The 72,089-nt window shown below is 40.2% G+C and overlaps 2 protein-coding genes across 2 annotated transcripts; one reads left to right on the top strand and one right to left on the bottom strand.

The window, feature by feature from the left end:
• Window positions 1-4,899: 4,899 nt before the first annotated feature.
• Window positions 4,900-16,112, bottom strand: smn1 (survival of motor neuron 1, telomeric). Its single transcript, XM_080434359.1, has 8 exons — window positions 15,984-16,112; window positions 15,053-15,124; window positions 14,434-14,553; window positions 13,615-13,833; window positions 12,670-12,876; window positions 10,618-10,692; window positions 8,758-8,865; window positions 4,900-6,292 (listed from the first exon to the last, which is right to left on the bottom strand). The coding sequence occupies exons 1-8, from the start codon at window positions 16,029-16,031 to the stop codon at window positions 6,221-6,223; spliced, it is 921 nt and encodes a 306-aa protein (XP_080290485.1). The 5' UTR covers window positions 16,032-16,112; the 3' UTR covers window positions 4,900-6,220.
• A 678-nt stretch (window positions 16,113-16,790) lies between these two features.
• hspb11 (heat shock protein, alpha-crystallin-related, b11) lies at window positions 16,791-61,810 on the top strand. Its single transcript, XM_080433023.1, has 5 exons — window positions 16,791-16,950; window positions 58,236-58,342; window positions 59,902-59,970; window positions 60,090-60,133; window positions 60,624-61,810. Exons 1-5 carry the CDS (start codon window positions 16,859-16,861, stop codon window positions 60,714-60,716), a joined length of 405 nt encoding a protein of 134 aa, XP_080289149.1. The 5' UTR covers window positions 16,791-16,858; the 3' UTR covers window positions 60,717-61,810.
• Window positions 61,811-72,089: the final 10,279 nt, after the last annotated feature.

Raw genomic sequence — 72,089 nt, 5'->3', positions numbered from 1 at the left:
ACACACACACGCACACGCAGTCACGCACGCACGCGCGCACACACACACACACACACACACACACACACACACACACACACACACACACACACACACACACACACACACACACACACACACACACACACACACACACGCGCACACACACGGATAGCCGTAGCCCACCAGTTTTTTACCCAGGCAGGCAGGGTGCGGGAGGGTATCAGTAGTGTAAAGTAACTGAGTAAATGTACTCAAGTAAAATTTTTAGGTATTTTTTACTTTACTGGAGTATTTCCAATTGTCTATACTTTTACTTCTACTCCACTACATCTCAGAGGCAAATATTGCACTTTTACTCCACTACAATTATTTGAAAACTTGAGTTACTAGTTACTTTGCAGATATTAGTTATTCTATTATAAAACATACATTAACCACTTTAGCCCTATTTCATTTTTTACATTTTAATACTTTTAATTTTGGTACTTTAAGTACATTTTGATACCAATACTTTTGTACATTTCCTCAAGTAACATTTTGAACACAGGCCTTTTACTTAACGTAACAGAGTATTTTTGATATTGTGGTATTGCTACTTTTACTTAAGTAAATAAATATCTGAGTACTTCTTCCACCACTGGTGGGTACTGTATATACAGGGGAGGCTGGAGAAAACCACTGGCATGGTGGAATTGTTCGTTCAGACTCCCAACAGAGAGAAGTCATTACAAAGCCAGCAGCAGCACAGGGACTCTGCTTGTTCCCACTGTAATTACATGTGGTTTCTGTGCTCTAAATATGTCCTACCGTGTGTGTGTGTGTGTGTGTGTGTGTGTGTGTGTGTGTGTGTGTGTGTGTGTGTGTGTGTGTGTGTGTGTGTGTGTGTGTGCGCGCGCCTCTCACCCCACTTCCTATACTCCTCTCATATCATCCCAGATTAGCACTTATATATCCAGTGTTATACATAGAAGACTAAAATACATGTTAACTGTACATTGCAGAAAAATGGTAAACGGTGCGTTTTAGCTTCCTTTTATCCAAAGACCGCTTCGGGCTTTTTACACAGTAAGCATTACATTCACCCAATAAGTGGTGCATTTATAGAGCGCCTTTTATCCAAAGCACAGTTACATTCATCCTATTCACTCACACATTCACTGGGGGTCCCTGGGTCAACACTGTCAGAACCACTCTGAAGTAGCAGATCTACACATTCGCGTGGCGCACGGCTCGTACTGTAGTTAAGCTATTTTCTCAATTTGTCTTACGAAGAAGAAGTCTATAGGGCTTAAGTGGTTAACATGGCATGCATTTATACACAATATAGTGCGGGGCAGAGCCGTATAAGAGAGTTATGACACTAGCGTTGACTCCCATTGTAAGAATGGAATGCGGAAGTGCTCTGTCTATCTCAATGAGATAGTTCCAATGTTTGGAACTATTAGCCCATAGCGGCCCGCTGTGCGGCGAGATCAAAGCGTGACGTTACTCTCCCTTCTACACTCTGGTGCAGGGGTCTTCAACAGGAGGTCCAGGACCCTTAGAGGCAGTGCTTCATTTGTAAATTATTAGGTGCTGACTAAGTCGATTTACGAACGTAACTCAGTTTAAAAAAAGGGAAGAGACCAAAGGCAATCTTGTGGAATAAAATATGCATGGCAGAAGAAAATCCTTATCTAGTCATCACCAGTACTGAATGTTAATGAGCCTGTGATGTCACTCATGTCCTATAAAAAGCCATGTTTGTTCTACAATCGTGTTTAGTCACCCTGGCCTGAGGAAGGCATTGTTGCCGCAACGCGCAGGTGTATTTTTTTGATGTATTATTCTTGCCATGCATTAGCCACCATACTATTAAAAGCCTTTATATTTGACCATTAAAGTGTCTTCGCTTTTTTGCCATTTAAATTTCTTGGGGATTTTTTTTACTTTGGACGCACTCCTTTGTTTCTCTCTCTCTTCCCCCCATGTTCATCCACAGGGGGGAAAGAAAAACATGTTTCCCAAAGTCAGTGGTGGAAAGTAACTAAGAACATTTACTCAAGTACTGTACTTAAGTATTTTCAATTTCTACTCCACTACATCTCAGAGGCAAATATTGCACTTGTTACTCCACTACAATTATTTGACAACTTTAGTTACTAGTTACTTTGTAGATTTAGATTATTAATACAAAACATACATTAACCACTTCAGCCCTAAAATAGCCGATCTATAAGCTCACAATGTGTCACGGCGCGTTGTGAGCTTGTAGATCTGCTGATTTCAAAAGATTTGTATACATTTCAAACATAAATTGTGAAATGGGACATTCTGCATAATGACTACTTTAACTTTTGGTACTTTAAGTATAACTTGATGCCAATACTTTTACTCAAGTGAGTACCAGACTTTTACTAGTATTTCTACATTGCGGTATTGATACTTTTACTTAAGTAAAAACTGCATGTACTTCTTCCGTCACTGCTGAAATGACCTCCCACTGTGTGCTATAAGGGTCAGCATTTAATTACGTACTATTCATGTACCTTAAAGCCTTTAAACCGCCTTCAACCTGGCGCCCCTAGTTAGAGCATGTCATTATTATAGGCGGTCAGATGAACGGCCTTCTTTAACCACTTAAAAGCCCTCTATACTTTGTTGTTATGACGCATGGCGAAAAATAGCAGATCTACAAGTTTGCGACACGTTGTGAGCTTGTAGATCTGCTATTTTTTTTCTTGCCATTTTGGAAAGTGTCCGTCCGCCTATGATGACATGCCGGAAATAAGGGACGGCAGGTTTGAAAGTGCTTAACCCATTGAGGCCTGAGGTTCCTATTCTGCAAAATGTCTTCTAAATCCTAAACGGTTTTCTGAAAAAAGTATGTTTCTATGTCAGTGGTTCTAAAACTTTTTCATGTCAAGGACCCTCAAAACGATATGAATTTGGCCACGGACCCCCCATCTCAAAATATTTAGTTCCAGGGACCCCCAGAAGCAAAGATTTGAGTTAATGTTTGCTTTAAAAGAATATATATATTCAAAGATTTGCACACATTTTCACGATTTTTCAAAAATAGCATTTCACTCCATTCACTTCCTGGTTAAAGTATTTGGAAAAAAAACTGTGGCTCCTGTGTTTTACTATATTTTTTTGGCGAGAAATGCTATTTTCAACGGCGTATAACAAGCGAACGGGAGGTCGCGATGATATATAATCTATTTTTTTTTTACAGTGAAACCCGTGATTTGCACCCATCAGGGGATTGATCATAGACTAGATAACTATTCTGTGACTACTTGAAAAGGTAAGAAAATCTAAAAAAATCGCTGGTAGTGGATGATTTATTTATGTATTTATTCTGGCAGTGAATGAGTTAAGGTATCAAGCTATATGAAAGAGTATGTATCATTAAAACACTGGCGCTCAGCACACAGCAGGAGGTCGACGAAACACAAGAGGCTTACGGTAATTTCTAATTAGATTTTCTTTCCCCCTATATAAGTCTAAAAGTAGGCTACATTTTTAATTCAAATAGCACCACCAGCTCCCTCCATACCACTTTAAATACATTTCACCGTTTTTCATCACTCTTTTCCAGCCCATCCACCGCCCCTCGAGGTAACTAGGCACCCATCCTACATGCATTTCAAAGCCGTTACGATGATGTATGTGATCCTATATTGGGTGCACATGGTCCAGCGCAGCAGGAGAGAGTGAGCGCCTCTGGGGAGAAACTCTCCGAATGCGTTTGGCCTCAGTACTGTACTGGAAGTCTGTTGGAACAATGCCCCGGATTACCTCTCCCTCTCTCCCTTCTCTACTTTTTGCTGCAAAAGGACCAGCGGGACTTTACTTACACACAGCAGGCAGCAGCAGCAGGTCCGGGGCAGGCCGGGGGTCCTGGCCTACTACCAACTCAAGCTTTTTTTAAACAATCCCAACAAAATGGGAACAGGGGCGAAGCGAACAGGGTCTCCGAGAAGGACTGCATGGGCTTGAGTTTTTCTGTTGGGCTGTGTTGAGGCTCTTGCAGAGAAATTAATCCATTTAGACCGGGAAAGCATCTTGCGTTTGTGTTTAAAACTTTTAACTCCGATCTGTGCTTCTAGGGATGTTCCCTGGAACAACATATTTTGAGGTGGGGTCCACGGCCAAATACATATCATTTTGGGGGTCCTTGACATGAAAAGGTTGGAGCACCACTGATATACTGTAGCAACGTACTGTTAGGATTTAGAAAACATTTTGGTGGTGGGTACACCCATCTCAAAATGTTTTGTTCCAGGGACCCCCCCAGAAGCAAAGATTGGAGTTACAAATGTTCGATTTAAAAATGTATATATTCAAATATGTGCACAAATTTATGATTTAAAAAAAATAGCAGATCTTCAAGCTCGGTGCCACGCTATGAGCTTGTATATCTGCTATTTTTGAATAGCCAAAGTATACAATATGGATAAAGTGGTTACACAGATGCGTTCCCGGTTTGAATGGGCTAATGTTATTTTTCCCCTTGGTCAACGTATCCACTGTTAGCGTTGCCTATAACCATGATAATGGCACTTCCTCATTAATGTTGAGTGCATAGTCTGACTTCTGCTGGACAATGCTTGTTATTACAGTCAGTATACGTATACATTTCCACCCTTGACCTAACTATAGTTATTCATGCATTTATTTACCCTCTTCTCGACTCAAAAGTAGCAGATCTACAAGCTCGAAACTTTTGAGCTCGTCAATCTGCTACCTTTGAATTTGAATCCTGAAAAGTAACTGTTTTGACGTACAAGGTTTCTACCCCGACAAGAGACGAAATGAAGGAGCCAAATCCCTTTATTTTATCCAACAAACCAATTGTCATTCTTTTCAATATGATGGGTTGATAGAACAATTCAAAAAACAAACATAGCCAGTCACTATTATTTTGAATGCGCCAACAGCCTTTATTTAATTTATTTACAAAGAATACAAAACCTTGCCTTGTTACACGATAGATACTTCATGTTAAACAACAGTAACAACAGTTATTTGTTTTTATAACATGTCCCAACTTCTCTGCTGAACGTGAAGAGATAGACTCACACACCAAGGCACCGCAGTGGGGGTGTGCTAGGGGGGGGTTTGGGGGTATGGGGGGGACAAGGTTCAGAACAGGTCCTGGTTATAACTGAAACTCTGTGTACGAGAATGCTACACACACCAAAGAACTTATGGTGGTGTGGGCCAACGGCAGAATAATAAACTAAATAGTAGTCTTCAAGAGACAAGAAGGTGGCCGCACACACTGGTAGCCAAAGTGCCAATATTTCATTATAGGACGCAGAGTAAACAAACCAATGTTTTGGCAGGTAAATGCTGAAACGTACCCTGAAGAAGGCAGTTACCTGCCGGAACGTTGGTTTGTTTACTCTGTGTCCGAAAAATAAAATATTGGCACTTTGGCTACCAGTGTGTGAGGCCACCTTCTTGTCTCTTGAAGACCACTAATAACTCTGAAATGTTTCGTTGGTCTACTGGTTGGACCCTTGCAGGTCTGTAACTCTGAGTGTGAAAATTAATGTAACCAACTGGACCCGTACGCTCAGAGTTAAAGGAGTAGTTCACCCAAAAAAATGACTTGATCAATTCATAGATTTTTTTTGTTTTTGTCGCATTCCTAAGCCAATAATTTGATGACCGGGTCATCGGTCTATATGAGACTCCGCCGGTCATCAAATTATTGTCTCAGGAATGCAACAAAAACTAAATAAATCTCCATGAATTCAAGGCTTTATGGGGTGTGTAACTGATAGAAAATAAGTCATTTTTGGGGTGAAATACTCCTTTAATGTAGCTCTCCACCAAACAAGACTACTACAGATTACTACAGACTGGCAGTCAAATGAAGTCGGTTGAAAGGTGTGAATCAAAAAAGTAACTGAATGCACCTTTAGAGCAGACACCGACAGACGGCTGCTATGGTGCTAAGAAATAGCCTAAATGGCTCGATGTCTTCTTCAACAACAAGCCTGCTGCTATCAGACGGTCGAAAGGCGGTTTTCGACGCTTCCCTACAACTTGCGATACCCAATGCGATAGCGTATAGCCACTGCCCATTCAGCGGCAGCAACAAGACACTTTCCAACACTTACCGCCGCCGCTGCCGTCAGTGCGGTGGAGAGCTATACCTTGAGTGTGCAGATGGAACCAGAGTTGAACAAAATTATAAAAAAAAGAGTTTAGAAAAAATGCCGCTGTAAATTGGTCAGTCACTTCATTTGTGGTGAGAGCGGGACTTGTTCTTCTTCCCGGACTCAGCAGCTTCTTTACGTCCCTGTTTCAAACCCTGGCAAAAAGAGAAGGGAGAAAATAAATACTTTACGTTAAGTAATGGGACTACTATGAATAGGTTTATAACCGCGGATTTTAACATCAGTTAATTAATCGTAGACGCACAGGACAATCGTGATTTAATAAAAAGGGAGAAAAACTTTACAGGTTCAAAACAATTGTTGAACTGAACATAATGTTCCTACATCCTACATGGATGTTTTATTAACTTCCAAAGAGATATTATATCATCGCTGTAGGGCAGAAACCTCTTATCTCCATATTTTTTACTTTGTGTTTTTTCGTAAATGAACGCCCCACTTGATCAAACTGCAGTCACACAATAGCATCAAAAGTAGCAGATCCACAAGCTCTAAACACAGCGTGAAACGCGGCGCGTTTTCAGCTTGTAGATCTGCTAGTTTTGCAGTTTTTGAATTTGAATCCTGAAAAGTCCTGATCCCGATGGCCTTTGCTGCGTGCCACTCCCCATTTTCTGTCAGCCTACTTTCCTGTCTATAATGAAAGGCATAAAAAGCCCAAAATAAATCTTCAAAAATAAATAAATCCATAATCGTCCCACCCCTATATCTCCGTTTTACCTTTGCTCCGGTTTAGAACTCGTGAGCTGGTGTGTGCCTCTACTGTAGCGTGACGTTAGTGCAGCTCGACTGAATTAAAACTGAGCTTGATGAGCCCAGGAGCACCGAGTTCATAAAATGGGAGCAACTTCCATAAAAAGACAACGAGAGAGAGTGCCTGCCTGAGTGTGAGCTTCCATTTCTGCCTCGTCTTTCATCCAAATAATTGCCCCGGCGGGCTGCTATACTTAGCAGCATCGCAACGAACGTGGCGGGTGATTGAGACCGGAGTGTTGCATTTCGTTTTCTGTCACACAAACTTCTATAAGTTTAACCCAAGCTAGTGAAGCTACACTAAAATAGAGCTTTATTGATTGATCCCCTGAGTGGAAGTGCAGGTGATGCCGGAGGGGGGGAAGGAGGGGGGAGTAAGTATCCTGATAGCCTGATACAGATAGCACAGCGAGGAAGAAATCATATCCAGATAGAATACAGAAAAACCTCTCTACATAAAAACACAAGTTTCGTCTGTGTCGGGTGGAAACCTCATATGTCCAAAAATTCAAAATTCTAAAATAGCAGATCTACAAGCTCAAAACGCATCCCTTTGCGCAGCGTTTCGAGCTTGTGGATCTGCTACTTTTGATGCTTTTGTGTGACGCTGTAGTATGATCAAGTAGGGCTTTAATTTAGGAAAAAAATGATATGGAGATGAGGTTTCTGCCGGACAGCAACAATATACAGCTCCTTGCTGCAGAAGTAACGGACGGAAGGAGCAGGAATCAATGTCTCTGCCAGTCAGCGCTGCATCAACTGAGTCACAATATGTGCAGGGATAAAACTTCATCATCGCTGCCAGAGGGAAACCTTGTATCTCCATATTTCAGGTTTTTGTGTTTTTTCATAAATTAATGCCCTACTTCGTCATACGACAGTGTCACAAAAAAGTTGCAAATATAGCCGATCTACAAGCTTGTAGAGTGGCTATATTGAAAAGGATTTGAAAGTGACAATGTTAAGTGGTTAAGTGTGTCTGTGAGTTTTATAAATATTCTACTATTGAAAAGCATTAACAAGAGCTTGTGACTAAATAATAACTACATGGGAACACAGGTTCCATATTTGTGGAGAAGAAATTTACATTTTTATTGTTTACATCTGGGCCAGATGCAAAGGAGTAGAAGTAACTTTAGGGGCGAGTGGATTTGGGGCGAGGCACAACATGCAGCACAAGACAGGTCCCGATGGAGGCAGATCGTTAAAGCCTTATGTCCCAGTAGGGACGAAGAGGATTAAGTAAGTAAGTAAGAAGTAACTGGGATTTAGTTAGCAATTCATTCTTAAACGCACGTTCTGTTTGTTTCATTCTCTCAGACAGACTTCTTCAGCCAATGAGGCTGAGTGGTATTTTCTTTGGCTCAGACCTTAGCCAGTCACACAGCACACAGAATCTGTCAACACCAACAGGTGACACACAAGGTTACAACACATACAGTAGAATGAGTGGGCAGACTGAACAATACCTACATTATGTTGTCACTGTCAGGCAGAATTTTTTTGTGTTTTCATAAATCAACACCCTACTTGATCATACTACAGCGTCACACAAAAGCATCAAAAGCAGCAGATCTGTAAGCTCGAAACACGGCGTGAAGCGACACGGTTTGAGCTTGTAGATCTGCTACTTTTGCCGTTTTTGAATTTGAATCCTGAAAAGTAAGTTTTGGACATATGAGGTTTCCACCCGACAGATACGATTTACCGATTTCTTTGCTTTTTTCTTTTGCTCTTTGATTTCTTAACATTTTTTCTAATGCTTTTCATTGGTTCAATATGTGTAAGACCCACCCACACACATTTCATCTCAAATAATTGCTTGTGACAGGCCTACTGTACGTACCAGGTAGTACCCGGTGTGGTACCCGCTCATGTACCAGGAGATGAGCATGCTGCCCAGGGCCTCGTCGTCCTCCATGTCAGCGCTCATGGGCGGAGGAGGAGGGATCATCTATGGAGACAGAAATACACACAGCAGGAGGGAAGGAAGTGGGATGAGAGGATGAGAGAACATGAAGACCAAGGATTTGTTACAGGCTCTGAAACAATGTGCAGAATACCCTGACAACATCCATTAAGGATGTGGAACACTGGTTTCTTTCAACATTGGCCATCAATAATAAAATAATACACCCGTACTCTGCCAAACTGCACGGTACAGGACCACATTTATTGAGAGAGAAGCAACGTTTCGGTCACTGATGACCTTCTGGCCTGAAGGTCATCAGTGACCAAAACTGTGCCAAAACTATACCGTGCAGTTTGGCAGTGTGCGGGCGTATTCTTTTATTATTGATGTGCACTGGTTTGCCTACGCACCTGCTCTAACGCTCTTATTCTAGGTGTGCGAAGGTTTTTCTCAACATGTTCAAAATTTGCCTGAAAAAACATCAGGAGACCACAAGGGGAAATAACTGTACCGTACTTTTCCTCTTCTTTTTTTTCCAACATTTTTATCCCACGATTTTGTAACCCTTATTTTTCACCCGGTGCCAATTTTCTAAGTGATCCTGGGCGCTACACTCCCCTCACCAGCCTTGGGAGGCCAGGGCCGAGCTCATGCCTCCTTCAATGCATGAGAGCCAACTGACCTTCTTGTCACCTGACAGGGGGGAGTTTCCCCGGTTGGACGTAGCGCGTGGAAGGAACACGTTATTACAACCAGTTCCTTTCCCCCCCATCAGGCGCCCCGGCTGTCATGGGGGAGGCGGTATAGCGACCAGGATTACTACATGTTTTTGTGAGGGTATTAACTACCCTGAGAGACACGGGGAGAACATGCAAACTCCACACAGAGTAGGCCCTTTCGCCAACCCCACCTAGGGTATGGGCACTGATGACGCGGAGGAGAAGACACGCTCCCAGCGCCCACAGCGTCCCCGGCGGGACTCGTACTTTTTCCTCTTCTGTGCATATAGTGTTTATATTTGGACCACAATGGAAACAAGTCTCATGTCAGGTAAAAAAAAACAGCCGTTATAAGACCATAAAATACTTTGTGCTTAAACTAGTAACTCCTGTGAGAGGCGTGAGATAACACAGATCTTTCCACACCATTTTTCAAACTTTATTACTTCAACTATTTTCAGATTTCAGTATATTATTCAAAGGCTTACAATCGGCACTTTCATAATCTGTAAGAAAAAAGAACAAAGAAAACACATTGAAAAATGACCATGCCCTACTTGCGGCACATTCTATAAGACCCTGTTACATATAGGTCACACAGCAGTCAGTGGCTCTTAGCGAACCTTTGTGTATTCAGTGGCCTCTTTCCCTACCTTTCCTGAGCACAAGTATTTTAACCCATTAAGATCTGAGGTGGATTAAAAAAATGTCTTCTAAATCCTAACAGTTTTCGGAAAAACGTATGTTGCTATATATATATATTTGGACCCCCAAAGTTATGTATCTGGCCGTGGACCGCAGGCCTGGAAATGGAAGTCAATCTTAGCCAATCTGGATGGAATATGACAAATCTAACAGGTCCCTCTTGACAAACCACTTTCAAGCTCACACCCCTTGCAGTACCTCTACGTACCCCTAGGGGTACACGTATCACCATTTGAGAAACACAGGGTATTCCAGCAATGTTGTTTTGTCACCAACCTGCTTATTGTGAACACGGCTCACTTCCAAACAGCAGAGATCCATAGCTAAATAAAATAACAGTGTTTTATTTTTACTACATCCGCTGACTCACCGGGGGTCCGCACGGCATCATGGGAGGCCACGGGGGAGGGGCGCCAGGACCACCGCCAGACCGTCTGCCTCCTCCCTTTAGAGAGAAAAACACAGGGGAAAATATCAGCATTGTGCAAAACTAAATCCATTATAAAAAGCAAAAGAAAATGTTATAATATAATCGATTAATAATCCCTATTTTTAGGCAAAAAGTGAAACAAATAACTAGGCACAGGTGTCCGCCTCTGTCAAGGCATTTCTTCCTCGGCATAGTGGGAATGTGCGTGCAAAATGTCACGGCAATGTCACGCTGCGTTCATGATTTGAGGCATTTTGTTCAAAACGGACCAATCCTGCAAACTTTGGAAGCCAATGTTAGCCAATCAGAATATGAAAACATTGGACAGATCGGTCTTGATCACATGAATATTGAGATACTGTGTACCGATTTGCGTGATGTTTGGACAAAATCTGTAGGAGTAATATCAAGGAATTTGTTTTGCAAAAGTCAGCCTCCTGGTGACGCTATAATAACGATGTGAAATATTTGGGTCAGATGTTCTGCTCTGGCATCCAGGGAGTGTGAGTTTTGTTTCGATCGGGCCAACGGTGCCGGACATTAGCTGTTCACAGACAGACGGCCACAGACAATAAATAACAATTAAATGAAAGTGAAAATAGCAGATCTACAAGTAGATATGTCATTTTCACTATTTTTGCACGACACCGTTGCGCAACGAAGAATAACCTAGGGCTTAAGTGGCTAATCGATTTCTCGATATAAAAAACTATAATAATTAAATATTTTTAAACACCCTGCTTCACGATTATTCAATTATTCGGAAAAGTAATCGATAGAACAAAAGAAAACTGGACATGACGTAACATTTTAATATGACCTCCCCTGGTGATAGCGGTTACAGATAATAAGCACATCGTAGCGCACGGATCCTCCGATGGTTCACAGAGCGTTTCGTAACCACCTCCATGTAATGTGGGCTACCGCTCTAATGACTCAATCTCCCCCTGAGGGATCATTACGTGCCCTGCCAATAAAATGCAACCTAATCTAATCCAAAAGTAAAGTGATCTAATTGTGTGGCTTCCAATCTCTCGCCACTCTCAGCTGGGAAGGAGAAAATTACAGCTATATAAATCTCATGAAATAATTCATCAATCATATGCTGCGTTATTATGAATTTGCGTTTCGCCGTGGTTCTCAATTAAATAACTTTTTCCACCCGTCTATTCTATCTGAAATCTGCACTTAAACTGCAAGGCTGCATGGCTGTTTGTGTTGTTGAATACATACACAGCTTAACGTCAGAACATTTACACGACTCACCCGCCCAGGTGATGGCAATAATACTAATCACTGTAATCGTAACAATGGTGCAAATCATATAAAACAAACAAACGTACAAATCCGCAGTGATCTGATGCTGATGTGTTGACGTCGATGGTTACTTTGGCATGGTGTATCCTGAATCACTATTAGATGTATTATAAGCATGTTTAGGAAAACATGTGTTGTTTAGGCTGTCAATATTTTGATAGCAGGTGTATGTGTTATGGAGACGAGACAGTCAGTAACTTCTAAAGCCCAAGTTCCGACACCATCAACACACCAGAAATTCAGAAACACAGTGCTGTTTCGGATTCAACACGTTAAAGTATATTAATTCATTTGTTCATCTATTTATTAACTGCTACAATATGTAGTCTTACCGTATGGTACATGAAAACTCCTGTCCGGACCGGTGATAAAATGATAATGATGTTAAGGTTGATTGAGTTGGATACTGTTTCTCGCTCTAATATTTCCTGTGTTTTTAGTTTATTGAAATAATGTCACGCACATTTTCCCAGTGCATAGCCTACTGCAGGCCTTGTTGACTAGATTTAGAAGATATCTTGAAGCTCTTGCTCCTGAACTGATCAATTATTTGTCCGTGGCCAAATAAAGGCATAAATTAGGGGATCCCAGACATGAAAACGTTTGAGAACCACTGTTCTAATCGTTTTCACACACAGTGAAAAGGTCATGGAAGCAGAAAGATATTTGCCGTACCACTTTGAAGGCTGGCATGGCTGGTGGTGGACCAGGGGGAAACCCAGGGAAGCCGGGGACCCACATGGGAGGAGGAGGCTCTCTGTGGGACTTGGACTTGCTGTGGTGGGTTTTGCTTTGTGGCTGCTGTCTGTGATGTGGTGGGCGTGGCGTAGAAGTGCTGCTGGACCGGTCACTCTCCTCTGTGGAGGACTCCACATCGTTGACCTGAAGGTCACACAGATACAAAAAACAAACTAAGAAACGCCATGCTGGGCTGGCTTGCGGTGGACATTTTTGTAAAAAAATATATTTTTGCCATGGACATACAAATGAGCGAAGAGTTAAGTTATAACAATAAACACACAAAGAGCCAGCCCTAAATGTATACTGGCGCAGTGGTTCTAAAAGTGGGTCGAGAGGGACCTTTGAGGTTCCTTGAAGGTGGTCCAAATGGACCATTTCAGGTGTGTAACTCTGAGAGAGTAAACATGGAACCAAATGGAACCCTACGGGTCCATTTGGTTCCATTTGTAAATAAACATTTTCGAGAACCACTGTGCTATTGTGCCATACTCCAGCAAATCAGTGTCAAAGATATTCTGAAGAAAACCTGGAGACTGACATTCAGTAATTGGGTCTTATGATCAAAATGAGAACATTATAATGTTATGTAAGAACAAAATCAAATATTTGACAAGGACAAGTCTCGCCACAGACACATTTGTCCATGTATCGACATATTGATGACCCATGAACCATTTTCATTCAGTTTTTAAATAATCTCAGACTAAGACCACAATGTGGGAATTATTTGAATACAAGGTTAGTACAGTTAATACAACATAACTAGAACCCTTTTTTAAATCGTTTTTGGTTGTAATTGTTTAATTCTTTGTTATTTATACCGTGTGGTTCTGTTGTCTTGCTTTGGCAAGTTAATTTACACCACATAATAATACTTACCAGTGTTTTTGGATATGTGACGTTTGAGTCCTCCTGACACATGTCAGGGACCTCAGAGGTGTCTGACAGTAGGTCTTGTAGGTCGTGTTCCTCTTCGTTGCCATACTCTGTGTAGACCACCACACAGGTGCCTTTCCTCTGGTTTATGGAGGAGATGGTGGCCGAGTACAACTGGCCGTCCACTGACCAGTAAGCGCTGCACTGGTCTCCCACCTGCCACTGGAGATTACAACAAGACATGGTGTTGTTTGCACCGAGTTAGTCTCGCGTAGCCAGACAACTATTCCACCATCTCTGAATGCTATATAGAGTTTGGAACTGCACCTCCCGAAAGCCGAGACAGGAAGTCTCTCCATTCATGAAAATACATTTTAAAATATCTTTACATTTTATTTTTGACTTTCTATTTCTGCTAAACAGCAAGCTATATATACTCAATAAGATAACACATTTGCGTGACTATAAAGACAAAAGGGAGGAGGAGGCAAGGCGTCACATCCATGATCATTTTCAGGGCTTCTGTATGACGGAAGCATTTGAACATCGTTAGAGACAACAGTCTGGCTCGCGAGACTAGCAATGAGTAGAAGCTTATCAGCAACAATGACACACACATCCTAATAACTAAAGTCAATAAGTACGTTTGAAGGACTTTATTTGAGCAAAGGTGACGTTTCCAGCACAGTCCTCAGCGACTTTAATTCACTCTTAGTGAATTAAAGTCCTTCAAATGGGAACTAGTTTTTATATGAGGATCTTTTTTTTGTTTAAAACGTAAACAACATATTGACATGTTGCTGATGTAAACTGTGAACCCACCTCTCTATCAGGAGCTGCATTACTTTTCTTCCGGCTGTTGTTCTTTTTGTTGTTCTTGCGTTTCTTCCCAGGGGGGTCGTTCTTAGAGGTCTGTGGTTCTTCATCGCCTTTAAGAGCGGTCTGACATTAAAAACAATGGCAAAAGCATTAACATACAGAATGGCAGTTTGTACTGTTCATATTAGTGTTGAATTAAATAGTAAAATAATAAAATCAAAGCTATAGTCAATAGGCAAAAGTTTGAAATAGTCGTGATATTGATTTGAAAGTCATATCGCCCTAGCAGTATTGATAATTAGCAATATTTAATTATTTGATCAAAATGTTCATGGTATTTGATTTAGCCTAAATTGCCCAGCCCTGGTTGTATATCCACTTGTAATGAGTGGAATGTGATGAATTATGATGCTGGTATGAGATATTGACATGGTACCGTAAATACAGTATTGTTGCTGTTGGGCAGAAACCTCTTACAGAACGCCCCTACTTGATCATGCTACAGCGTCACACAAAAGCATCAAAAGTAGCAGATCTACAAGCTCGAAACGGCGGACATATGAGGTTTCTGCCCGACAGAAACGATACAGTATGTGTGTCAAACATGTTGTGTTGAGTTCACCTTGAAGGAGGCAACAGCCTTGTCATAAGCCTTTATCAACGCTGTGTCGTCCCAAATGTCTGAGTCCTCACTCTGAAAGAAATAAACAAAGAAATCAAAACTTTAGTTAAGGGTTGAAGAGGAGCAATTATATTCATTCAGAGACTGCATTTCCTTCTCAATATACTGTAACTTACTGTATAACCTCCAGTCCCACATACAGTATACACATACACTCCATGTAACTAAGTGATAAATTGTACTTAAATATTGATTTTAAGTAATTTGTGGTTATTATTAAATATTGGCTGGAGTCTTTAATTGCTTCAGTCATCAAAACAATTTCTATAGGCCTTCTTTTAGCTTTCTAACGGATCCTATGTTAGTAAAGCCTGATAAAAGTATCAAACTCCCAAAAATGCAGCAGAATACTGGAAACTACATACAGTCTGAGGTTGGCAGGTATGAGTAGTCTTAATTATATTTTTTACAGTAGATCCATAAAGAGGGGATTTAAAGGAGAGTATACAAATGGAACCAACTGGACCCTAACTCAGTCAGGGTCCATTTGGTTCCATTTGAGTACATTCTCTGAGTTAAATGCATTTAATTCATGAACACTGTTCTTTTAAATAAAATATAATAAAACATCTGGATAACATAAAGACACGTGCAAGACGGTACATCTGTCCCTCAAAACATAACACTCCACATCAGGATGTGGTAAAGCAGGTATCTTTATATAAAAAAGGTATCTTTATATATGAATTCATTAAAGTGTGTGAAACTGTGAATTCGAGCAAAGCCTAGACTAGAGGCTAAAAACACAGCTTTTAGCATCCTAGCAGCTAGCTGAACATCATCTCTGATGTCAGGTTAATATAGCATCTCTGTCGCTTGTCACTGTTTTACTTTAACATAAACCATTATTATTATTATTATTATAACATACCTGAGCAGCTCCACGTGCAAAAAGCACGTCTTTGCAACCGTTCGCCATTGAAAACACAAAGCTTTGTTCACTTATTAAACCTTTTAGCTTTAGAGACACTTTTCATAACAACGTGCGTCGCATGTTTGTGACGTTTGAGAAGTGAGTGGAATCGATGATGACGACTAAATTGTGCGACAAGTTAGCGGTTATTTGGTGGCAGTGTTGCCATGTCTGCTTATTATAAGCGACTTTGGGCTTGTTTTTCTGTAAAGTTACTTATTGGCTGATTGGTAACCTCGCATCACCAGTCTTTCCACCTCAGCTGATTGGTAGTAGTTGTGTTTTTTTTTGTTTTGGTCTTGTTTCTAAAGTGTAGTTGTTTATTTGGTCTTGTTTCCTAATGTTGTTAGTGTTTCTCAAACATGTTCATGTCATGGACCCCCATAATAATAATATGTAATTATCCAAGGACCTGTCTAAAAATATTTTGTTCCAGGCAACCCCATACCAAATTTGTGTTGTTAAAATATTTCAAAAAATATTTAAAATATGTCACTTTGTTTTTCAAGATTCTTTTGAAAATAGCTAATCTACAACCTCATAACGCAACACGTTGTGAGCTTGTAGATTAGCTGTTTTCAAATAGCCTATATGGTTTACATTTTAAAGTGTTCATGTAGCTTCTTTTGGGCTTGTTTTCATATGGTTGCTTATTTCTCTCGCATAATCTGGCAACACTGGTTGTTGGCTTGGCAACAACAACAGCTACACTTCCAGTGGATGAATCTGTAACGACGTTCCACTCAGCGTCTCCTGAAACATTGTAGCGTGGACCATAATCACATTGATGTAACAGGTTTAAACATCGATAATAGTGATCATTAAAGTGAACCATGATAGATCAGAGTCTAAACTCGTTGGGTGCTAAAGTTGTCCTGGTTTCATCCAGTGATGACACTCACTGTCCTGAAAATATCATAGATGGGTAAGTTTGGCTTTAATAACCATTATAATAACAGCCATGTTTATAAGTAGCCATGGTTCACACGATGCTCGTCTGTCATATAATAAATGATCAGGACTAGGGTTTAAGTAGCATATTGCTTTAGCCCTGAAACATGACTGTCATACAAGCGTCATGTGAACCATGGCTACATATTGCTTTAATAATAATTATTATTATTATTATGGCCACAACTTCATAAATAGAGGAATATGGAGATTAGCTAGATTTGTAGCCTTGGATCAAGACTATCATAGATGTAGCTGTAGAATACAACTCTCGTAGACGTATTTATGATTCTGACGTTTTCAATCTACGAGAGTTGTAGGGTTCACCCCCCATGGACACAGGGACTTTCAGCACTATACCCCGTAGACACTCCAAACATGTACAAATTGAAAATAAAGGTGCTTGCCCCATGTTCCAAATGTTAACTCTCGCTACGGGGTAGTAGTTTAATGTAATAATCCATATCTTTCAATAAAGAAGTGTTTTAATGCCGTCTGTGGCTGATTCTGTCGGAAGTTCCCAATGGGCGGTAGTGACGCGCCCATCTGGTGGAACCCGGAATTACACTCAATGTAAACAGGAAGTAAAGGAGGGTGAAAAAAATGGCGTTCGGCCACAGACGGCATTAAAACACTTTTTTATTGAAAGATATGGACTATTACATTAAAATACTACCCCGTAGCGAGAGTTAACATTTGGAACGTGGGTGTAAGAACCTTTATTTTCAATTTGTACATGTTTGGAGTGTCTACGGGGTATAGTGCTGAAAGTCCCTGTGTCCATGGGGGTGAACCCTACAACTCTCGTAGATTGAAAACGTCAGAATCATAAATACGTCTAGAGTTGTATTCTACAGCTAGGTCAACCTCGATATCTTTGGAGTCGAGAAACTGAATTACTTGCGTTTCCATCGTCTGTTGATCCTCACCGACGTCCTCCATCCTCGTGTGTTGTTCCACTTCATTTTGTTCCAGATCGTCGATACTTTTATCTCTGTCTTTGACCGTGTTGTCCATTGTTTTGATTTCATTCATCAAATCGACCAGTGTAGCTGATTGCTTCACCACTTTGCTCAGCTTTTCCTTCAGGAGGTTGAGAGAGTTCTTGATTTCCTCAATATCGTCCTCCATCGTCCTCTGCGTTTGCAGCTGAGTATTTTTCTTTGGTGGCATTTTGCCTTTTTTTACCTGTCACCATGCAGTGGTGGAAAAAGTACTCAAATTATTTACTTAAGTAAAAGTACCAATACGGCAATATAAAGATACTCAAAATTGACTTGAGTAAAAGTACAAAAGTATTGGCATCAAAATGTACTTAAAGTATCAAAAGTAAAAGTACTAAATATTTGAAAATAGCAGATCTACAAGCTCACAACGCGTTGCATCAATAAAATAGGGCTAAAGTGGTTAATGTATGTTTTATAATGTAATCATTTATATCTGAAAAGTAACTAGTAACTAAAGTTTTCAAATAAATGTAGTGGAGTAAAAGTACAATATTTGCCTCTGAGATGTAGTGGAGTAGAAGTAAAAGTATTGGAAATTGGAAATACTCAAGTAAAGTACAAATACCTCAAAACTTTACTTAAGTAAATGTACTTAGTTACTTTCCACCACTGCCTGTCACACTACTTCAAAAACGTGAGAGAGACACACACACACACACACACACACACACAGGCTGCAGGCACAACAGCAGAGGAAGCTCCACTGATGTCGTTCAACCCAATTCGGCACAAACTTGGTAAATTTGTTCAAATGTAGAATGCCCTACCAGCCATCAAAAAGTGTGACTCCTTCAAAACCAAAAAAAGTCTTCTAAGCTTGACACCATAAATGTATTTCTTCCACCACTCCACTGGTCATATAATCACATACAGTACATACAGTATGTATACATGGGCTAGTACAGCAGCACAATGAGTTAAAAATATGTCAAATGGACGAGACACAAACTATAGCACAAGGGCTTGTTTCCATTGTGTTCTATTAACATTCAACACTTGAACAAACTGGGCAAAACAACAGTGCAAACATTCAACACTCACACAGCTGCACAAAACAACAGTGTAACAGACAATACAAAATAAATACAAAAGTAAAAATAATAATAATACAGTTTTAAGCAATTCATGTCATGATAATAACATAGAAAGGAGGTGGAACTAAAAATGTGTGGTCTCCCTGGCTTTCCACCGTGGAAGGCCAGGGAGACGACACATTTGTATGTATTTATTTACCAGGGACAGTGCATCAACATTTCAGTTTTCACATCCATGTAAATGAATCAGAGTTAGCAAAGAGCACATTTTCATCTGCAGTCCCTGAGCAGGCTGTTAAAAAGTGGTGATCTAACTATCCATAGAAAACAGAAAGATCAATACAATTACGGCAAAATTTAAAAAAATGACACCAGTGACAAAATAATTACCTGATAATTACCCATGATTACAAGTTTGCCTTGCTTTAAGCCATCTCTTAAAGGTTGAATTTGAAAGTCATATAATTAGTGGTCTCTCTTAATTGGAGGACGCCACTCACAAAGGGACATAATAAAGCTTACAGAAGAAGGAGTGAACCGTATTCAAACGTGGGGGAAAGGCAGGCCAGCGGGGGAACACATTTTGTACAATAACGTGCAGCCTACAAGAGTATTGTGTTGCTGTCGACAGTGGTGTAAAGTACATTTACTCAAGTACTGCACTGTAATAAATCTCAGTCGCAAAAGATTAGGTCAATTCACTTCTTCTCTTTAACTCAACGAGCTCTGATAAGTTTAGGAATTTAACTTACATTAATGAATTCACAGTCTCAAAAGGTTTGTGTCAATTCACTTCTTCTCATTAACTCAATGAGCTCTGATAAGTTTAGGAATTTTAACTTACATTAATGCATTTTCAAAAGTTAAAATTGCTTTAATTCATTGTGTTGACTTTTGTCATGTTGACTGAACTTTGGCCTTATATGGGACTTATCGCTATGAAATAAAATTAAAATGATGATATTATTATTATTAATAATAATACTAATAGTAATAATTATTCCTTTTATTATATTCATGGGGAAAAAAAGTATCTTATGCCACTGGGGAATGGCAATAAATAGTTATCTTGCTTTTGATTTTGAGATAAGCTGTTCTTTAAAACATTACATAGTTGAAACATATTAATAATAATAATAATAATAATAATAATAATAGTAATAAATCTTCCTTTTTTTAAATTCATGGCAAAAAAGTATCTTATGCCACTGGGGAATGGCTGTTTTAAAAAAAAGAGAAAAAGTTCTTTAAAACATTACATGGTTGAAACATGGACTTCATTTACTCTGGTTATACAATATAATCATGCCCATAAATAGTACATTTTTGTTAAAAAAGAAAGGGACTATATGTTCTCCAGCGGAGGGCTACTCAGGCAGAGGGCTATTCATGCGGAGTAATATCGCCACACACGACTGGGACCATCAGAAATTACTAGAAGAACCGCCCACTCTCTCCCTCTCAACGGGAACGCGGAAGACACGCCATTTTCCTGCTTGGACGGATGGCTTGTGTTTCCATCCCAGAGCCAACAAACAAGTTGTTTTTTCCGAGCCAAGAGGTGAGTTTCAGCTGTTAGATGTCTGTATGTGTATGTCAATTCACTTTTAAGCCAGTAATAATAGTTTTATTCGACCCTACTTGAGTTGTTTGCTTATCTTTAATGAAGGATTTTATGACGATAATTACTTTCATTGATAACTTGTTGTAGATTAGACTTGCAATGACATTGCAAGTAAGTAAGTAAGAAAGATAACATTAGTACATTTACTCAAGTACTGTACTTCAGCAAAATGTTGAGTTTTTTTTTCTTTTTTTACTTTACTGGAGTTTTCAGTACTTGTACTTCTACTCCACTTATTTGAAAACTTTAGTTACTTATACATACATTAACCAATTCAGCCCTATATGCATTTAGGCCTTTTGAAACACAAATATACACCCTATATACACTCACAATGGGCTGTTTATGTAGGCTAAAGTCAAGATTCATCACATCACATTCACAAAGCAGCCCACCACCACCAGGGGTTAGAACATATAACAAACTTAAATATACTTCAATGAAAACAACTTTGACAGACAAAGGCAAATGTGAACCTTGACAATAAAACATGTAATCTGGTCAGCTGTTGCACCTTGACCTCTCACCATGACACAAGGGTTAATAAGCAGAACATTGTACATCCCATCTTAAGACATGACTCTGATGAGAGAATTATTTCATATTCACTCATATATTCATTAATGAGTGAATACAACATTGTTGAAGTCTGAAGATACTGATTGTCTGTTTACTGTAAACGCATTTCACAATACATGCATTTATAAATACAGGGTGTCACATATATTAATCGTATAGGAATTAAGACACATTTGAATTGCATGAAGATTACAAATCAATTCATCCACAAATGGATGCTCTTGGTTCTCTTGTAACAGAAAGTCAACAGTTTCTAGAAGGTTGCATGGATGGAGCATGTCTGGGGGAGGAGGGAGGGGCATGAAGAATGTTGGGTTGTGATTGGTGGAGAGATGGTTGTATTGTTCTCTTTGTCCAATCATTCAAAGCAGTTACTGGCTCCACCCCAGGCTCTCTAGTATAAGAAGAGTGTGTAGTTGTAATTTATCCACAACTCCTATATAATAGATAATATTATAATAATAATTTCTGATCAGATCTGACTGTGGACTCCAGAATTCAGTGGAAGATGAACTCTCTCAACCCAACCAGGGACAGTTCTGCTGAACAGGAGGGACCCAAAGAAAATGGTAAGTTACTTTCTCTACCTCCTTTCTATTTTTAATGTCCCTGCTCTGTCATACAAATGTTTTATTACTTTAGTTTTCAAGTTTTAAATTAAGTAGTCTCACTACTTGTCTCATTCTTATACTTTTTATACTTTGTGCTTTGTTGTATATTATTTCTCTTTTTATTTTTGCTGTGTCTCCTTTGTTGTCTCAGCTTGTTGCTTGTTTTCTATATCTACTAGTGAAAAGCTTCATATAATTAAGCTGTACATTTGTACTCTATTCCCATCTCTCAACCATATTTCCTTTGTCTTTATGCAATCCAGTGTTTAATCATCAGTCTGGCTTCCCTGTGCTACCAGCAGTGAATGAACAAAGAAGCTTGGCTAAACCAAAACAACACTGCTGTGATCAGTGTGGAAAACACTTCAGTTGCATGTCCAAACTTAAAACACACCAGAGAATCCACACTGGAGAGAAACCCTATGGATGTGACCAGTGTGGACAACACTTCTCTCACATCTCCAGCCTTAAAAAACACCAGAGAATTCATACTGGAGAGAAACCCTATGGATGTGACCAGTGTGGACAACACTTCTCTACGATGTCCAACCTTAAAACACACCAGCAAATTCACACTGGAGAGAAACCCTATGGATGTGATCAGTGTGGGCACCACTTCTCTCAAATGGCCAACCTTAAAAAACACCAGAGAATTCACACTGGAGAGAAACCTTATGGATGTGATCAGTGTGGACAACACTTCTCTGATATGTCCAACCTTAAAACACACCAGAGAATTCACACTGGAGAGAAACCCTATGGATGTGACCAGTGTGGACAACACTTCTCTCACATCTCCAGCCTTAAAAAACACCAGAGAATTCATACTGGAGAGAAACCCTATGGATGTGACCAGTGTGGACAACACTTCTCTCAAATGTCTAACCTTAAAACACACCAGATAGTTGACCACAGACAGAAATTAAATGTATATTAGCATTGCCGTTATATGTGTGTACGCTAGTGTGTTAACACTGTGATCAATATTTTACATATTGTACAAAGTGAGTGACAAATAAAACCTTATTGATTGATACTTTTCTCCTACTTTTCTCTTGCATGAATAATGTTCAAGGTAATAATGATAAAATCACGGTAAGTTGGCTTACTAAAGTAACATTAGTACATTTACTCAAGTACTGTACTTCAGAAAAATGTTGAGGTTTATTTTATTTTATTTGTTTTACTTTACTGGAGTTTTCAGTACTTGTACTTCTACTCCACTTATTTGAAAACTTACTTACTAGTTACTAGTTACACATACATTAACCAATTCAGCCCTATATACATTTTGGCCTTTTGAAACACAAATATACACCCTATATATAGGCTACTCACAATGGACTGTTTATGTAGGCTGTGTCTTTTTAACTTGTTTGTAATAAACATTTAAAGTCAAGATGCAGCTTGCAATATGTTGGTTTACTGTGTTTCTGGCAATGTAATCACATGGAAGACACTTGGTGTTAGGTGTCTCTATAGAACAACACTTGGTGTCGATAGAACAACACTTGGTCTTAGGTGTCTCAATAGAAACCTCTTTTGCACATGATTGCTCCGAATTCCTTCAGAACAGCATAATATAATGTATAGGAAACCTCTACAGACATACAGTGGCATCTTCTCTTTGCTGTATGTTTATAGCCTGACTCATCATGATCATCATGATCATAGCTTTGATCAGTTCAAACAAAGAGGTGTCAAACATGTTCACCTTTCTTTCCCCCTCTGAGAGGGGAGGTGATTGTTGTCCTCTTTGAGTGCATTTACATCTGTATTAAGACCTTCTTTCCCCCTCTGAGAGGGGAGGTGATTGTTGTCCTCTTTGAGTGCATTTACATCTGTATTAAGACCTTCTTTCCCCCTCTGAGAGGGGAGGTGATTGTTGTCCTCTTTGAGTGCATTTACATCTGTATTAAAGGGATACTTCACTTTAGGGCCGGGGACACATTTAAAAAAAATATTAAAAATAAATGAAAAAAGTTATGGAAAATTCATGGCCCCCTCACGCATTAGAGTGTCCTACTAATGTGTGAGGGGGCCATGAATTTTCCATAACTTTTTTCATTTATTTTTAATATTTTTTTTAAATGTGTCCCCGGCCCGAAAGTGAAGTATCCCTTTAAGAGATGTCCACTTGTGATCACCCACAATGCAACTGGTGAACAGGCCCATAGACACCCGGGATGCATTGATATGCAGTGGTGTAAAGTAACTAAGTACATTTACTCAAGTACTGTATTTAAGTACAAATTTGGGGTACTTAAAAAAAACTATTTTTGTATGTATGCCTTCTGACTTCTTGTATATTCCTGATTGCTGTTATATATATCATACCTGTCTTAAATAGGTTTAACATACCTGCTTTGTAATTTTACTTATTGGCTATTGTTTCCTTATATATAATGGTATGTTTAACTTTACACACATAGTTATATTGCATTCGTGTTATCACTGTCTTTGCTTAACATCAATCTTTCACTTATTGTACTATGTGAGTGACAAATAAAACCTTCTTTTTGGACTCTTGATCATTTTTTTCCACCTTTTTTCCTGTATGATTAATCTTCAAGGTAATAATAATAATACAATCAAGGTAAGTTGGTGTCTGAGAAGTTTTGTGTTTCTGTCAAATACATGTTCTGAACCTAACCCTAACAACAATGTGTTTATGTCTTACTTTTAAATAATACATTCTGGATCATTTGTCAAATACACAAGACTGAAGACTAAAATGGAGGGTAGCTCTTCAAGTGAAATAAATTAAGGTAAAAATGACAGATTTTGGACACAACTGGCATAACTCATTTAACTTTGAGCATGAAGCTCTCAGATGGCTGCCTTCCTTGATTTCCCCTAAATAGTCCATGTATACACGTGTGTAACTTTAACATTCTAAAATGTTCTTCTGGAAACAAAATATGACCATGTTAATACACAAATGTACCTGTTATTTGGGGTCAAATTATTCCTGTCACTTATTAAGACACTTTCTAAAGACAGCTAAGCATCATTCACAAGACAAAAGGAATGTTGCAGTGCAGGTGTGAAGTGGGCGAGGGAGATATTTCTAAAGACCTTGTAATTATAGGGAACACAAGATGTTTGCCAAATAAATGAAGATGCTGTGATGTACAATGAAGACTATGAACAGAATATAGCAAGCAGTTATTCCTTGGCCACACCAGGTTGTATTGTTCTGAAGGAATTTGGAGCAATCGTGTATTGTGAATGTAAATATAATACCTTTTATTAGAAGGATAATGAGAAATGGTTAGAATGTGAAATTATATGTATTTTAGTTTTCATATCAGAGATAGTTTGATTTGGTGAACTATTTATGTGTTTATGGTAACTTAAATTCATCACATCACATTCACAAAGCAGCCCACCACCACCAGGGGTTGGAACATATGTACTTAAGTACAATTTGGAGGTATTATTTACTTTACTGGAGTATTTCCAATTTTCAGTACTTTTACTTCTACTCCACTACATCTCAGAGGCAGATATTATACTTTTACTCTACTACAATTGTATGACTTTAGTTACTTGTAACTTTTTTAGATTTTGATTATTTTTACAAAATATATACAGTAACCACTTCAACCGATGTCAATACATTTTGAAAACTAAATTCTGGACATTTACTTGTAACAAAGTATTTCTACATTGCAGTATTGATACATTTGAGCACTTTTTCCACCACTGGCTGTCGGGCAGAAACCTCTTGGCTCCATATTCTAACTTTTTGTGTTTTTTTTTATCATCTTACAGCATCACACCAAAGCATTAAAAGTAGCAAGGTCAAAGTACAAGTAGCAAGCAAGTAGTAGCAAGCTCAGTACAAGCTCAAAACGCGTCGCTTCGCACCGCGTTTTGAACTTGTAGATCTGCTACTTTTAATGCTTTTTAATTTGAATCCTGAAAAGTAACAGTTTTGGACATGCTAGTTTCTAGACTGGCATGACCAGACTTAATACAGTATGCATTTCCAAGGGGCGGATACAAAAAGAATGCCTCTGGTGATAAACCCCCCCCATATTTGCATACTGGGCCCTGATTGGTGCCCCACAACTTCGGGGGGCAGCTAAATCCAATCACAACCGAGCAGGGCCAGACCCAATCGGCCGAGGGCTCTTTTTTTTTGTTTTGCACTGGCAGATTCGTCTGGTTTCCAGGCTATATGAGGTTTCCACCCGACAATGACGATTTATACAGATTGAAGGAAGTTTTGTTTTGTTTTGTTTCGTTTAGTTTTCTTTGTATTTGTTCAATGCTGCGACAGACAGCCTCAGGGCTTTGCCTGAGGGAACACATTTGTAGTTTTTTTTTCTCCCTCAGGGAATGTTTTCTTTTTCTCTCAATGTCCTCTTTTTTTACATCTTGACAAAGCTGTCAATAAACAGACGCTGCAACTAGTCGTCACTTTCTCCCTTTTCTCCCTATTGGCTAAAGGTCAGCCAATAAGGGGTCGCCAATGGCTTGGCTTCCCATACTCCCCCAGAACCACACACACACACACACACACACTGTGTATTTGACAAATTAACCAGAATGTATTATTTAAAAGTAATTAACTAGACTATCTTTACTTCTAAAATTATGTGGACTACATAATCAACATCACTTTTTTCACTTGGAACTCTTTAGGAGCAACGAGGGACCACTGCACATTGGTTTGCTCACAACCAACATACATAAACACACTGTTCTAGGGTTTAGTTCTAAACATGTATTTGACAGAAACAGAAACACAAACACTAAATATTTATTAGGCTACTATGCAACTAAATGTACTATTGATTCTCTGATTGAATTCAATAATATGTATTAATATGAAAGGCCCCAAGGTTCATTAACGGCCATGTGCCCATCATTATTGCATGTAATGTAATCAATAGAAAAGGGTAGAACCAGCTTTGGTGAAGAACTGTTTGTTATAATGTGTTTATATGATTGGTTAGAAATGCAGCTTTTCTATGACTGATCACAAACACACTTTTTTTGTTACCACCACACTCTGACTTCCCTGGTGCGATCCTCTTAAATTATACATAGATAATACTTCAATACCTTGAATGTGTATACTATGCCCTCTACATATTTTTAATTAAGTTCCAATGTGAAGTCAATCTTTAGATTTGCATTCTGGGTGATCACAAGTGGACATCTCTTAATACAGATGTAAATGATCTAAAAGAGGACAACAATCACCTCCCCTCTCAGAGGGGGAAAGAAGGTCTTAATACAGATGTAAATGCACTCAAAGGGGACAACAATCACCTCCCCTCTCAGAGGGGGAAAGAAGGGTGAACATGTTTGACACCTCTTTGTTTGAACTGATCAAAGCTATGATCATGATGGTCATGATGAGCCAGGCTATAAACATACAGCAAAGAGAAGATGTCACTGTATGTCTCACTTAACCACTTCGGTAGATTTAACACATCAGTTACTAAGTCTTAATACATGTTGAAGAGATTTCCTATAAACCACAAAGAAACTCAATATATACCAATATAAAAAGCATTTACAAATGAATTCCTAGACATTAAATGACATTATTTAATCATGAATAAAATTGAGCAGAAATAATGTTTTAATGTGTTTTAGATCATGTTTAAATGATTCTTAAATGTTCTACAACCATTTACCAATGTATATGAATGGTTTGTCTATGATTAGGTATGTATCTACATATAGCTTATACATATTATATAACTCTAGTTACAAATGATTTAATAATCATTTAAAAATGTATACAGATGGCTTATTCATGAACAATTTACTACTTACTAATACCTTATAAATATTTTTTAACCATAGATATAAATTATTTATTATCATTTACGGATTTAAACAAAGAGTTTGTTCATGATTCATTCATTTTCTACAAGCTGTTTATAAATGTTTTATAACGGGTCATTGTTATGAAGTGCTACCGTTGTTTTTATATTAACCCCTTGTATCTCAGCATCCATATTCTGGGCAGAACAAGGAGATTTGGTGTAGACAGAACAAATAAGTACAGAGACAACTCAGGTCCAGTTTTCTAAGTCTGGAGGGTTTATTATAGGGTATAAATAATAATACAGGGTATTATAGTATATGTATATGAGCTGTTTGAACTTGCAAGATGTTTCTCATTATTTCTCAATAAGAGACACGTCTTTTAGTTTCCAAATAAGGAACAAAGTGCATCCCTTATCAGTTCAACATGTTTGGAGTTGTGTTTATAGTAACTACAGTCATCATATTACACACACACACACACACACACACACATACACACATACACACACACACACACACACACACACACACACACACACACACCACCCAATGACTTTGAATGGTCTTTATAACAAGATAAAGATAAGTAATATTTGAACATTAAATGGTTAAATAGTACATTGTTTAGTGCACTAACTGGAGGCACCACCAGACACCAACTTACTGTGATTGTATCATTATTACCTTGAACATTCGTCATACAAGAAAAAAGGAGAAAAAAAAAGAATCAATCAAGAAGGGTTTATTTGTCACTCACTTAGTACAATAACTGAAATATTGATGGGACATGTTCAGCAAAGACAGTGATAACACAACAATGCAATATAACAACTAGGTGTAATGAAGTTAAACATACCATGATGACAGGTATGGTATCTAATCTATAGCAGCAATCAGGAATATACAAGAAGTCAAAAGGCAAACATATAAAAAGCAATTCGTACTAACTGGCTTCAACACCAGACACCACCTTACCTGTGTTTTCTAATGATTACTTTGAAAACTACATGCACCATGTGTGTGTTAACACATTATTACATAGTGGTCTTCAAGAGACAAGAAGGTGGCCACACACTTGGCACGTTGGCTACCACTGTGTGCGGTCACCTTCTTGTCTCTTGAAGACCACTATTTAGTTTATTCTGCCGTGGGGCACCACTACAAGGACTTTGGTGTGTTGAGTATTAACACATTAGTGTTCCAACATCTATAACGGCAATGAGAATATACATGTAATAAGTTCATAACAGCTCAGCAGACTTAATAAACAACTGCTTAAAAGAAAAACAAAAGAAGCGCTTGTCAAAATGTTCACAATAATTTGTCATTGATGTGTGTGTGTTCATGACATTTTAGGCTGCTTAACTGCGTAACATTAATTCCATATTGACCAAATTAGGATTTCTCTCCAGTGTGAATTCTCTGGTGTCTTTTAAGGTGGGCCATTTGAGAGAAGTGTTGTCCACACTGATCACATCCATAGGGTTTCTCTCCAGTGTGAATTTTCTGGTGTGTTTTAAGGTGGGCCATTTGAGAGAAGTGTTGTCCACACTGATCACATCCATAGGGTTTCTCTACAGTGTGAATTTTCTGGTGTGTTTTAAGGCTGGACATTATAGAGAAGTGTTGTCCACACTGGTCACACCCATAGGGTTTCTCTCCAGTGTGAATTCTCTGGTGTGTTTTAAGGCTGGACATCGTAGAAAAGTGTTGTCCACACTGATCACATCCATACGGTTTCTCTCCAGTGTGTATTCTCTGGTGTGTTTTAAGGGTGGACATTATAGAGAAGTGTTGTCCACACTGGTCACATCCATAGGGTTTCTCTCCAGTGTGAATTTTCTGGTGTGTTTTAAGGTTGGACATTATAGAGAAGTGTTGTCCACACTGGTCACACCCATAGGGTTTCTCTCCAGTGTGAATTCTCTGGTGTGTTTTAAGGCTGGACATCGTAGAAAAGTGTTGTCCACACTGATCACATCCATACGGTTTCTCTCCAGTGTGTATTCTCTGGTGTGTTTTAAGGGTGGACATTATAGAGAAGTGTTGTCCACACTGGTCACATCCATAGGGTTTCTCTCCAGTGTGAATTTTCTGGTGTGTTTTAAGGTTGGACATTATAGAGAAGTGTTGATCACACTTGTCACACCCATAGGGTTTCTCTCCAGTGTGCATTCTCTGGTGTATTTTAAGGGTGGACATCGTAGAAAAGTGTTGTCCACACTGATCACATCCATACGGTTTCTCTCCAGTGTGAATTGTTCTGTGTTTTTTAAGGCTGGACATTTGAGAGAAGTGTTGACCACACTGATCACATCTATAGGGTTTCTCTCCAGTGTGAATTCTCTGGTGTCTTTTAAGGTGGGCCATTTGAGAGAAGTGTTGTCCACACTGATCACATCCATAGGGTTTCTCTCCGGTGTGAATTCTCTGATGTATTTTAAGGTTGGACATGCAACTGAAGCGATGTCCACACTGATCACAGCAGTGTCGTTTTGGTTTAGCCAAGCTTCTTTGTCCATTCACTGGTAGCACAGGGAAGCCAGACTGATGATTCAACACTGGATTGCAGAAAGACAAAGGAAATGTGGTTGAGAGATGGGAATATATATATATATATATATATATATATATATATATATATATATATATATATATATATATATATATATATATATATATATATATATATATGCTGAGACAACAAATGAGCAAACAGGCATAAAGTGCAGAAATGATCTACATCAAAGGTCCTTTTTTCAATTAAAATGTAACACAAAGTATAATATTGAGACAAGTGATGAGAACTACTCAATTAAAAACTTGAAAGGTAAAGTCATAACACATTTGTACGACAAGCACTGAAACTCAAAGTAGAAAGTAGGTAGAGAAAGTAACATACCATTTTCTTGGGGTCCCTCCTGTTCAGCAGAACTGTCCCTGGTTGGGTTGAGAGAGTTCATCTTCCACTGAATTCTGGAGTCCACAGTCAGATATGATTGATATCCTGGAGGAGTTGTGGATAAATTACAACTACAAACTCTTCTTATACTAGAGAGCCTGGGGGTGGAGCAAGTAACTGCTTTGAATGATTGGACAAAGAGAACAATACAACCATCTCTCCACCAATCACAACCTAACATACTTCTACATGACCCTACAAGTGCTCCGCCCCTCCCTCCTCCCCCAGACAGGCTCCATCCATTTACCTTCTAGAAACTGTTGACTTTCTGTTACAAGAGAACCAAGAGCATTAAAACCTTAAAACACACCAGATAATTCACCACGGACAGAAATTAAATGTATATTAGCATTGCCATTATAGATGTTTGTAAACTAGTGTTTTAACACTAGTGTACAATATTTTACATATTGTACAAAGTGAGTGACAAATAAAACCTTATTGATTTATACTTTTCTCCTACCTTTATCTTGTATGAATAATTTTCAAGGTAATAATGATAAAATCACATTAAGTTGGCTTACTTAAGTAACATTAGTACATTTACTCAAGTACTGTACTTCAGCAAAATGTTGAGGTTTATTTTTATTTTTTTATACTTTACTGGAGTTTTCATTTTTTAAATAATACATTCTGGATCATTTGTCAAATACACAAGACTAAAGACTAACATGGAGGATAGCTCTTCAAGTGAAATAAATTAAGGTAAAAATGACAGATTTTGGACAGAACTGGCATAACTCATTTAACTTTGAGTGTGAAGCTCTCAGATGGCTGCCTTCCTTGATTTCCCCTAAAAAACTTTAACATTCTAAAATGTTCTTCTGGAAACAAAATATGACCATGTTAATACACAAAGGCCTGTTATTTGGGGTCAAATTATTCCTGTCAGTTGTTCGCACACCAGGGCCACCTGGTGAGACAGTGACACGTCATGTGATCAATGACCACATTTGCATGGATATAGGTCATTTTCTAAAGACAGCTAAAGCATCATTCACAAGACAAAAGGAATGTTGCAGTGCAGGTGTGAAGTGGGCGAGGGAGATATTTCTAAAGACCTTGTAATTATAGGGAACACAAGATGTTTGCCAAATAAATGAAGATGCTGTGATGTACAATGAAGACTATGAACAGAATATAGCAAGCAGTTATTCCTTGGCCACACCAGGTTGTATTGTTCTGAAGGAATTTGGAGCAATCGTGTATTGTAAATGTAAATATAATACCTTTTATTAGAAGGATAATGAGAAATGGTTAGAATGTGAAATTATATGTATTTTAGTTTTCATATCAGAGATAGTTTGATTTGGTGAACTATTTATGTAATGTGTTTATGGTAACTTAAATTCATCACATTCACAAAGCAGCCCACCACCACCAGGGGTTGGAACATATGTACTTAAGTACAATTTGGAGGTATTTTTTACTTTACTGGAGTATTTCCAATTTTCAGTACTTTTACTTCTACTCCACTACATCTCAGAGGCAAATATTATACTTTTACTCTACTACAATTGTATGACTTTAGTTACTTGTAACTTTTTTAGATTTTGATTATTTTTACAAAATATATACAGTAACCAACCGATGTCAATACATTTTGAAAACTAAATTCTGGACATTTACTTGTAACAAAGTATTTCTACATTGCAGTATTGATACATTTGAGCACTTTTTCCACCACTGGCTGTCGGGCAGAAACCTCTTGGCTCCATATTCTAACTTTTTGTGTTTTTTTTTATCATCTTACAGCATCACACCAAAGCATTAAAAGCAGATATACAAGTTCAAAACGCGGCGCGAAGCGACGCGTTTTGAGCTTGTAGATCTGCTACTTTTAATGCTTTTGAATTTGAATCCTGAAAAGTAACAGTTTTGGACATGCTAGTTTCTAGACTGGCATGACCAGACTAATACAGTATGCATTTCCAAGGGGCGGATACAAAAAGAATGCCTCTGGTGATAAACCTGTCTTGTGTTCTACAAGTCTTGCACAATGTGTACAATCATATCCAGGACGACGACGTGCTTTAGTATAGGCTTTATTTCAGACCGCTGCATTCACATGTTATCAGGAAGGCTGACTTCCACAGACTGACTCTGTACCTGGGGACACACCCCTTACGTGCGTTGTATCAACCAATCACAATGGCTATAGGAACAGACACTAGATGGTAGTGTGGTATCAAATACCAGCATATTCTGTGAGAATATTACATCCCCCTTCTTTTGAAAAACTTACACAGTATAGTTCTAGGTGAAATGTATCAATAAACAAACTAGTATTAATAGCAAAATAATATACTGTAGACCAAACAGCATAGTGCAATACTTCAAAAATACATACTGTAACCAGTGCAAAGAAATGTTCAATTTCAGTTATCAGTAGGCAGAATCTTTGTAAACCAAATATGCAGTATACAGAACATACATTTCAAGTTTCTTTTCTTTCGTATGCAACACAATACTTTCAAATGTAGCAAATCAATAATGTCCACAACAAACAAAAATAACTCAGTGTCCATACAATCAGTGACATTTCACAGGCTCAATTTCTTTTCTTCTTTTTTTTTTTTTTTTTACAATGCCTTAATGTCATGAAACTGACTTTGTGTGACTTTACCTACAAGTCCATAACACTTCTAGGTTTGACTGTACGTCCGGATCTTGTCTGATAAGGGACAGTCCCAGTGGGAGGTGTGGTGTCACCTGCTGCCTGTGGGGCATGTGGTGTGGTGTAATGTTCATCTGAGCTCACCTCATCACTGTGTGCTTCATTTGTGTCTAGTAGGTGGAATCTGTTTCGTCTGTACTCCCGTCCTTCGGTAGTACGTACGTGGTAGGATCTGCTTGTATCAGCTGGCTTGATGACGACTGCTGGTTTCCAGTAGCCTTGCTGCTGGAGTCGGATGCTTTGTCCTGGCTGTAGCGATGTCATCGGGCGGGCTGATCGGTCGTAGTACTTCTTCTGATGCTGCTGTTGTTGGACTCTCCTGGCGTAGACATCACCGTGGCTGACGACCTCTGGTTGAAGCTGCTGGTGGGTGTTGGGCAGGATTGAGCGTAGGCGACGGCTCATTAACAGCTGGGCTGGTGTTTTGAAGTTGTCCACGGGTGTGTTACGGTATTCGAGAAGACTGAGGTAGGGGTCTCTTTTATCTGCTTTGGCTTTTTCCATGAGTGACTTGGCAATGTGCACGGCTTTCTCGGCGAGGCCATTGCTGCGGGGATAGTATGGGCTGCTAGTGACATGCGTAAACTCCCATTCTTTGGCAAAGATTTCAAATTCCCTACAGCTATACTGGGGGCCACCATCAGAAAACAAAGTCTGGGGAACGCCGTGCCTGGCAAAGGCTGCCTTCAGCTTGTGAATCACGGCGGATGCCGTGGTGCTGTTTAGCTTATCCAGCTCGAAGTATCGGCTGTAATAATCGACAGTGACGATGTAGTTGTCGTTGTTCCAAGTGAACAGATCCGTAGCCACTGCTTGCCATGGCCTATCTGGGATCTGGTGACACATCATGGGCTCTTTGGTGTTAGAAGGTCTGTATGTGAGACAGGTGGGGCATTTTCCAATCATCTCCTCTATCTGCTTGTTCATCCCGGGCCAGAATAAGATGTCACGGGCTCTCAGCTTGCACTTTTCCATGCCCATGTGACCTGCATGTATTCGGGATAACATTTCTGTGCGCAGTGGGGTAGGGATAATGATTTTCTCCCCTTTGAATATGATGTCGATCACAGAAAGTTCACCTCTGTGATTCCAGTACTCGGCTATGCTCTGAGGACAACTTCTCCTCTCCTCAGGCCAGCCTGACTTGATCGTGTCTATCAGTAGCATGAGCTGTGTGTCTTTCTCAGTCTCTGCTCTGATTTATTTTAGTTTTGTGTCACTGACAGGTAAGTTGCTATACACTGTGTGCACCTGCATGTCCATACCTTCTCTGAGACTGTTATCCTGGTCAGACAGTGACTTCCTGGAGAGAGTGTCTGCGACAGGAATGTCCTTGCCTGGTCTGTGGATGATGGTGAAGTCATATCGCTGCAGCTGCAGAATCATCCTCTGTAGCCTCGGTGGCGCTGCTGCAAGCGGTTTCTTCATAATAGACTCCAGTGGCTTGTGGTCGCTTTCCACAATGGTGTGGCGTCCATAGACATACTGATGGAAACGCTTACATCCAAACAAGATAGCGTATAGCTCCTTCTCGATTTGGGCATAGTTCACTTCACTGTCACTGAGTGATTTTGATGCATAGCCGATGGGCTTTCCTTCTTGTAGTAAGACAGCACCAAGTCCATATTTTGATGCATCCACTTGGAGTCTGAGCTCCTTGCTGGGGTCATAGAATGTGAGGACTGGGCCTGGCTCACGTGTGATCAGCTCTTTCATTTTCTTGAATGCTGCATCTTGCTGCGCGTCCCATACGAATTCACTTGAGTTCTTCATCAGTTGACGCAGGGGGGCGTTAATGTCTGCGAGCATAGGGGCAAATTTTGACAGATAGTTTATCGTGCCAAGAATTGTTTCGAGCTCACCTTTGTCCTTAGGTGGTTCCATGTCTCTCACGGCTCTGACTTTCGCTGGGTCAGGCTTGATTCCATCTTTTGAGATGATGTGCCCAAAATAGCTGACTTCTGTGGCACAGATGGTGCTTTTCTCTGGGTTGAGTTTTACTCCTCGCTCTCTAGAGCGCTGTAACATGGCACGGAGGTTCTCGTCGTGCTCCTCTTTAGTGTTAGCAAAAATTAGGACATCATCCACTATGGCAGTGACTCCCTGTAGACCCTCGTAGGTCTCGTCGACTCTCCGTTGAAACTCGTCTTGGGCCGATACTATTCCAAAAGGCAGGCGGAGGAACCTGTATCGCCCAAATACTGTATTGAAGGTGGTCAGTTTGGACGACTCTTCTGTGAGCTTAATCGCCCAGTAGCCTGACCTGGCATCCATGACGCTGAAATAGCAGGCTCCTGCCAGCTTAGCTGTGATGTCGTCGAGAGTGGGCAAGGGATAATGTGGCCTCTTGATAGCCTTGTTCAAATCCTTGGGGTCGAGACATATTCTCAGCTTGCCTGTGCGTGGCTTTTCTGCTGCTACCATTGAATTGACCCATTCGGTCGGTTCTGTCACTTTGACAATGACCTGCTGCTTTTCCATGCTTTGGAGCTCCAGCTTGAGACGGTCACGTAGTGCAATAGGGACACGCCTTGGTGGGTGGACCACAGGCGTTGCATCGGGGTCAAGGTGGATGGTGCATTCACCAGGGAATAGTCCTATTCCTGTGAAAACATCTGCAAACTCATCTAGAATTGACACATCTGGCTTACCAGATACAGACAGTATGAGTTTAATCAGTCCAAAGTCCAGACATGCTTTTAAGCCTAGCACTGGGGGTGCACGTGTGTCCACAACATGCATTTTTAACATTAAGTTAATGTCCTTGTACTGGCATTTTATGCTGCATTTGCCCCTAACACTGAGTTGCTCACCTCCATAGCCATAGAGTGGGCGTAATGAAGGCTCAAGTACATCCTGTACTCCTAGAGATCTGAATACATCTGGGTTTATGACATTTGTGTCAGCACCAGTATCCAATTTGAAACGAACTACAGTCTTATTTGGGCCAACTTGTACATTTGCATAGGCTTGCTCTGTATTTTTGGTGTTGTTTCCTTGTGTCACTACATCAATAAACAAACCATCAATGTCTGCATCTTGGTCCTGATCCATTTCACTTACTGTGTGCACTTTGCTTGTTTTGGAACGACACACCTTTGCAAAGTGGTTCCACTTGTTGCAAATCTTGCATTGCTTGCCTTTTGCTGGGCAACTGTCCTTATATCCATGAGGCTTGTTTCCACAGTATCCACAGGGTTTAGAGTGGCCTCTGTCGCCCTCCTGGGGATTCCTGGGGAATTGCGCTGGATATCCCTTTGTCCATTCTTGGCGCGGTTTCCACGTAGCACCCTTTGATGTTTGCCGACTCACAGCATGAACAGCCTGTTCGCGCGGGCTGGCGCTGCTGCTAGCAAAACTCCTGAGCTGAGCTTGTGCCATATCATGAGTCCTGGCAATGTCTATTGCTCTATCCAAAGTTAGATCGGATCCGACGTTGAGTAGCTTCTCTCTCACTCTTGGTGAATTAATCCCAAAGACCACACGGTCTCGTACCATCTCTTCACTATTGTTATAGTTGCAGTCCTTAACAAGTAGTCTCAATTCTGTCACGAACTGTTCAAACGGCTCAGTAGCTCCTTGTACTTTCTCATGAAACTTGTATCTAGCGAAAATCACATTCACTTTGGGTTCTACATATGCTTGGAAACGGTCGTAGTATGTTTTCAATAGCTTACGTTCATCTTCAGTGAGCGTCCATGTATTGTAAACATCCCGGCCCTTATCTCCAATCCAAAGGAGCAAGTAGCTGCACTTTTCCTCTTCACTCTTTTTCTTGAAAGGACCAGAGCACATTAAATCCACATGTAACTTGAATTTACGCCATGCTTCGGGCAGGTTGCTCGCGTCCCAATCCATTCGAGGTGAAGGTACTCCAGCGACGTCCATTTTCGTCTTTTTTCTTCGTTTTTTTTTTTTTCTTTTTCGGGTTCGGGTTACTCTGACACCATGTCTTGTGTTCTACAAGTCTTGCACAATGTGTACAATCATATCCAGGACGACGACGTGCTTTAGTATAGGCTTTATTTCAGACCGCTGCATTCACATGTTATCAGGAAGGCTGACTTCCACAGACTGACTCTGTACCTGGGGACACACCCCTTACGTGCGTTGTATCAACCAATCACAATGGCTATAGGAACAGACACTAGATGGTAGTGTGGTATCAAATACCAGCATATTCTGTGAGAATATTACAAAACCCGCCCCATATTTGCATACTGGGCCCTGATTGGTGCCCCACAACTTCGGGGGGCAGCGAAATCCAATCGAAATCCAGTCTCGTCGACTCTCCGTTGAAACTCGTCTTGGGCCGATACTATTCCAAAAGGCAGGCGGAGGAACCTGTATCGCCCAAATACTGTATTGAAGGTGGTCAGTTTGGACGACTCTTCTGTGAGCTTAATCGCCCAGTAGCCTGACCTGGCATCCATGACGCTGAAATAGCAGGCTCCTGCCAGCTTAGCTGTGATGTCGTCGAGAGTGGGCAAGGGATAATGTGGCCTCTTGATAGCCTTGTTCAAATCCTTGGGGTCGAGACATATTCTCAGCTTGCCTGTGCGTGGCTTTTCTGCTGCTACCATTGAATTGACCCATTCGGTCGGTTCTGTCACTTTGACAATGACCTGCTGCTTTTCCATGCTTTGGAGCTCCAGCTTGAGACGGTCACGTAGTGCAATAGGGACACGCCTTGGTGGGTGGACCACAGGCGTTGCATCGGGGTCAAGGTGGATGGTGCATTCACCAGGGAATAGTCCTATTCCTGTGAAAACATCTGCAAACTCATCTAGAATTGACACATCTGGCTTACCAGATACAGACAGTATGAGTTTAATCAGTCCAAAGTCCAGACATGCTTTTAAGCCTAGCACTGGGGGTGCACGTGTGTCCACAACATGCATTTTTAACATTAAGTTAATGTCCTTGTACTGGCATTTTATGCTGCATTTGCCCCTAACACTGAGTTGCTCACCTCCATAGCCATAGAGTGGGCGTAATGAAGGCTCAAGTACATCCTGTACTCCTAGAGATCTGAATACATCTGGGTTTATGACATTTGTGTCAGCACCAGTATCCAATTTGAAACGAACTACAGTCTTATTTGGGCCAACTTGTACATTTGCATAGGCTTGCTCTGTATTTTTGGTGTTGTTTCCTTGTGTCACTACATCAATAAACAAACCATCAATGTCTGCATCTTGGTCCTGATCCATTTCACTTACTGTGTGCACTTTGCTTGTTTTGGAACGACACACCTTTGCAAAGTGGTTCCACTTGTTGCAAATCTTGCATTGCTTGCCTTTTGCTGGGCAACTGTCCTTATATCCATGAGGCTTGTTTCCACAGTATCCACAGGGTTTAGAGTGGCCTCTGTCGCCCTCCTGGGGATTCCTGGGGAATTGCGCTGGATATCCCTTTGTCCATTCTTGGCGCGGTTTCCACGTAGCACCCTTTGATGTTTGCCGACTCACAGCATGAACAGCCTGTTCGCGCGGGCTGGCGCTGCTGCTAGCAAAACTCCTGAGCTGAGCTTGTGCCATATCATGAGTCCTGGCAATGTCTATTGCTCTATCCAAAGTTAGATCGGATCCGACGTTGAGTAGCTTCTCTCTCACTCTTGGTGAATTAATCCCAAAGACCACACGGTCTCGTACCATCTCTTCACTATTGTTATAGTTGCAGTCCTTAACAAGTAGTCTCAATTCTGTCACGAACTGTTCAAACGGCTCAGTAGCTCCTTGTACTTTCTCATGAAACTTGTATCTAGCGAAAATCACATTCACTTTGGGTTCTACATATGCTTGGAAACGGTCGTAGTATGTTTTCAATAGCTTACGTTCATCTTCAGTGAGCGTCCATGTATTGTAAACATCCCGGCCCTTATCTCCAATCCAAAGGAGCAAGTAGCTGCACTTTTCCTCTTCACTCTTTTTCTTGAAAGGACCAGAGCACATTAAATCCACATGTAACTTGAATTTACGCCATGCTTCGGGCAGGTTGCTCGCGTCCCAATCCATTCGAGGTGAAGGTACTCCAGCGACGTCCATTTTCGTCTTTTTTCTTCGTTTTTTTTTTTTTCTTTTTCGGGTTCGGGTTACTCTGACACCATGTCTTGTGTTCTACAAGTCTTGCACAATGTGTACAATCATATCCAGGACGACGACGTGCTTTAGTATAGGCTTTATTTCAGACCGCTGCATTCACATGTTATCAGGAAGGCTGACTTCCACAGACTGACTCTGTACCTGGGGACACACCCCTTACGTGCGTTGTATCAACCAATCACAATGGCTATAGGAACAGACACTAGATGGTAGTGTGGTATCAAATACCAGCATATTCTGTGAGAATATTACAAAACCCGCCCCATATTTGCATACTGGGCCCTGATTGGTGCCCCACAACTTCGGGGGGCAGCGAAATCCAATCACAACCGAGCAGGGCCAGACCCAATCGGCCGAGGGCTCTTTTTTTTTGTTTTGCACTGGCAGATTCGTCTGGTTTCCAGGCTGTATGAGGTTTCCACCCGACAATGACGATTTATACAGATTGAAGGAAGTTTTGTTTTGTTTTGTTTTCTTTGTCTTTGTTCAATGCTGCGACAGACAGCCTCAGGGCTTTGCCTGAGGGAACACATTTGTAGTTTTTTTTTTTCTCCCTCAGGGAATGTTTTCTTTTTCTCTCAATGTCCTCTTTTTTTACATCTTGACAAAGCTGTCAATAAACAGACGCTGCAACTAGTCGTCACTTTCTCCCTTTTCTCCCTATTGGCTGAAGGTCAGCCAATAAGGGGTCGCCAATGGCTTGGCTTCCCATACTCCCCCAGAACCACACACACACACACACACTGTGTATTTGACAAATTAACCAGAATGTATTATTTAAAAGTAATTAACTAGACTATCTTTACTTCTAAAATTATGTGGACTACATAATCAACATCGCTTTTTTCACTTGGAACGCTTTAGGAGCAACGAGGGACCACTGCACCTTGGTTTGCTCACAACCAACAGACATAAACACACTGTTCTAGGGTTTAGTTCAAAACATGTATTTGACAGAAACAGAAACACAAACACTAAATATTTATTAGGCTACTATGCAACTAAATGTACTATTGATTCTCTGATTGAATTCAATAATATGTATTAATATGAAAGGCCCCAAGGTTCATTAACGGCCATGTGCCCATCATTATTGCATGTAATGTAATCAATAGAAAAGGGTAGAACCAGCTTTGGTGAAGAACTGTTTGTTATAATGTGTTTATATGATTGGTTAGAAATGCAGCTTTTCTATGACTGATCACAAACACACTTTTTTTGTTACCACCACACTCTGACTTCCCTGGTGCGATCCTCTTAAATTATACATAGATAATACTTCAATACCTTGAATGTGTATACTATGCTCTCTACATATTTTTTAGTTTATTCTGCCGTGGGGCACCACTACAAGGACTTTGGTGTGTTGAGTATTAACACATTAGTGTTCCAACATCTATAACGGCAATGAGAATATACATGTAATAAGTTCATAACAGCTCAGCAGACTTAATAAACAACTGCTTAAAAGAAAAACAAAAGAAGCGCTTGTCAAAATGTTCACAATAATTTGTCATTGATGTGTGTGTGTTCATGACATTTTAGGCTGCTTAACTGCGTAACATTAATTCCATATTGACCAAATTAGGATTTCTCTCCAGTGTGAATTCTCTGGTGTCTTTTAAGGTGGGCCATTTGAGAGAAGTGTTGTCCACACTGATCACATCCATAGGGTTTCTCTCCAGTGTGAATTTTCTGGTGTGTTTTAAGGTGGGCCATTTGAGAGAAGTGTTGTCCACACTGATCACATCCATAGGGTTTCTCTACAGTGTGAATTTTCTGGTGTGTTTTAAGGCTGGACATTATAGAGAAGTGTTGTCCACACTGGTCACACCCATAGGGTTTCTCTCCAGTGTGAATTCTCTGGTGTGTTTTAAGGCTGGACATCGTAGAGAAGTGTTGTCCACACTGATCACATCCATACGGTTTCTCTCCAGTGTGTATTCTCTGGTGTGTTTTAAGGGTGGACATTATAGAGAAGTGTTGTCCACACTGGTCACATCCATAGGGTTTCTCTCCAGTGTGAATTTTCTGGTGTGTTTTAAGGTTGGACATTATAGAGAAGTGTTGTCCACACTGGTCACACCCATAGGGTTTCTCTCCAGTGTGAATTCTCTGGTGTGTTTTAAGGCTGGACATCGTAGAAAAGTGTTGTCCACACTGATCACATCCATACGGTTTCTCTCCAGTGTGTATTCTCTGGTGTGTTTTAAGGGTGGACATTATAGAGAAGTGTTGTCCACACTGGTCACATCCATAGGGTTTCTCTCCAGTGTGAATTTTCTGGTGTGTTTTAAGGTTGGACATTATAGAGAAGTGTTGATCACACTTGTCACACCCATAGGGTTTCTCTCCAGTGTGCATTCTCTGGTGTATTTTAAGGGTGGACATCGTAGAAAAGTGTTGTCCACACTGATCACATCCATACGGTTTCTCTCCAGTGTGAATTGTTCTGTGTTTTTTAAGGCTGGACATTTGAGAGAAGTGTTGACCACACTGATCACATCTATAGGGTTTCTCTCCAGTGTGAATTCTCTGGTGTCTTTTAAGGTGGGCCATTTGAGAGAAGTGTTGTCCACACTGATCACATCCATAGGGTTTCTCTCCGGTGTGAATTCTCTGATGTATTTTAAGGTTGGACATGCAACTGAAGCGATGTCCACACTGATCACAGCAGTGTCGTTTTGGTTTAGCCAAGCTTCTTTGTCCATTCACTGGTAGCACAGGGAAGCCAGACTGATGATTCAACACTGGATTGCAGAAAGACAAAGGAAATGTGGTTGAGAGATGGGAATATATATATATATATATATATATATATATATATATATATATATATATATATATATATATATATATATATATATATATATATATATATATATATATATATATGCTGAGACAACAAATGAGCAAACAGGCATAAAGTGCAGAAATGATCTACATCAAAGGTCCTTTTTTCAATTAAAATGTAACACAAAGTATAATATTGAGACAAGTGATGAGAACTACTCAATTAAAAACTTGAAAGGTAAAGTCATAACACATTTGTACGACAAGCACTGAAACTCAAAGTAGAAAGTAGGTAGAGAAAGTAACATACCATTTTCTTGGGGTCCCTCCTGTTCAGCAGAACTGTCCCTGGTTGGGTTGAGAGAGTTCATCTTCCACTGAATTCTGGAGTCCACAGTCAGATATGATTGATATCCTGGAGGAGTTGTGGATAAATTACAACTACAAACTCTTCTTATACTAGAGAGCCTGGGGGTGGAGCAAGTAACTGCTTTGAATGATTGGACAAAGAGAACAATACAACCATCTCTCCACCAATCACAACCTAACATACTTCTACATGACCCTACAAGTGCTCCGCCCCTCCCTCCTCCCCCAGACAGGCTCCATCCATTTACCTTCTAGAAACTGTTGACTTTCTGTTACAAGAGAACCAAGAGCATTAAAACCTTAAAACACACCAGATAATTCACCACGGACAGAAATTAAATGTATATTAGCATTGCCATTATAGATGTTTGTAAACTAGTGTTTTAACACTAGTGTACAATATTTTACATATTGTACAAAGTGAGTGACAAATAAAACCTTATTGATTTATACTTTTCTCCTACCTTTATCTTGTATGAATAATTTTCAAGGTAATAATGATAAAATCACATTAAGTTGGCTTACTTAAGTAACATTAGTACATTTACTCAAGTACTGTACTTCAGCAAAATGTTGAGGTTTATTTTTATTTTTTTATACTTTACTGGAGTTTTCATTTTTTAAATAATACATTCTGGATCATTTGTCAAATACACAAGACTAAAGACTAACATGGAGGATAGCTCTTCAAGTGAAATAAATTAAGGTAAAAATGACAGATTTTGGACAGAACTGGCATAACTCATTTAACTTTGAGTGTGAAGCTCTCAGATGGCTGCCTTCCTTGATTTCCCCTAAAAAACTTTAACATTCTAAAATGTTCTTCTGGAAACAAAATATGACCATGTTAATACACAAAGGCCTGTTATTTGGGGTCAAATTATTCCTGTCAGTTGTTCGCACACCAGGGCCACCTGGTGAGACAGTGACACGTCATGTGATCAATGACCACATTTGCATGGATATAGGTCATTTTCTAAAGACAGCTAAAGCATCATTCACAAGACAAAAGGAATGTTGCAGTGCAGGTGTGAAGTGGGCGAGGGAGATATTTCTAAAGACCTTGTAATTATAGGGAACACAAGATGTTTGCCAAATAAATGAAGATGCTGTGATGTACAATGAAGACTATGAACAGAATATAGCAAGCAGTTATTCCTTGGCCACACCAGGTTGTATTGTTCTGAAGGAATTTGGAGCAATCGTGTATTGTAAATGTAAATATAATACCTTTTATTAGAAGGATAATGAGAAATGGTTAGAATGTGAAATTATATGTATTTTAGTTTTCATATCAGAGATAGTTTGATTTGGTGAACTATTTATGTAATGTGTTTATGGTAACTTAAATTCATCACATTCACAAAGCAGCCCACCACCACCAGGGGTTGGAACATATGTACTTAAGTACAATTTGGAGGTATTTTTTACTTTACTGGAGTATTTCCAATTTTCAGTACTTTTACTTCTACTCCACTACATCTCAGAGGCAAATATTATACTTTTACTCTACTACAATTGTATGACTTTAGTTACTTGTAACTTTTTTAGATTTTGATTATTTTTACAAAATATATACAGTAACCAACCGATGTCAATACATTTTGAAAACTAAATTCTGGACATTTACTTGTAACAAAGTATTTCTACATTGCAGTATTGATACATTTGAGCACTTTTTCCACCACTGGCTGTCGGGCAGAAACCTCTTGGCTCCATATTCTAACTTTTTGTGTTTTTTTTTATCATCTTACAGCATCACACCAAAGCATTAAAAGCAGATATACAAGTTCAAAACGCGGCGCGAAGCGACGCGTTTTGAGCTTGTAGATCTGCTACTTTTAATGCTTTTGAATTTGAATCCTGAAAAGTAACAGTTTTGGACATGCTAGTTTCTAGACTGGCATGACCAGACTAATACAGTATGCATTTCCAAGGGGCGGATACAAAAAGAATGCCTCTGGTGATAAACCTGTCTTGTGTTCTACAAGTCTTGCACAATGTGTACAATCATATCCAGGACGACGACGTGCTTTAGTATAGGCTTTATTTCAGACCGCTGCATTCACATGTTATCAGGAAGGCTGACTTCCACAGACTGACTCTGTACCTGGGGACACACCCCTTACGTGCGTTGTATCAACCAATCACAATGGCTATAGGAACAGACACTAGATGGTAGTGTGGTATCAAATACCAGCATATTCTGTGAGAATATTACATCCCCCTTCTTTTGAAAAACTTACACAGTATAGTTCTAGGTGAAATGTATCAATAAACAAACTAGTATTAATAGCAAAATAATATACTGTAGACCAAACAGCATAGTGCAATACTTCAAAAATACATACTGTAACCAGTGCAAAGAAATGTTCAATTTCAGTTATCAGTAGGCAGAATCTTTGTAAACCAAATATGCAGTATACAGAACATACATTTCAAGTTTCTTTTCTTTCGTATGCAACACAATACTTTCAAATGTAGCAAATCAATAATGTCCACAACAAACAAAAATAACTCAGTGTCCATACAATCAGTGACATTTCACAGGCTCAATTTCTTTTCTTCTTTTTTTTTTTTTTTTTACAATGCCTTAATGTCATGAAACTGACTTTGTGTGACTTTACCTACAAGTCCATAACACTTCTAGGTTTGACTGTACGTCCGGATCTTGTCTGATAAGGGACAGTCCCAGTGGGAGGTGTGGTGTCACCTGCTGCCTGTGGGGCATGTGGTGTGGTGTAATGTTCATCTGAGCTCACCTCATCACTGTGTGCTTCATTTGTGTCTAGTAGGTGGAATCTGTTTCGTCTGTACTCCCGTCCTTCGGTAGTACGTACGTGGTAGGATCTGCTTGTATCAGCTGGCTTGATGACGACTGCTGGTTTCCAGTAGCCTTGCTGCTGGAGTCGGATGCTTTGTCCTGGCTGTAGCGATGTCATCGGGCGGGCTGATCGGTCGTAGTACTTCTTCTGATGCTGCTGTTGTTGGACTCTCCTGGCGTAGACATCACCGTGGCTGACGACCTCTGGTTGAAGCTGCTGGTGGGTGTTGGGCAGGATTGAGCGTAGGCGACGGCTCATTAACAGCTGGGCTGGTGTTTTGAAGTTGTCCACGGGTGTGTTACGGTATTCGAGAAGACTGAGGTAGGGGTCTCTTTTATCTGCTTTGGCTTTTTCCATGAGTGACTTGGCAATGTGCACGGCTTTCTCGGCGAGGCCATTGCTGCGGGGATAGTATGGGCTGCTAGTGACATGCGTAAACTCCCATTCTTTGGCAAAGATTTCAAATTCCCTACAGCTATACTGGGGGCCACCATCAGAAAACAAAGTCTGGGGAACGCCGTGCCTGGCAAAGGCTGCCTTCAGCTTGTGAATCACGGCGGATGCCGTGGTGCTGTTTAGCTTATCCAGCTCGAAGTATCGGCTGTAATAATCGACAGTGACGATGTAGTTGTCGTTGTTCCAAGTGAACAGATCCGTAGCCACTGCTTGCCATGGCCTATCTGGGATCTGGTGACACATCATGGGCTCTTTGGTGTTAGAAGGTCTGTATGTGAGACAGGTGGGGCATTTTCCAATCATCTCCTCTATCTGCTTGTTCATCCCGGGCCAGAATAAGATGTCACGGGCTCTCAGCTTGCACTTTTCCATGCCCATGTGACCTGCATGTATTCGGGATAACATTTCTGTGCGCAGTGGGGTAGGGATAATGATTTTCTCCCCTTTGAATATGATGTCGATCACAGAAAGTTCACCTCTGTGATTCCAGTACTCGGCTATGCTCTGAGGACAACTTCTCCTCTCCTCAGGCCAGCCTGACTTGATCGTGTCTATCAGTAGCATGAGCTGTGTGTCTTTCTCAGTCTCTGCTCTGATTTATTTTAGTTTTGTGTCACTGACAGGTAAGTTGCTATACACTGTGTGCACCTGCATGTCCATACCTTCTCTGAGACTGTTATCCTGGTCAGACAGTGACTTCCTGGAGAGAGTGTCTGCGACAGGAATGTCCTTGCCTGGTCTGTGGATGATGGTGAAGTCATATCGCTGCAGCTGCAGAATCATCCTCTGTAGCCTCGGTGGCGCTGCTGCAAGCGGTTTCTTCATAATAGACTCCAGTGGCTTGTGGTCGCTTTCCACAATGGTGTGGCGTCCATAGACATACTGATGGAAACGCTTACATCCAAACAAGATAGCGTATAGCTCCTTCTCGATTTGGGCATAGTTCACTTCACTGTCACTGAGTGATTTTGATGCATAGCCGATGGGCTTTCCTTCTTGTAGTAAGACAGCACCAAGTCCATATTTTGATGCATCCACTTGGAGTCTGAGCTCCTTGCTGGGGTCATAGAATGTGAGGACTGGGCCTGGCTCACGTGTGATCAGCTCTTTCATTTTCTTGAATGCTGCATCTTGCTGCGCGTCCCATACGAATTCACTTGAGTTCTTCATCAGTTGACGCAGGGGGGCGTTAATGTCTGCGAGCATAGGGGCAAATTTTGACAGATAGTTTATCGTGCCAAGAATTGTTTCGAGCTCACCTTTGTCCTTAGGTGGTTCCATGTCTCTCACGGCTCTGACTTTCGCTGGGTCAGGCTTGATTCCATCTTTTGAGATGATGTGCCCAAAATAGCTGACTTCTGTGGCACAGATGGTGCTTTTCTCTGGGTTGAGTTTTACTCCTCGCTCTCTAGAGCGCTGTAACATGGCACGGAGGTTCTCGTCGTGCTCCTCTTTAGTGTTAGCAAAAATTAGGACATCATCCACTATGGCAGTGACTCCCTGTAGACCCTCGTAGGTCTCGTCGACTCTCCGTTGAAACTCGTCTTGGGCCGATACTATTCCAAAAGGCAGGCGGAGGAACCTGTATCGCCCAAATACTGTATTGAAGGTGGTCAGTTTGGACGACTCTTCTGTGAGCTTAATCGCCCAGTAGCCTGACCTGGCATCCATGACGCTGAAATAGCAGGCTCCTGCCAGCTTAGCTGTGATGTCGTCGAGAGTGGGCAAGGGATAATGTGGCCTCTTGATAGCCTTGTTCAAATCCTTGGGGTCGAGACATATTCTCAGCTTGCCTGTGCGTGGCTTTTCTGCTGCTACCATTGAATTGACCCATTCGGTCGGTTCTGTCACTTTGACAATGACCTGCTGCTTTTCCATGCTTTGGAGCTCCAGCTTGAGACGGTCACGTAGTGCAATAGGGACACGCCTTGGTGGGTGGACCACAGGCGTTGCATCGGGGTCAAGGTGGATGGTGCATTCACCAGGGAATAGTCCTATTCCTGTGAAAACATCTGCAAACTCATCTAGAATTGACACATCTGGCTTACCAGATACAGACAGTATGAGTTTAATCAGTCCAAAGTCCAGACATGCTTTTAAGCCTAGCACTGGGGGTGCACGTGTGTCCACAACATGCATTTTTAACATTAAGTTAATGTCCTTGTACTGGCATTTTATGCTGCATTTGCCCCTAACACTGAGTTGCTCACCTCCATAGCCATAGAGTGGGCGTAATGAAGGCTCAAGTACATCCTGTACTCCTAGAGATCTGAATACATCTGGGTTTATGACATTTGTGTCAGCACCAGTATCCAATTTGAAACGAACTACAGTCTTATTTGGGCCAACTTGTACATTTGCATAGGCTTGCTCTGTATTTTTGGTGTTGTTTCCTTGTGTCACTACATCAATAAACAAACCATCAATGTCTGCATCTTGGTCCTGATCCATTTCACTTACTGTGTGCACTTTGCTTGTTTTGGAACGACACACCTTTGCAAAGTGGTTCCACTTGTTGCAAATCTTGCATTGCTTGCCTTTTGCTGGGCAACTGTCCTTATATCCATGAGGCTTGTTTCCACAGTATCCACAGGGTTTAGAGTGGCCTCTGTCGCCCTCCTGGGGATTCCTGGGGAATTGCGCTGGATATCCCTTTGTCCATTCTTGGCGCGGTTTCCACGTAGCACCCTTTGATGTTTGCCGACTCACAGCATGAACAGCCTGTTCGCGCGGGCTGGCGCTGCTGCTAGCAAAACTCCTGAGCTGAGCTTGTGCCATATCATGAGTCCTGGCAATGTCTATTGCTCTATCCAAAGTTAGATCGGATCCGACGTTGAGTAGCTTCTCTCTCACTCTTGGTGAATTAATCCCAAAGACCACACGGTCTCGTACCATCTCTTCACTATTGTTATAGTTGCAGTCCTTAACAAGTAGTCTCAATTCTGTCACGAACTGTTCAAACGGCTCAGTAGCTCCTTGTACTTTCTCATGAAACTTGTATCTAGCGAAAATCACATTCACTTTGGGTTCTACATATGCTTGGAAACGGTCGTAGTATGTTTTCAATAGCTTACGTTCATCTTCAGTGAGCGTCCATGTATTGTAAACATCCCGGCCCTTATCTCCAATCCAAAGGAGCAAGTAGCTGCACTTTTCCTCTTCACTCTTTTTCTTGAAAGGACCAGAGCACATTAAATCCACATGTAACTTGAATTTACGCCATGCTTCGGGCAGGTTGCTCGCGTCCCAATCCATTCGAGGTGAAGGTACTCCAGCGACGTCCATTTTCGTCTTTTTTCTTCGTTTTTTTTTTTTTCTTTTTCGGGTTCGGGTTACTCTGACACCATGTCTTGTGTTCTACAAGTCTTGCACAATGTGTACAATCATATCCAGGACGACGACGTGCTTTAGTATAGGCTTTATTTCAGACCGCTGCATTCACATGTTATCAGGAAGGCTGACTTCCACAGACTGACTCTGTACCTGGGGACACACCCCTTACGTGCGTTGTATCAACCAATCACAATGGCTATAGGAACAGACACTAGATGGTAGTGTGGTATCAAATACCAGCATATTCTGTGAGAATATTACAAAACCCGCCCCATATTTGCATACTGGGCCCTGATTGGTGCCCCACAACTTCGGGGGGCAGCGAAATCCAATCGAAATCCAGTCTCGTCGACTCTCCGTTGAAACTCGTCTTGGGCCGATACTATTCCAAAAGGCAGGCGGAGGAACCTGTATCGCCCAAATACTGTATTGAAGGTGGTCAGTTTGGACGACTCTTCTGTGAGCTTAATCGCCCAGTAGCCTGACCTGGCATCCATGACGCTGAAATAGCAGGCTCCTGCCAGCTTAGCTGTGATGTCGTCGAGAGTGGGCAAGGGATAATGTGGCCTCTTGATAGCCTTGTTCAAATCCTTGGGGTCGAGACATATTCTCAGCTTGCCTGTGCGTGGCTTTTCTGCTGCTACCATTGAATTGACCCATTCGGTCGGTTCTGTCACTTTGACAATGACCTGCTGCTTTTCCATGCTTTGGAGCTCCAGCTTGAGACGGTCACGTAGTGCAATAGGGACACGCCTTGGTGGGTGGACCACAGGCGTTGCATCGGGGTCAAGGTGGATGGTGCATTCACCAGGGAATAGTCCTATTCCTGTGAAAACATCTGCAAACTCATCTAGAATTGACACATCTGGCTTACCAGATACAGACAGTATGAGTTTAATCAGTCCAAAGTCCAGACATGCTTTTAAGCCTAGCACTGGGGGTGCACGTGTGTCCACAACATGCATTTTTAACATTAAGTTAATGTCCTTGTACTGGCATTTTATGCTGCATTTGCCCCTAACACTGAGTTGCTCACCTCCATAGCCATAGAGTGGGCGTAATGAAGGCTCAAGTACATCCTGTACTCCTAGAGATCTGAATACATCTGGGTTTATGACATTTGTGTCAGCACCAGTATCCAATTTGAAACGAACTACAGTCTTATTTGGGCCAACTTGTACATTTGCATAGGCTTGCTCTGTATTTTTGGTGTTGTTTCCTTGTGTCACTACATCAATAAACAAACCATCAATGTCTGCATCTTGGTCCTGATCCATTTCACTTACTGTGTGCACTTTGCTTGTTTTGGAACGACACACCTTTGCAAAGTGGTTCCACTTGTTGCAAATCTTGCATTGCTTGCCTTTTGCTGGGCAACTGTCCTTATATCCATGAGGCTTGTTTCCACAGTATCCACAGGGTTTAGAGTGGCCTCTGTCGCCCTCCTGGGGATTCCTGGGGAATTGCGCTGGATATCCCTTTGTCCATTCTTGGCGCGGTTTCCACGTAGCACCCTTTGATGTTTGCCGACTCACAGCATGAACAGCCTGTTCGCGCGGGCTGGCGCTGCTGCTAGCAAAACTCCTGAGCTGAGCTTGTGCCATATCATGAGTCCTGGCAATGTCTATTGCTCTATCCAAAGTTAGATCGGATCCGACGTTGAGTAGCTTCTCTCTCACTCTTGGTGAATTAATCCCAAAGACCACACGGTCTCGTACCATCTCTTCACTATTGTTATAGTTGCAGTCCTTAACAAGTAGTCTCAATTCTGTCACAAACTGTTCAAACGGCTCAGTAGCTCCTTGTACTTTCTCATGAAACTTGTATCTAGCGAAAATCACATTCACTTTGGGTTCTACATATGCTTGGAAACGGTCGTAGTATGTTTTCAATAGCTTACGTTCATCTTCAGTGAGCGTCCATGTATTGTAAACATCCCGGCCCTTATCTCCAATCCAAAGGAGCAAGTAGCTGCACTTTTCCTCTTCACTCTTTTTCTTGAAAGGACCAGAGCACATTAAATCCACATGTAACTTGAATTTACGCCATGCTTCGGGCAGGTTGCTCGCGTCCCAATCCATTCGAGGTGAAGGTACTCCAGCGACGTCCATTTTCGTCTTTTTTCTTCGTTTTTTTTTTTTTCTTTTTCGGGTTCGGGTTACTCTGACACCATGTCTTGTGTTCTACAAGTCTTGCACAATGTGTACAATCATATCCAGGACGACGACGTGCTTTAGTATAGGCTTTATTTCAGACCGCTGCATTCACATGTTATCAGGAAGGCTGACTTCCACAGACTGACTCTGTACCTGGGGACACACCCCTTACGTGCGTTGTATCAACCAATCACAATGGCTATAGGAACAGACACTAGATGGTAGTGTGGTATCAAATACCAGCATATTCTGTGAGAATATTACAAAACCCGCCCCATATTTGCATACTGGGCCCTGATTGGTGCCCCACAACTTCGGGGGGCAGCGAAATCCAATCACAACCGAGCAGGGCCAGACCCAATCGGCCGAGGGCTCTTTTTTTTTGTTTTGCACTGGCAGATTCGTCTGGTTTCCAGGCTGTATGAGGTTTCCACCCGACAATGACGATTTATACAGATTGAAGGAAGTTTTGTTTTGTTTTGTTTTCTTTGTCTTTGTTCAATGCTGCGACAGACAGCCTCAGGGCTTTGCCTGAGGGAACACATTTGTAGTTTTTTTTTTTCTCCCTCAGGGAATGTTTTCTTTTTCTCTCAATGTCCTCTTTTTTTACATCTTGACAAAGCTGTCAATAAACAGACGCTGCAACTAGTCGTCACTTTCTCCCTTTTCTCCCTATTGGCTGAAGGTCAGCCAATAAGGGGTCGCCAATGGCTTGGCTTCCCATACTCCCCCAGAACCACACACACACACACACACTGTGTATTTGACAAATTAACCAGAATGTATTATTTAAAAGTAATTAACTAGACTATCTTTACTTCTAAAATTATGTGGACTACATAATCAACATCGCTTTTTTCACTTGGAACGCTTTAGGAGCAACGAGGGACCACTGCACCTTGGTTTGCTCACAACCAACAGACATAAACACACTGTTCTAGGGTTTAGTTCAAAACATGTATTTGACAGAAACAGAAACACAAACACTAAATATTTATTAGGCTACTATGCAACTAAATGTACTATTGATTCTCTGATTGAATTCAATAATATGTATTAATATGAAAGGCCCCAAGGTTCATTAACGGCCATGTGCCCATCATTATTGCATGTAATGTAATCAATAGAAAAGGGTAGAACCAGCTTTGGTGAAGAACTGTTTGTTATAATGTGTTTATATGATTGGTTAGAAATGCAGCTTTTCTATGACTGATCACAAACACACTTTTTTTGTTACCACCACACTCTGACTTCCCTGGTGCGATCCTCTTAAATTATACATAGATAATACTTCAATACCTTGAATGTGTATACTATGCTCTCTACATATTTTTTAGTTTATTCTGCCGTGGGGCACCACTACAAGGACTTTGGTGTGTTGAGTATTAACACATTAGTGTTCCAACATCTATAACGGCAATGAGAATATACATGTAATAAGTTCATAACAGCTCAGCAGACTTAATAAACAACTGCTTAAAAGAAAAACAAAAGAAGCGCTTGTCAAAATGTTCACAATAATTTGTCATTGATGTGTGTGTGTTCATGACATTTTAGGCTGCTTAACTGCGTAACATTAATTCCATATTGACCAAATTAGGATTTCTCTCCAGTGTGAATTCTCTGGTGTCTTTTAAGGTGGGCCATTTGAGAGAAGTGTTGTCCACACTGATCACATCCATAGGGTTTCTCTCCAGTGTGAATTTTCTGGTGTGTTTTAAGGTGGGCCATTTGAGAGAAGTGTTGTCCACACTGATCACATCCATAGGGTTTCTCTACAGTGTGAATTTTCTGGTGTGTTTTAAGGCTGGACATTATAGAGAAGTGTTGTCCACACTGGTCACACCCATAGGGTTTCTCTCCAGTGTGAATTCTCTGGTGTGTTTTAAGGCTGGACATCGTAGAGAAGTGTTGTCCACACTGATCACATCCATACGGTTTCTCTCCAGTGTGTATTCTCTGGTGTGTTTTAAGGGTGGACATTATAGAGAAGTGTTGTCCACACTGGTCACATCCATAGGGTTTCTCTCCAGTGTGAATTTTCTGGTGTGTTTTAAGGTTGGACATTATAGAGAAGTGTTGTCCACACTGGTCACACCCATAGGGTTTCTCTCCAGTGTGAATTCTCTGGTGTGTTTTAAGGCTGGACATCGTAGAAAAGTGTTGTCCACACTGATCACATCCATACGGTTTCTCTCCAGTGTGTATTCTCTGGTGTGTTTTAAGGGTGGACATTATAGAGAAGTGTTGTCCACACTGGTCACATCCATAGGGTTTCTCTCCAGTGTGAATTTTCTGGTGTGTTTTAAGGTTGGACATTATAGAGAAGTGTTGATCACACTTGTCACACCCATAGGGTTTCTCTCCAGTGTGCATTCTCTGGTGTATTTTAAGGGTGGACATCGTAGAAAAGTGTTGTCCACACTGATCACATCCATACGGTTTCTCTCCAGTGTGAATTGTTCTGTGTTTTTTAAGGCTGGACATTTGAGAGAAGTGTTGACCACACTGATCACATCTATAGGGTTTCTCTCCAGTGTGAATTCTCTGGTGTCTTTTAAGGTGGGCCATTTGAGAGAAGTGTTGTCCACACTGATCACATCCATAGGGTTTCTCTCCGGTGTGAATTCTCTGATGTATTTTAAGGTTGGACATGCAACTGAAGCGATGTCCACACTGATCACAGCAGTGTCGTTTTGGTTTAGCCAAGCTTCTTTGTCCATTCACTGGTAGCACAGGGAAGCCAGACTGATGATTCAACACTGGATTGCAGAAAGACAAAGGAAATGTGGTTGAGAGATGGGAATATATATATATATATATATATATATATATATATATATATATATATATATATATATATATATATATATGCTGAGACAACAAATGAGCAAACAGGCATAAAGTGCAGAAATGATCTACATCAAAGGTCCTTTTTTCAATTAAAATGTAACACAAAGTATAATATTGAGACAAGTGATGAGAACTACTCAATTAAAAACTTGAAAGGTAAAGTCATAACACAATTGTACGACAAGCACTGAAACTCAAAGTAGAAAGTAGGTAGAGAAAGTAACATACCATTTTCTTGGGGTCCCTCCTGTTCAGCAGAACTGTCCCTGGTTGGGTTGAGAGAGTTCATCTTCCACTGAATTCTGGAGTCCACAGTCAGATATGATTGATATCCTGGAGGAGTTGTGGATAAAATTACAACTACAAACTCTTCTTATACTAGAGAGCCTGGGGGTGGAGCAAGTAACTGCTTTGAATGATTGGACAAAGAGAACAATACAACCATCTCTCCACCAATCACAACCTAACATACTTCTACATGACCCTACAAGTGCTCCGCCCCTCCCTCCTCCCCCAGACAGGCTCCATCCATTTACCTTCTAGAAACTGTTGACTTTCTGTTACAAGAGAACCAAGAGCATTAAAACCTTAAAACACACCAGATAATTCACCACGGACAGAAATTAAATGTATATTAGCATTGCCATTATAGATGTTTGTAAACTAGTGTTTTAACACTAGTGTACAATATTTTACATATTGTACAAAGTGAGTGACAAATAAAACCTTATTGATTTATACTTTTCTCCTACCTTTATCTTGTATGAATAATTTTCAAGGTAATAATGATAAAATCACATTAAGTTGGCTTACTTAAGTAACATTAGTACATTTACTCAAGTACTGTACTTCAGCAAAATGTTGAGGTTTATTTTTTATACTTTACTGGAGTTTTCAGTACTTGTACTTCTACTCCACTTATTTGAAAACTTTAGTTACTAGTTACACATACATTAACCAATTCAGCCCTATATGTATTTTGGCCTTTTGAAACACAAATATACACCCTATATATAGGCTACTCACAATGTACTGTTTATGTAGGCTGTGTCTTTTTAACTTGTTTGTAATAAACATTTAAAGTCAAGATGCAGCTTGCAATATGTTGGTTTACTGTGTTTCTGGCAATTTAATGTAATCACATGGAAGACACTTGGTGTTAGGTGTCTATAGAACAACACTTGGTGTCTATAGAACAACACTTGGTGTTAGGTGTCTCTATAGAAACCTCTTTTGCACATGATTGCTCCAAATTCCTTCAGAACAGCATAATATAATGTATAGGAAACCTCTACAGACATACAGTGACATCTTCTCTTTGCTGTATGTTTATAGCCTGACTTAAATAGGTTTAACATACCTGCTTTTGTAATTTTACTTATTGGCTATTGTTTCCTTATATATAATGGTATGTTTAACTTTACACACATAGTTATATTGCATTGTCGTGTTATCACTGTCTTTGCTTAACATCAATCTTTCACTTATTGTACTATGTGAGTGACAAATAAAACCTTCTTTTTGGTCTCTTGATCATTTTTTCCACCTTTTTTCCTGTATGATTAATCTTCAAGGTAATAATAATAATACAATCAAGGTAAGTTGGTGTCTGAGAAGTTTTGTGTTTCTGTCAAATACATGTTCTGAACTTAACCCTAACAACAATGTGTGTATGTCTTACTTTTAAATAATACATTCTGGATCATTTGTCAAATACACAAGACTAAAGACTAACATTGGGGGTAGCTCTTCAATCGAAATAAATTAAGGTAAAAATTACAGATTTTGGACAGAACTGGCATAACTCATTTAACTTTGAGCGTGAAGCTCTCAGATGGCTGCCTTCCTTGATTTCCCCTAAATAGTCCATGTATACACGTGTGTAACTTTAACATTCTAAAATGTTCTTCTGGAAACAAAATTTGACCATGTTAATACACAAATGCCTGTTATTTGGGGTCAAATTATTCCTGTCAGTTGTTCACACACCAGGGCCACCTGGTGAGACAGTGACACATCATGTGATCAATGACCACATTTGCATGGTTATAGGTCATTTTCTAAAGACAGCTAAAGCATCATTCACAAGACTGTGTTGGAATGTTGCAGTGCAGGTGTGAAGTGGGCCAGGGAGATATTTCTAAAGACCTTGTAATTATATGGAACACAAGATGTTTGCCAAATAAATGAAGATGCTGAGATGTACAATGAAGACTATGAAAAGAATATAGCAAGCAGTTATTCCTTGGCCACACCAGGTTGTATTGTTCTGAAGGAATTTGGAGCAATCGTGTATTGTAAATGTAAATATAATACCTTTTATTAGAAGGATAATGAGAAATGGTTAGAATGTGAAATTATATGTATTTTAGTTTTCATATCAGAGATAGTTTGATTTGGTGAACTATTTATGTAATGTGTTTATGGTAACTTAAATTCATCACATCACATTCACAAAGCAGCCCACCACCACCAGGGGTTAGAACATAATGTACTTGTACAATTTGGAGGTATTTTTACTTTACTGGAGTATTTCCAATTTTCAGTACTTTTACTTCTACTCCACTACATCTCAGAGGCAAATATTATACTTTTACTCTACTACAATTGTATGACTTTAGTTACTAGTTACTTTGTATATTTTGATTCTTACACAATATATACAGTAACCACTTCAACCGATGTCGATACATTTTGAAACCTTGAAATGGGACATTTCTGCATAATGAGTACTATTACTTTTGGTAATACATTTTGATACCAATACTTTAGTACTTTTACTAAATTTTGGACATTTACTTGTAACAAAGTATTTCTACATTGCAGTATTGATATATTTGAGCACTTTTTCCACCACTGGCTGTCAGGCAGAAACCTCTTGGCTCCATATTCTAACTGTTTGTGTTTTTTTCGTAAATTAATGTCCCTACTGCGTCACACCAAAGCATCAAAAGTAGCAGATCTACAAGCTCAAAACGCGGCGTGAAGCGACGCGTTTTGAGCTTGTAGATCTGCTACTTTTGATGCTTTTGAATTTGAATCCTGAAAAGTAACAGTTTTGGACATACAGTATGAGGTTTCTAGCCTGGCATGGCCAGACTAATATCACTGCGTATAGATATTAGTCTGGAATCTCTGTTTGGAATCTGCATTTCCAAGGGGCGGACAAAAAAGAATGCTTCTGGTGATAAACCCGCCCCCATATTTGCATACTGGGCCCTGATTGGTGCCCCACCACAACTTCGGGGGCAGGGAAATCCAATCACAACCGAGCAGGGTCAGACCCAATCTGCCGAGGGCTCTTTCTTTTTGTTTTGCACTGGCAGATTCGTCTGGTTTCCAGGCTATATGAGGTTTCCACCCGACAATGACGATTTATACAGATTGAAGGAAGTTTTGTTTTGTTTTGTTTCATTTTGTTTTCTTTGTCTTTGTTCAATGCTGCGACAGACAGCCTCAGGGCTTTGCCTGAGGGAACACATTTGTAGTTTTTTTTTTCCTCCCTCAGGGAATAATTTCTTTTTCTCTCAATGTCCTCTTTTTTTTTACATCTTGGCAAAGCTGTCAATAAACAGACGCTGCAACTAGTCGTCACTTTCTCCCTTTCTCCCTTTTCTCCTTATTGGCTAAAGGTCAGCCAATAAGGGGTCGCCAATGGCTTCCCATACTCCCCCAGAACCACACACACACACACACACACACACACACACACACACACACACACACACACACACACACAAAAAGGACACGGATGCATTTGTTTTCTTTATATTGGTAGCCAAGCTGTAAATGACATTTCATGTCAGTCTTTATTAATTTTCTCCTTGCTCTCCCTGTACCCCCTACCACACACACACACACTCTTCTTTTATTTTTTCTTTCTGAAAATAACAAAAGGATGGAGCTTGCACACAAAAAAACAACAATTCCACCCTCTTCTTTACAACCTGTAACAACCTGTGATGCTGTGACAATAATAAAGTAGATTGTGATTCTTCATTCATCCGTCATGTTTTCCCTCAGATGGAACGTCTTGTAAAGATGTTTTCTCTTCTCTCTTGTCCTCGTTCTTTTGTTCAGAAACCCTGAGACGTTCTGGATGTCCACAGGGATGTTTCCCCAGGAGTTCATCGTCTCTTTCGCTCAGCCTTCCACCATCGCCGCTGTGACACTGGAGAGCTATAACGGTATGGAAATACAACAGTGATGAAAGAAGCACGCACACGTTTTACTTAAGTAAAAGTATCAATACTGCTGTGTAGATATACTCTGTTACAAGCAGAAGTCCTGTATTGAATTGAACTGATGGCTGCTGTTACACAGCACACATCATACATCTGTTGTTGTACACATTTGTGTAATTATGACATACACCTGACTCCACAGGCAAACATTAATTAAAATTGTATTCATTATGTTCAACACCAAAAACACAATTGAATCTTGATTCGCAATTATGACAATTAATCGTCAACTTAAAATTTGTAATCGTGACAGACCTACACACAGCAAGAATTGGCAACCTTGTTGTCAATTATTTGTACGAGCTCTTGTTTTATTGTTTTATTGGATCTTGTTTATTTGATACACTTATTGGTTTTAGCTCTTGCTCATTTGATTTTCCTATTTGTCTCATCTGTTTAAGAAAGTAGGTATAGCTGATATATTGCACTTTTACCTTAGTGCTAGGTATAGCCTACTCTTAGTTGCTTGTTTTAGAAGAGAGTGCACTTAAGACTTCTGGTGATTAGTAGTTTCCTTGCCTACCTATGTTGAATGCACTCATTGTAAGTCGCTTTGGATAAAAGTGTTTGCTAAATGACTGTAATGTAATGTAAGAAGGTCCTGGGTTGGAAGGAACCCCAGCAGGGGTCCTTTCTGTGTGGGGTTTGCATGGGTTTCCTCTGGTTTTCCCTCACACCAAATAAAGACATGCATGGTATTGGCTACAGACAGACTCCTGCCTGTGCCCTTGACCAAGGTACGAGTGTGTGTTTTCTCCCATACCTAAAAGACATGCATGCTACAGTGGCTACAGACTCCTGCCAATGCCCTTGACCAAGGTACTGGTGTGTTGGTCCCTGAGCAGATGCACTGGGGCTGCTCACTGCTCCTAAGTACTGTACTTAGGATGGGTCAAATGCAGAGGACAGGCTTTGTCCAACTAAGGGAAAAACTGTTTAACTAAACTTGCCCTGTACTGTATATACTAAAGTGTTAGACCTACTGTATATTTTGTAAACCGGGCAATCTTACTTGGATTTTAGTGTTTATTCCCATAAGCTAAGTACTACTATTACCACTATTACCAAGATGGCAACATTTAGCCTTGATGCACCATTATTTAACCACTTTCAGCCTGGCGTCCCTATTTTTGGATATTACTTGGGTTAGGCGAAAATCTTCAATCAAAAACGTCAATTTCATAAAAATAAAAATAAATCTCTTTTAATTTCACCCGATTCTATGAGACTCGGATACGTCTTTTAAAGCGATCGGGGGATCGATCATACTGGAGATAAATATTCTATGATTTTTCAAAGGTTAGTGAAAACACTGGAAAATCGCTGGTCGTGGCTTTGCAAACAATGTTTTATTTCTGGCAGTCAAAGAGTTAATGGGTTAATTCTCTCCGTTCCCTGTGGAACATAAGGCTGTGATGAAAGGCATGAGTTGCTTTTAAGTGGTTTAAAGCAAAAATGTTTAAGACAGGACTGACAAGATGACCTGTCGCTTCTGTTTGCAGTCAAGACTCTGAAGATAGAACGGAACACATCAGATAAGGCTTCTCACTTTGAGCCCGTCACCATCAAAGGTACGTTAGTTTGCATCATCATGATTCATTTATGTTAGGTTAATCGCTTCTGTTCTTTTCCCCTCTGTGCACATAATTGGAATCGCCGTTAAAACAGTTGTCACTCTTTGTTATTGTAGAATTTGAACATACGGAGGGACATCTTCAATCAAACACTGTCGCGGTGAGTTGACTTATCTTCAGTATTAATCATCATGTGAGGTCCGCACACACAAACACACATGCATTATGCAGAATGTCCCATTTCACAAGTTTCCAAATATATAAAATCCTTTGAAAATAGCCAACGTATATAGGGCTGAAGTTGTTAGTGTATGTTTTGTAATAATAATAATCATCTAAATCTACAAAGTAACTAGAAATTAACTATTTCAAATAATGGTAGTGGAGTAAAAGTACAATATTTGCTTCTGAGATGTAGTGGAGTAGAAATGAAAGTATTGAAAATTGGAAATGCTCCAGTAAAGTAAAAAAATAAAAACAATACAGTACTTGAGTAAATGTACCTAGTTACTTTCCACCATTGCACACACACACACGCACACGCACACGCACACACATACACACACACACACACACACGGCTACAGAAAATGAGTGATAAAGCCGTAGATAACACACCTCCGGTGTTCTCTCGTTTCTCTCTCTCTCCAGCTCCAAGGAACCAGCTGCACCCACCTGCGTTTCATCATCTCCTCAGGATATGATCACTTTGTCTCCGTACACAGAGTCTCTGTGGAGAGCTAACTGTCCACGCCATGCTGGTGCTGCCCGCCTGGCCCGCCTGGTGGCCCCCCCCCCCCTTTTCCAATATCATCGCTGTCCAAAACCGCCACTTTTCAGAAAATGGACCCAAAAAAATCCATTGCACCGTATACTTGAAATAACTTTTAAATAAATGCAGGAGAGAGTTGGTGAGCTGCCAGGCACACTAGAAAAGTTCTGTGAAATGTTCTTTTCCAGTTGACATCGTCAAACAGTTACAGTAGGTGTCCTACAAACAACAAAGTCAACATTTCTCATTGTATTAACATACTCTATAACAGATTGGTTAACATGTTTTACTTAATTAAAATAAGTCCAGGATTGTTGCTTTAATTCAATTCAATTCAATTCAAAGGAGCTTCATTGGCATGAGAAAACATACGTTTACATTGCCAAAGCAAGTGTCCAAAACATAATTAAAACAATTGACAAAAAACATGGAAATAGTGTATTGGAGGGGATTGTGTAAACAGAGCTATGTCAAATTGCAACTTGGGAAAACAAGAAACTGGCTTACATAACCACAATTTTTGTATCATTACAAACTAAAAGGCGTTACATGGCGACAATAGCGATTTACAAGCTCACAACTCGTTGGGGTGGCCCATTGGTCCGATGGCCCATTATTCCGAAGTCCCAGTGGTAAAATGTTTTTATGTTAAAGCTTTTTTGCCATTGAGCTAATAGAGCCTGCCTGCTTGCTCAGGGGATAAATTGAATCTTGACCATCAGGTCAAAGTTTGTGTCAGATCCTGTGTCTAGGTGAGACATGACCTTTGACAGGACCTAAATGTCTCAATAGAAGAGCAGGGAGACAGAATACAAGTTATATTGTATTAACATACTCTACCATACAGATTAGACACAATTACATTTTATTAATTCAAAAAAAGTTACATAGTGCTGCTTTAAGTGTTAAGTCCGGTTAGTGTTGTGAGCTTGCAGATCTGGCTTATTTTAAATGTTCTGAAAGTTTTCGAAAGTTTTTGCCTATACTGTCCAAAAATAGAGACGCCAGGTTGAAAGCGTTTATAAGCTTTAAATGAAAGAATAGCTATATTATGTTCTTTTGTACTTGTACTGTATGGCTATAGGAAAGTGTAATTAAATTGAATATGAATGAATCTCATTGAGCACATTGAGTCCTTACAGATAAAAGAACACACATTAACGTCCTATTTCATGGACATTAGCAGTCAGTGCGGATCTCGTTAGCATATGGATTTCTTTTTAGCATATGTATGCATTATGTTTGAATTGGAAATTCAATTAAAGTATACGTTTAAACTAAAATGAATTTCTAATTTCAACGGTTGTCTGTTGTATTGCGTTTGCCTGCAGTAGTTTCCAGTGGTGGAAAAGTATCAATACTGCAATGTAGAAATACTCTGTTACAAGTAAAAGTCCGGAATTAAAAATGTACTTGAGTAAAATACCAAAATAATTGGTATGAAAATGTACTTTAAGTACCAAAAGTAGAAAGTACTCATTATGCAGAATGTCCCATTTCACAAGTTTTCAAATGTATAAAATGTATAATTCTTTTTTTTTAAATAGCCGATCTACAAGCTCACAATGCGGCAACACATTGTGAGCTTGTAGATTGGCTGTTTTCAAATGGCCAAAATGTATAGGGCTAAAGTGGTTAGTGTATGTTTTGTAATAATAATCAAAATCTACAAAGTAACTAGTAAACTAGAGTGAAAGTATAATATTTGCATCTGAAAGTGGAGTGGAGTAGAAGTTAAAAATACATCCAAATTGTACTTAAGTACAGTACTTGAGTAAATATACTTAGTTACTTTACACCACGGGTAGTTTCCAATTAACTTTTTTAGCGTGCTTTGTGTTGTCTCTTCAGGTTATGACTGAGTGCCATGCGGGGAACGGTTTCATCACATTCAAGCCCGGTGTCTGTATCTGCCAAAGCTTTTATTTTTTATAATAATGAAAGAGTTGGTCAGTGATGAATGGAGGATTCCTCCCAACAAAAGAAAAAAAACAGAGATAATCGTCCGGGCAACGTTGACTGGGAGAGATAGAGCTAATTAACTCATTACGAAGAGACGGGCATAAATTGGCATCCTCCGCAACTCTCTTCCCCCCCTCCCCCCCCAACACACACACACATTAGTAGATTTTGACATCCCCAAGGGGGGGGGGACATCAGGACAAGAGAGAGAGAGAGAGAGGGGGGGGAGGTGCAGGACCAGATGGTTTCCACATCAACCAGCTATAATGGTCTCAGTGGGCTGCAGGCCCCCCGCTCAAACAAAAGACCACGCTCCCACCCCTCCATCCCTCCGTCCCTTAAGCCTGATTTAATACTTAGTTGGTGTCGTGCGGCGAAAAGGCGCGTTGGGGAGCTTGTAGATCAGCTATTTTTCAACGCGTTCTGCTGAGTATAAAGTATATACAGGTTATGTCATTTGCTACTGAATCAGAATCATCTTTATTGTCCACATCACAGGTTTACAGGTGTACAAACTGTGGATGTAATATTTTTTTTGTCCGAGCTCCATCGTTTATGATTGTTTCTATAAAAAGGGAAGAAGAAGAAGAGGGGGGGGAGCAAGGGGTAGAGAGAGAGACAGAGAGAGAGAGCTCAATAGCTCTGGAGGTCCTTGGCACAAACATATTTTTTAGATGGGGATCCGCAGCCAAATACATATAAATTTGGGGGTCCTTGATGATATGGATGTTTAATTACGGTGCAGGAATAATACAAATCAGCATGTTGTACACATGGGATTAAAAGTAGGGGAGCACCGTATATATATCGGCCACATATCGGTATGGGCCGATATTTGCCGTTATCGGTCAATATCGGTATCGTCAAATAAAGCTGACATTAACCGATGGCAGTAGCCGCTATTTATCTGTTGTTGATAAGCATCCTGCAGCCTACCAAGTTGTAGATTCAGTTATTTCTTATAATGAAGATTTATTTGTTTCCCAGCACAAAAGGGGGAAATAATAACACCAAAAACGAAATAAACAAATGTCGGTATCAGTATCGGCTATTGGCGAAATTGTTATTTTAAACATCGGTATTGGTATTGGCCAATAATCTCCATATCGGTGCATCGCTAAAATGTCAGCGTGTGACATAGTAGTCCACATACAGTAACTGACACACTATAATCCACAGGTAGATCCATGAGGAAGAGAGCAAACAGTCCCAACGACTGTCACTGGTATATACTATACACACACAAAACGCCTGTCTACCTCATGGCCCCTTTCTGCCTTTCTGTGGCAACACAGGGGCTGTGAGGGAACACGGAGCCCATGTGGGGACTCCCTTTCCAATTACTCATCTGTTGACTATGGCCCAGGCCCCAGCTCAGGGCCCAGGCCCCAGCACAGGGGCTTTGCTCAGAGGAGCACTGTGCACAGTGCACGTTACGGTTTGCCACTGATATCAGTGGCAAACCGTAGCGGATCAGCTAATGAAAAAAAAGAAAGAAATTGGAACTATTTGCCGGCATAACTACCGTATCCCCCTGATAATTGGGTAACAAACTAATAGCACGGCGGCGTAGCCTATCCAATCGGAAATGCATGCAGTCCATTTCGATACAAAGAAACTAATAAGCGGCAGAAGGGAAGGTGGAAAAATTTATAGAATGTATACCGACTCATATATTATGTATCGGGCCCTGCCATGTGTGTAAGAATGTCGTAATATTAACGGTTTAGGAAAGAATTTAATTGCTAAACCTTTAGGGCCTATAGAAGCCTATACAGCTGGACCTGACACGAACATCCATTTATCGGGCGCTAGGATTTGTGCGACTGTATATATTACGGTTCCATCTTTTTGTATGATGAACAGGGACATATGCATCCTCCTCCTCCTCCTCCTCTTTTCTAATGAATTCAGACCTCCTTTGTGCTGGGCTGTCGTGGCCGATCATCAGAATCCCAGCGGGGGGTAGAAGCTGCATGCATTATAATCATGTCGCTGCAGTAGGCCCACCGCTCAGGGACCCCCAAATTATCATCCAATCTCTCCTCTGTGATGCCTGCTGCCTAACTGCTGTCCACTCTCTCCACAGTTAGACACTCGCTGGACCCAAAACCGTGTGTTATTCAGCTGACTTAATAAGACGAGATATACGATAAGCAGAGGCTTCCTTTTCTCAACCTTTTTTTTTTCTGGCGTTGCCGCCGCGCTGTAACTGTTGAGAAAGTGTGTTCTTCGTTTTCCTATAGCCTGAAAGGTTAAACAGCAGATATGGGGGAAGATTGAGTTCGATATCTGCAATAGTCTGCATTTATACGTTGCAATCTGGAAAAAGTGGCTGTGGCCCTGATAAATTACTTTCTCCATTCTTCCATCCGAGGATACTATCTATCTGTAGCAGTAATGTTATTCAGTTATGACTGGTGTATTGGTGTTATTATCGTGGGGGAGATGTTTGTAATGGGAAGTTTTGCAGTATTAAAAGATTGCAGATGATGCTGTTATGATGATGATGATGAGAGTGTGGTTCTGTTTCTTCTATGACTATCTTAAAAGATATTGCGGTTCATTGTAACTGGATGCTGTTATGATGATGAGAGTAGTGCGGTTCTGTTTCTTCTATGACTATCTTAACACCCCCCCCTTCCCCCCCCCCCCTTCCCCCAGTCCATTTGTGTGCGTCAGACCAAATCACAGAAAAACCCTCTGCTAATGACTTACAATTTTCAGGCCCCCGTTATTTTGTGGAGCACAGTTCTCTTTCTCCTTTGTGTTGTAATGACAGCGGTGGGCATGGCGGCACAATGGGCCTTAATTTGATTTCAGGCTTGATTCTGCCCAGTCGGCCTGACAGCGGGCACAGAGGCTGGCAAGGCCAGAGCTGCTGCAGTAATTACAGAGAAGAGTGGGTAAAGAAACCTCTTATCTCCATATTCTAATTTTTAGTGTTTTTTTCGTAAATCAACTCCCCCACTTGATCATACTACAGCGTCACACAAAAGCATCAAAAGTAGCAGATCTATGTTTCGAGCTTGTAGATCTGATACTTTTGATACTTTTTAATTTGAATCCTGGAAATTAACGGTTTTGGACATAATGAGGTTTCCATCCGACAGAGACGATATACCCCATTATTAAAAAAAGAACGAGAGAATCATGAACAAAGAGACAAGTAGCACTCAAACCAATTTGAATGTATAATATTAATATTTTTTATTTCTGATGCTACAAAAACATGTTTTTGTTCCGTAAATACTTTGTGTAATAAATATAGTGCCAAGTGAATGATATACATACATCATGACAGAACAATTTCAAGACTATACGTCCGTGAGACATCTAGTAGCACTTTCTATTCTCTGTGTATTGTGGTGTGGTTGTGGTTTTCCCTTAAATGAACAATTAAGTTCAACACTCGTACCCCTTTAAAAACCGAAGTGTATTCAAAGAACATAAGTATGAATTATCCATAACAGTGGCTGCAGGGGGGGAGCGTACTCATTTCAGAAATACATTAGTTACATCAGCCTGGCAAGCTGTGTGTGTGTGTGTGTGTGTGTGTGTGTGTGTGTGTGTGTGTGTGTGTGTGTGTGTGTGTGTGTGTGTGTGTGTGTGTGTGTGTGTGTGTGTGTGTGCCCGTCTAAGCCTGTTTGTGTGCATGCCTGTGTGTGCGTGTGTGTGTGTGCGCGTCCATGCGTGTTTGTGTGCATGCATGCTTGTTTGTTTGCGTGTGTGTGTGTGTGTGTCTATGCCTGCTTGTGTGCGTGCATGCCTGTTTGTGTGTGTGTGCGTGTGTGTGTGTGTGTGTGTGTGTGTCTTTGCCTGTTTCTGCGTGTCTATGCCTGTTTGTGTGCGTGCATGCCTGTTGTTTGTTTGTGTGCGTGCATGCGTGGATGCGTGCATGCTGTGCGTGCGTTTCCCTGTCTGTCTCTTACACCGACCGTTTAAACTAAAATCACAAATTAATTCATACCTCCCCAATCTACTCTGTCATTGTTGTGGAAATGGTGCAAAGTCGCAGAGCTAAACAGTCTTGGCTGCTGCAAACGGAGGCTTGTGTCTGGCTCAGAGTTGTAAAATAAAAAAGCCCTGGCTAAAGGGGATTCTGATGAAGTCGAGTTGGCAGTTCAAACGCACCTTGGCTGCCGTAGGTAGCTGCTGCCACTAAAACATTTAGTTTGGTCTACTAAATAGTACATCGGTGGTTTGCAAACTTTTTTTGTGCCAAAGGCACAGCCATTGGGCACCGGGCAAAGTCAACAACATCTCAATGGCACACACCTGTGTTCATACTAGCGGAAATGGCAGATCTACAAGCTCACACAACGCGTTGCGGTGCATATGAACTGCTATGTTAGATCTATGCGCACATAGGTCAGAATGGATCAGCTTGTATATCTGCTATTTTCGGTATTTTAAAAAGTTTGAATTTAAACAATTCTTCCTATTATGACATTCCCAAAACAGGGATGTTGAATGTGGATAAAATATTTTGGATAGAATTTGCCTTTGTATTGGGAAAAGCACGATTAGTACAGAGATAGTAAATAAAATATTCATGACTTCTCGTATAGTAGTATATCGTTGCTTTAAGGCATGTTTTATGTTATGTTATCCTTTTTTCATAAATTCCCAAGGCACTCCTGCACTCCTACACTTCTCTCAGTCTCAGCACCACATCAGTGTGTCTTGGCACATCAGTTTAAGAACGCTAGTCTCTTCTCTTCTCAATCTCTTGCTCTCCCTTTCTCTCACAGGCACGCACGCACGCACGCACGCACGCGCACACACACACACAGTATTACACACACACCCCATGTAGTAGTCACCGTCCAAATGATTTAGTGTCTGCCTGTGGTGTCGGTTCGGGTCAATAGTGGAGATTAAGTCGACTCGGGCCCAACAACAACAATAAAGTCTGGGACCGATACCACCTGTGATGTGATATCCCCCTCGTTAGGATGATGTTCACATTTCAGTATGCTCCAGGCAGTGGCGCAGACAAAGTATATATACTCAAAGTCTTCAAAAGTACAAATTACCAAGTACATTTCTCTTCTTTTTTCTTCATATCAATGCATAGCTGTATTGAAAAAAAAGTGAAACAGCGACGCGTTGTGAGCTTGTAGCTATTTTCACTATATTTTAGACCCTCCAGAAAAACGAGGGCAATAATCTTTGATTATGCGATGAAATATGTGGGAGTTTTATGTGAGTTTATGCGGTGAAATTGCGGGAAGTTGCGGAATATGTGAAACGTGCGAAATATGCGGAAAGTTGTAAAATATGCTAAATGTGCAGAAAAACTTTCCTGTTCTACCCCGGGTTTGAACCTGGGTATCTTGCACGATGTACAAGTGCTGACATATTTTTTTTACCACTGAGCTAATAGAGCCTGCCTCCTTGCTCAGGGGAGAAATAGACCTTTTTGACCTTCGGGGTCAAAATCTGTGTCAAACGAGAAACAGGATGGTGTTGAAGGTCATGTCCCAAACCTAAGAAACAGCCAGGATCTAAAATGTCTCGATAGAAGAGCAGGGAAACCAAATACAACCACCCCAATTGTATTAAGTTATATTGCATTAACATACTCTACCATACAGATTGGACAATATAACATTTTATTCACACACAAAAATATAAATAATACATAATAGAACTTTAAGTGGTTAATTCATAATATATGTTTTGTTTGGATCCCAAGAGTCCCTTGATCCTAGAAATGTAATGGAGTCATATTAAAGTACAATATTTCTATTTGAAATGTAGCATAGTAAAAGTCATGAGCTTGCAAAAATATATATATATGTCGTTAACAATTTGTGTTTTTTTTGTAAATGAACGCCCTACTTGATCATACTACAGTGTCACACAAAGGCATCAAAAATAGCAGATCTACAAGCGATGCGTTTCGAGCTTGCAGATCTGCTATTTTTGCTGTTTTAAAATTAAAAACAGTTTTGGACATAGGAGCTTTCCACCCGACAGTCAGAGAGGATATATGGTACACACTGTTTGGGGGTGAGGTGTTTATGTACGGAAGCACGGTGCTCAGTTTTTTAATGCTTACAGTTTTTAGGTGCAGGTGTTCCTACCTGGGGTCATTTATCAGCAGAAAACTAAAACCAGCACCCTCAGTCTGTAATGTATATACTGTAATGCAGTTTGCCGGGTGCACGGCTCACAAAGATTCAAGAAAGCAATAGCCAGCACTCTGAAATCCTTCTGGTATTTTTTATTCATAATATGCGCATGTACAGACACAAACACAGACGTGTTTCGGCGTCAAGCTTTCCTCAGCGTGTATCCGTATTCGTGAGACACGCCGAGGAAGGTTTGACGCCGAAACGCGTCCGTGTTTGCTGTGTCTGTCCATGCGCATATTATGAATCAAAAGTAGCCTATACCAGAAGGACTACGGAGTGCTGGCTATTGCTTTCTTACTGAAATGTATCAGCAGCCTACAAGCAGTGCATGGTGGAAAAAGTATTCATGCTTTTTAAGTAAGTAAAAGTAGCAATGCTACAATGTAGAAATACTATTTTACAAGTAAAAGGCCTGATTCAAACTAGAGTAAAAGTACACAAATATTGGCTTCAAGCTATACTTAAAAGTACCACAAGTAGAAATACTCATTATTAAAAAAAACTGTCACAATCTTCCAAAAATGAATGCCCAACCTGATCATACTACAGCATCACACACAAAATAATCAAAAATAGCAGATCTACAAGCTCGAAACACGGCGCAAAGCGACACTTTCGAGCTTGTAGATCTGCTATTTTCTGCTGTTTTTGAATCCTGAAAAGTAACAGTTTTGGATATTATGAGGTTTCCACCCGACAGAGACGATATATATAATATATATATATATATATATATATATATATATATATATATATATATATATATATAGTACCATACTCAAGTAAACGTACTTAGTTAGCGTCCACCACTAGCTCCAGGCATCATACCAACCAATAGCTGTTTATAGGTTTCACAGCACAAAGACTGAATGGATTCATATCGTCCAATAAGGTTTGAAGCTTCCCCTGTAGACTTTTAGCTAGAGAGGCCAATTAAAAATGTTTTAATTAAACGTTTGTTGGTCCAATTTGATTTAATTTGTTCCTCTCACAGACATCCACTCACCTATGCTGATCCCTGCACTAGTGACTAATCCATTATCCTATTGTCAGAGTGACATTACGGAATGATTTAGTGATTTAGTCGGGTACAAGCCAACACATCCAGTAATGTGCTGTTTATTTTAGATGACTGTGATGTCGAGATTTATATTAGGCACCTCAAAATGCCCCGTTCTGAATCAGGAGATGATGTTAAAAGGGTGTTTAAGTGGTAGTTAATTTGCTAAAATAAATGTGTGAAATAGCTGTTTTCGCGATTAGCGATCGTCCTATGGAGTGTTTGTTCTGTATGCTCTCTTAGTAAAACAGAAAATCAATTTTCATATCGGGATACCAATTTGATCCAATTAGGAGAGAGAACTCAACCTTTTCAGATTGTGACCCCCAAAAATAATCATATTTATACTGGGACCCCCCCACCCGGGACCCCCCCACCCTGTCACCCAAGCACTTGGAATGTTGAAGTTGATGCCTTACGTTTTGTTTGACTCGGTTCCACAGATAAAAAATATTGTTTTTGTTACGGAACAAACACTCTAGCAATATAATATAGCAATGATTACTATCATAATATAGTGCTTTAACCTTTAAAAAAAAGTATATATATTTTTAGTTTAGTTTTTACAAAAATATATCCCTTACAACCCCTTTATTAATCCTGCTTACACTGTCATCTGAATGGCAACATGATAAGACATGATATATGGGCCATATGTAATTGCAGTATTAAACCCACTGTTGAAAAATACCTCCTGGCAATGGCTTTGACTGTGCTTTGAGGTACTGGGGAGAATATACTTTTATTTGAGATCAATTAAATAACGTAGCAGTATGTGACAGTCAAAACAAGTTCAGATGTATTTCGAGGTAACAGCAACAAACATTTTGTCAATGGTCCAGAAATGTTTTTGGAATAAACAGATTTTCAAGTTCAACACATTGCAAAGAGTCAAATTCTTTCAGACTTCATACATCATATGTAAATTTATACAAATGTGCTCCAATTATTTGTGCACTCTTCAGAGTTAGTGGATTTAACTGTATTCCGTGTTGAGGATAGAACTGACATTGATATGGTTAAACAAAGTCTGTGTTGAGGCCTTTAAAAGTAATTATAGATTATATGGGTCTATACATCACTGCCATTTTTGCCGCCGACAGGGGAACACCTGTGAGCAACTTGATTAGCGTCTCATCGCATGTCATCTGGAGGAGATGATGACTTATGGCAGAGATTAATCACCTAATTGTCTGGGCTATCTCACCTAACTGCTTCAGTCTGGTGCACGTGCCTTTTTATGACAGAGGAATTATGTGATGTGTGTGAAAGATGAAGCACCCCGTTAAAGGGATATTTCACTTTCAAACATGTCTGGGGTCATTTTATCGTCTACTCTGGCTTTAGTGTTTCACCCCAGACAGTTTTTAAAGTAGCTTGATTAATTTTTTACATATTTATTTTGATATTCATTTTTGTCAGACACCCTTCCCCCTTCCTATGCAAACCCCATTGTAACTTCAAATTCCATTTTAATCATGATAGATTCATCGAAAACACCCGTCCTTGGTTCCGGTGACTGATATTGTCCTTCTAATATACGTGAGGGGACCGTGGTTTTTAATTACTTTTTACATGTATTTTTATAAACTTTTTGGGAAAATGCAAGAAAAAAAAAGTACAAAATCACGGCCCCCTCACATATTAGAAGGCCAATATCAGTCACCAGAGCCAAGAACGGGTGTTTTCGATGAATCCATCATGGTTAAAATGGAGTTTGAAGTTACAATGGGTTTATATAGGAAGGGGGGCATGTCTGATAAAATGAATATATATAGGGTGCTCACAAAAGCCTGAGTAGACGTTAAAATGACCCTAAACATGTTTGAAAGTGAAATATCCCTTTAAGACTAAACTAGACAATATTCTCTTGTGTCTTCGGAATAAAAATAACTTAATTTTACATTTAAATATTACGTATCAACAGTGTTATCACAATTTCTTTTAGGCTAGTTAGTGTAAAAAAAAATACAAAATAAAGCTTAAAAAAGAGACAGATTCCAGCCTTCTTTCGGGATGGCTGACAAAATATCTTCCAGTTATTACTACATAAGTGATTATTTGTGACAAAACCTAACCACCTGTGGTGATGATACAGCAGTCAAAGTGCCCATTTATTTACTGAACACGTGTCAGTAAAGTGTATAGTAAATGCTTTTCCACTGAATGACGCTGGCTCA

The sequence above is a fragment of the Gymnoscopelus braueri genome (genome assembly GCF_963280865.1).
Source record: "Gymnoscopelus braueri genome assembly, chromosome: 7".
NCBI classification, from domain to species: Eukaryota; Metazoa; Chordata; class Actinopteri; order Myctophiformes; family Myctophidae; genus Gymnoscopelus; species Gymnoscopelus braueri.
The sequence above is the reverse complement of the archived record's forward strand: the minus strand, read 5'-3'. Positions and strand labels throughout refer to the sequence as shown.

Coding starts and splice junctions, on each gene's coding strand:
- smn1 (XM_080434359.1), bottom strand. CDS start 16,031: ATGGCGAACGGTTGCAAAGACGTGCTTTTTGCACGTGGAGCTGCTCAG. Junction 14,554..15,052: donor AGGCTGTTGCCTCCTTCAAG/GTGAACTCAACA, acceptor TTTTAATGTCAG/ACCGCTCTTAAAGGCGATGA. Junction 8,866..10,617: donor TGATGCCGTGCGGACCCCCG/GTGAGTCAGCGG, acceptor CTGTCTCCATAG/ATGATCCCTCCTCCTCCGCC.
- hspb11 (XM_080433023.1), top strand. CDS start 16,859: ATGATAGATCAGAGTCTAAACTCGTTGGGTGCTAAAGTTGTCCTGGTT. Junction 58,343..59,901: donor GACACTGGAGAGCTATAACG/GTATGGAAATAC, acceptor TTCTGTTTGCAG/TCAAGACTCTGAAGATAGAA. Junction 59,971..60,089: donor TGAGCCCGTCACCATCAAAG/GTACGTTAGTTT, acceptor TTGTTATTGTAG/AATTTGAACATACGGAGGGA.